This window comes from Dendropsophus ebraccatus, chromosome 12 (assembly GCF_027789765.1).
Source record: "Dendropsophus ebraccatus isolate aDenEbr1 chromosome 12, aDenEbr1.pat, whole genome shotgun sequence".
NCBI lineage: Eukaryota > Metazoa > Chordata > Amphibia > Anura > Hylidae > Dendropsophus > Dendropsophus ebraccatus.
Genome location: NC_091465.1, coordinates 76,613,956 through 76,686,044, shown reverse-complemented (window position 1 = coordinate 76,686,044; position 72,089 = coordinate 76,613,956). Strand labels below are relative to the sequence as shown.

At 46.5% G+C, this 72,089-nt stretch overlaps 1 protein-coding gene across 1 annotated transcript; it reads right to left on the bottom strand.

Annotated features, from left to right (window-relative positions):
* Positions 1–40,968: 40,968 nt before the first annotated feature.
* Positions 40,969–71,641, bottom strand: LOC138769657 (uncharacterized). Its single transcript, XM_069948268.1, has 9 exons — positions 71,609–71,641; positions 70,864–70,989; positions 52,004–52,168; positions 51,207–51,338; positions 50,971–51,111; positions 45,140–45,256; positions 44,756–44,902; positions 43,317–43,460; positions 40,969–41,283 (listed from the first exon to the last, which is right to left on the bottom strand). Exons 2-9 carry the CDS (start codon positions 70,937–70,939, stop codon positions 41,087–41,089), a joined length of 1,119 nt encoding a protein of 372 aa, XP_069804369.1. The 5' UTR covers positions 70,940–70,989; positions 71,609–71,641; the 3' UTR covers positions 40,969–41,086.
* Positions 71,642–72,089: the final 448 nt, after the last annotated feature.

The window sequence follows — 72,089 nt, the reverse complement described above, 5'->3', positions numbered from 1 at the left end:
AAGGTCAGATAGAGATAATGGTGTAGTACTCACTTTAAATAGTCAATCAAATTTGTCAACTAGATCATTATTGACCGGTGGAGATACTCGTTTCTTACAGACACTTTTTTGTGTCTAATTTGTTGGTATTGGAGAATTTGAGAAGAGGAAAAAGTAAATTACATTTGAATCTCCTTCCATCCCAAATAGATACTTTCCGTTTTGGTGGAGATATCTCCTAAAACACATCCCTTTCTTTGTACAAAGAGTAAATCTTTTGTTAGTATAGCCCATCTTGATAGAGGGAAATATTTTGAAAGAAAGTAAGGTAATTTATGCAGCTTATAAAATAAGATAATCCTTTAATAGTCCCACCATGGGGAAATTCAGTGTTACAGCAGCATAGGTATTACACATACTAAAAGGTGAAGTAAAGGCATTACGATTAAGGTAGACAAAGAGAAGAAAAGGTAAAAAAGATACAATAAAAAACAGACTATTTTAGTTCTTTTTGTGGACCCTCTGCAAGGGTCGGTGTTGGTTGTACAGCCTAACTGCTGCAGGAAGGAAGGACTTCCGATATCGCTCCTTCTCGCACTTTGGGTGAATTAATCGGTCACTGATAGTACTGCCCAGTGCTATCACGGTCTTGTGCATAGGATGGGAGTCATTCTCCAGTATGGAGCTGACCACTGACAAAATCCTTCGCTCCCCACCACCTGCACTGGTTCCAGGGGGCTTCCACGGACAGAGCTGGCCCTACTGATCAGCTTGTCCAGTTTGTTCCTATCGCTGGTTGATATGCCGCTCCCCCAGCAGGCCACTATGAAGAAGATGGCTGATGCCACTACAGAGATAAAAAAGGCCCTCAGCCTCCTGAGCAAGTATGAATGTATTTCTGTGTGGCTATAGTGTCTCTCAATAGGTAGCTACTTTGTCCGCCATCATTTAAGGTGGTCTTGAGGCAAGTATGCAGGGACAGTGGAAGTGGGATAGTGTCAGGGCTCCACTTGTCTGTGTGTTACCTTTGTGTACCCTGACCTTTCCTGACAACCAGGTTAAAAGCAAAATAGTCAATTAAAGACCACCCATGTGTTTTGGTAGGCATAGTTTGTCAATTGATATTTGTGCCCTTTTGCTCTTCTGAAGGAAACCTGAATATGCTTTTTGAATTTTCGTAATATCTACATGTTGTAAAAGTAAGGGGATAGTTTGTTAGGGATATAGTAATTTGGGGATATTGACCATTTTAATGAGATGGGCTCTTCCTATGATGGATAACGGAAGTTCACTCCACCTCACTTACAGTTCTTTAATAATCTTCAAGAAAAGGGGTTAATAATTGAGAAAGTATAAGGAAGTTGGTGTTGACCCAAAGTTTGCCCAAATAAGTCATAAATTCATTGGCTACCATCACTTTCCAATCCTTTTTATGTTTGTGTCGAGTTCGGATGAGAAATAATTATTGGCTCTTATCCACATTTATTCTATAACCCGAGAATTTTCCAAACAGAGTAAGAGGGTATCCAAGATACTGTCAAACTGGTCTTCGGGGGAATTCAGGAAAAGTAACATATCATCAGCTAAACTAATTTGATTTCTATGAAAAGTTTTTCAAAAAATAGTCAGCTCACTATGTGAATATGTCCCACTGTGATGCGGTAACCCCCTGTAGTGGAGCAGGTGAAAAGAGCAGGGGCCGTTCACCTGGATGAGAAGTTCAAAAGGGAATCACAGCACCAACGAGTGAATAATTAAAAAATATCAAAAAGCATATTAAAAATCAGAAAGGTTAAAAACAACACGCCGCCACATTTCAGGGTCAAGTCCCATATTTCTGTTCGCCCTTTCAGAATACCATTATATATATTAGATGTCAGTAAGTGTGGCGCAAGAAGTTCTAGGGCAAGTTTCGCTATTGAGGTTTTTATTAAATTCCCCGGCATGACTGTGACATCATGGCGGGTCCTGTAAGCACAGGGCTCATACAGTATAGGATAGTTTGCTGATATCGTCTATGTACAGGAATTTCTTGGTTGTTCGGTTAAGGATGGAGAAGGGCAGAGACAAGATGGCTGAGAGGATAACCACCCTCATCCTAGAGATACTCTTCCTGTTTACTGGAGAGGATTACACAGTAGTGAAGAAGTCCTCTTGTGGGCGCTGTGGGGCCCCTGTGTGTGAAGGATGGGGAAGACTCCTGGACCCAAACCGGGGGGCTCTGATACATGAGGAAATGGATGAAGAGAAGATACTAGACATTGCCACAAGATGGTGAAGGTGCTGACTGAATAGGTGAGACTTGGGCTGCTGGGACATTATACAGTGGGGGTGGGGGTATTACTGTGTAATTATTGTGTGTGTTAGATTCCTATAAGGTGTCAGGACGTGGCGGTTTATTTCTCCGTAGAGGAGTGGGAGTATGTAGAAGGACACAAGGATCAGTACAAGGATGTGATGATGGAGGATCAGCAGCCCCTCCCATCAGCAGTCAGATTCAGTAAAAGAACAGCACCAGAGAGAAAGCCCCATCCTCTTCTTCCACAGGATCAGCATTAGCTTATAAATCAGGATGATGGGAACAGTATTAATGCTAGAAATGTAGTAGTGAAGGAAGAGACAGATGTGAGCAGTGATGAACAGTATAATAAGGACATGACTACAGGCCAGATGACTGTACCCGAAGCTCATGGGAATATCTGACTTTTTTTTTTAAGACTTAACGTAGACCTAATCAGTGGTGACATCTAACATAGGCCAGTGGATCCAAACTTATTTGAATGTTTGCAGGCATTTGCGACTATCATAAAGAATTTGGTACAGAGGACCATACTTGTTAACCAATTGTATTTTATGCAGGTACATTGTTGCTTTTCCACTCCATTGCTACCACTTTCTTGGTACAAAATAATAGAAATCTAATACACTGTCGGTAATAATACCTACCAGTCACACTGAGAGAATACATATAAACAGGAAGTCAAAGTGATCCGTCAAGAACTGTATAACAGATCGCCAAAAGGGCTGTATTCATTGGGAAGTCCCACACAGTATGCAGGAACGTCCCAATAGCTCAGAGGGAACCAATTCTCTAAACCAATTCTGGACAAATTGACTCCCCTCACCTCCCTCCACCCCCTCCGACAGACCCACAATTCTAATATTGCATCTACGTGACCTATCCTCTAAGTCATCAATCTTCTTTTTCATCCAAATAATATCCTTCTCATTTTCCAGAGCTAATCTCTGAGTCTCATGATTACAAGATTCCATCATGGGGAGAGCAACCTCTGTAGATCTAATCCTATCTCGCATTTTGTTCATATCATCTCGCAAGAGCATAATATCAGATCTAATAGAGTCCACAGTCCCGTTAGCCTTGTTAGAATTCTGTACTTCCCCAAGGATAATATCCACTACTCAGAGTATTAGTTCTCATGGAGTTAACAAATTTTACATTGGTGGTATTGACTTGTGACACAAGCCAGTGGGCACCACTATGATGAATCTGTATAATATTGTCATTCTTTGGCACTTTATTACTGCAAAATTTACAGTAGACAAAGTGTCAACAAGACCTGCTACATGAGGAAATGTTTGTGAAATGAGGTGCTGAGAAATATTTATGACACTATTATCTAACCATTCGTTCGTTTCTAAATCATGTTTGTCTTTAAAAGTAAGCCTTTGGCCATGAAGCTTCACCCAGGTGTAATCCGCCACTTTTGTATTTCTCGTCAACATTGGGCTGGATTTCTCCACCAGACATCCTTCGTCATCTGTCTCCCACACGTCTTCTCTAAGACTATCTGCCTTTGTTCCGACCCTTTGCGAAGCTGCATGTTTGGGTCTTCCATACATTCTTTTTGGTAGTGGCTAAAATGAACGACTTTCATGTGTTATCTTTTTTGGCGAGCTAAGAGGTAAGGCCTCTTCTTTGGGTACAAGAGTAACTACTTCAGAAACTAATTTCTCCAGGCTACTCTTGACTGTTAGTTAGTTGTTAGTTTCATCCACAATTAAGTAACATGCATCAACTATTTTTTTTACAAGTTGGTTACAATTTGTTATAATTTTTGTTCTTAATCTTCGCCTTCGAGGTGGAAGGTCCTGAAGGTCATCGGCTTTGTTGGGTATCAGTTGGTATGGCACATTTATTTGTCCTTGATTTTTTTCTTCTTAAGTCTATCCCAACCCCACCCATCAATGTAACGGAATATGCTGCACATGTACAGGATGGATTTTTTCCTACTAAATTCACAATGTACTTTTTGCCTCTCTTTGTTTCACTATCCACGGAAAAATTTCCATTTTTAATGTTGACACACTCAATGTTGGTTGCATTCAGTGTTGTATTCATCCTGTTCACTATGTGAACTATTATTTCCCTTGGACGATTTTTTAAAAAAACCTCGGAATGTCTTCCTTATATCTCTTCTATTATTCAGAGTTCCGAACATTTAGCTCCACATACCTATAAACAAAAAAGGGATACCAACATAAGACTTCACATATTTATTAAAAGAATCAAATTCCATCCAAACCGAGCCTTATCAGAATTACATAAAATTATCAATTTTATAACTTCAACCGCATTGATTAAAAGTTAAATCTTCATATTTTTCATCAGAGCTGACACACTTAGCCATTTTTGCTGACACATAGTGCCCCCGTTAGCACTAATTATGGACATTCCTTACATCCATTCCTTTCATCCTGCATACACTGTAAGGCTATGTTCACACTGCGTATGAGTCCGGCCGCATTTCGTACGCTGCCGTACATGTGCGGCTGAAACTACGGGCGTGGGAAAAATCGACATGCGGATTGCGAACATACGGGCGAACCGCGAACATACGCCCGTAGTAGAGTTATGCTTCCCTAGCTTGTTTCGAAGCGATCTGAAACAGGTCATTTACTTGGAAATCTTCGCCCAGCCCAATAAACCTCACAGAACCTTTTGGATCGAAAAATCAAGTTCAATTTGGCTGAAATAAGTACTTCGTACGGGACCGCATGGAAATCCACAGCCGTGAGTTGGAACATTTCCGTCCTCAAACAATGGTCTTTTTTCACGGCGCCGCATACGATCCGGCCGTAAGCTCATACGTAGTGTGCACTGTGCGGGCGTATATCGTATACTTTCAAGCGAACGCATCAACCTCAAAACTACATGCGTATATTCGCGGTTCGCACTGCGGCCGTAAAGATACGTAGTGTGAACATAGCCTTATGGTGCGTTTGCACAGGCAGATTTATCTGACCAATTTTGGAAGCCAAAGTCAGGAATGGACTTAAAAAGACAGGGAATCTTAGCCTTTCCTTTATGACCTGCACCCTGTTTATAGTCTATAGTTTATAGTGCTCCAGGCAAAAGATGCCAATCACACACAGGATTCCAGCAGGGCCACTGCAGACATCACAGCAACGCCCTGCACCCTGTACAGTGCACACAGGGGGAAAGGAACGACATTCAGCTTTCTGTTATTGTTAGTTAACAACACCTTATTGTTATGCAGTTTAGGAGGGAGGAAGGAAGGTAGTAGACTGAAAATCTTCATACTTTAACTGGAAATTTCTTTATTATTATACTTCTGCTAAACAACAGCAACTCGTAACACCCGTAACAATAAAGATACAAAAGTTTATGTTGTTGCAGCATGTCGGGGTGTGAAGGAGAGTGAGAGGGTGGTGGTTGTAGGTGGCTATGCCTCCTGTATGTAGCGCTGAGCTCCTGAGTGAAGGAATACACTGAGGGCTGCAGAGTGAGAGTGTGCTGTATTTGCAGGATGGCTGGGTCTTGTGGTGCAACGCAGCCTTAAGGCCCTATTCCACGGAACTTTTTCGAACGATTATCGTTCATAAAATCATTCAAACGACCGCTCGTTAACTATATTCGTTCTGTGGAATAGCTGTAAACAAGCAAACGACAACAGCGAAATTGTCGTTGAGTCGTTTACTATTTTTTTTCACCATGTCGAAAAAAACCAACAACGTTGGTCTTTCAACAATAATTTACTAATCTTTTCGTTGAATAAAAAATCTTTCTGTCCTTAAAATGTCTACCTACATTTCCCCACGTTTTAAACGACTGTAACGATGTAACGACCGCAAAAAAATCGTTACACTACAGATATCGTTCACGTTCCCACACGTATTATGTGTTATCGTTCGCTTAAAAATACCATTAAGTGCTCGTTAACGAGCAGTCGTTGGAGCGAGTCTATGAACGATAATCGTTCCGTGAAATAGGGCTATTAGTCTCTGACTTGTCACGGTTTGCGGTGGGCACAAGGGCTTCCACATGACTGCGTATTATTGAGTCCTTATAATATACCAACCCCCTACAAATAAAGATGACACCACGTGGATTTAATCGGCCACAGCAGCCGAATCTTTATTACAAACAAGACATCAAAGAATGCATAACCATAAATAACTGTATAACATTCACAATAATATTCTACGGCGGGGTGGTCCTCGAAGCCCCAAAAATTGTCATTGGCGGTCACCTCCAAATACACCCACCCACAGGTTGGACCTCCAGCCGGTAAACACCTTCTCGGAGGCATAACATTAACACCTGCTGGCCCCAAAATCCATTTTTACCCCATCCGGGGTTACGTTCCACAAGCCACCAGAGATTCCCTGTGACCGCCAACCCGCACTCTAAGTGCTTAACTAGGGAACCCACCGTTGGTTCCATTCCAGAACTCCCTCCACTCTGAATTATCTCCAACCGACTCCGAGGACCCCCCTACGCCCCAGCTGCTGCGACAAGACTCCCCCCCGCTGCCCTGATCAAAAACCACAGGCCAAAACCCCTTCCACCCCATGCACTACACCTGACAACCGGGCGGGTGGGTGGGGGTTGTCAGCTCTTCTGGTTACTGACTAAAAGTGAGTAATCACACCCCCTTCTATCTACTTTTATATATCAATCCTCCCCCCTTATCAAACCCCCCCCCCCCTTTTTTCCTCTCCCCACCTTTACTTGACCAATGCCTGGGGTTTACCCCCTCTAACCCCCCACCCCCTGATCCCTTGTTGCCATCACGACCCACATACCCTACCACCCCCTCATAAGTCCTCCCCCCACCTCTTCCAGAACCTCTCACCACTGTCCCAATAAGCCACAGTCATGCTGGCCTCCCCTGAGCATTCTGCTTCTGTACGGCCATTACTTGACTGCGTATTATTGAGCCCTTATAATATACCAACCCACTACAAATAAAGATGACACCACATGGATTTAATCGGCCACAGCAGCCGAATCTTTATTACAAACAAGACATCAAAGAATGCATAACCATAAATAACTGTATAACATTCACAATAATATTCTACGGCGGGGTGGTCCTCGAAGCCCCAAAAATTGCCATTGGCGGTCACCTCCAAATACACCCACCCACAGGTTGGACCTCCAGCCGGTAAACACCTGCTTGGAGGCATAACATTAACACCTGCGGGCCCCAAAATCCATTTTTACCCCATCCGGGGTTACGTTCCACAAGCCACCAGAGATTCCCTGTGACCGCCAACCCGCACTCTAAGTGCTTAACTAGGGAACCCACCGTTGGTTCCATTCCAGAACTCCCTCCACTCTGAATTATCTCCAACCGACTCCGAGGACCCCCCTACGCCACAGAGCAAACGCGGAAAACCTACGCGTTTGCGTCCCCCCACACATTGACCGCCACCTCCAGGCCTTCCTGCAACGCTAGGCACCACATATCTATTCCCACTGCATTGAGATGTACTCCATCCTTGCGCCAGTATGCTCCCTGGCCTTTTTCCAAATCCACGTGCCGCACCGCAATCGCACCATTCCTCACCATAAACCGGGAGATCGCCCTGTTTACTTTAATGCGGGCCCTATTAATACGTGACACTGACCTGGCTCCATTCCATTTTTTTCTGGGAACTATGTCCGACCACACCGTCACCATCTTGGGAAATAGAGACCAGAGGCGTAGCAAGTCAAATTTTATATCTCTGATCAGCTCCCTAAAAGGCCTGGCACCCAAATCGTTACCCCCTAAATGCAGAAGTAACACCTCCGGGGGGCGATCATACCTCACAAACTTGTGTACCTCCGGCAGCAACTGATGCCAAACCATCCCCCCCTTTACGATCCACCGGACCAACGCCCGACGCCTGTCAAATCCAAGCTGACGACCATTCGGCCGCACATCGGCCCTCACCGCTCCCCAGGCTACGTAGGAGTGGCTGACAATCCACACCAAACAGGGCGAGCCATCTGAAAAACACAAGGAACAATAACAAACACCACGCCGATAAAGCAAAGCCCTACACCCTAGCACCATGCCCGTACAACACCCCGACCCCTAACCTTCTCCTGGGTTAACCATCCAATCGCACATAGGACCGGAAACGCCAGCGCCCAATTCTACGGATGACCTCCTCTCCCAGACCCAGACGCGCGGCTTCTGTGGCGGCCCCTATACGGAAGGAATCCCCCCCGAACACCCCCGGATCAAGGCCCAGGCCCAGTACACATTTCTTAAAGACAGCCACGAATTGATACCGGGACAAGAAAGACCCATCCCCATGCACCAACAACGGCCCTCCCAACGCTGCACCAGGCTGCCAGTACGCCCGGAGGCAAGAAACCGGACACATGACCACTCCCGGAACCTCAAACAAAACCACCATTCTCCCCTTTCCTTGCTGATCCGACTTGGACCTCCGCAGCCGAAACTCAACCCTGTCCTGATATAAACTCACGTCCTCGACCAACAATCCCCCCCCCCACACACCTGGAAGAAGCACACAACAGCTCACCCAGCCGCTTGGCACCAAAAAAGGCCAATGAAAAGGCCAGTTGAAACAAAACCACTTCAGTGAACGAGAAACAGACCAACCGCAACTGCTCCCCAAGCTGCTGCAACAAACCAAAGGACACGGGCCTCCTCTTATCGACCCCTTTCCCCCCCCTCCTATAGCCCTTCAGCGCCTGGCGCACTAGGAAGGTTTTCGTCACATCCAGCACCCCCCTGGCCTTGCAGCCAAACGACACACCAGCCACCAACTTGTTAATTCTCGCCACAGACCACCCTCGATCTGCACAGTGACGCAACAGCAATAAAAACAAAGACCCTCCATCCCCCACCTCCCCCACAGTGCGCTGCCAGCCAACCCATTCCTCCCAAGCCGCGCCATAAGCTACCCAGGTACCTTCCACCAGAGACCGCTGAACTAGGAGCTGCGCCGATTGAAGGGCAGATCCCACAACTCCGCCGGACAGTGCTCTCCCACCTCCTCGGCCGTTGGCGCCAGCTCCCGAAATAGCTGCCACTGCGAACGAGAAATGGCGTCAGCAATACAATTCTGCACCCCCGGAACATGCACCGCCACCACCCAGATGTTTGCAGACAGACACAGCAGCACCAAGTGCTGCAGCAGGCGCACTACAGGGGGGGACGAAGCTGACACCTGATTGATCGCCGACACCACCCCCAAATTGTCACAGTGAAACAGCAACTTCTTGTTCCTAAACCTTTCCCCCCACAATGCCAGCGCCACCACTATGGGGAACAACTCAATGCATACAAGGTTCCTAACTAACCCTGCCTCCTTCCAAGCCTCCGGCCACAACTCCCCACACCAACGCCCCTGACAATAGATGCCAAAACCCCCACTGCCCGCCGCGTCTGTAAACAATTCAAAATCTGCCACATCCCGCCCCGGCGCCACAAACAATGACCTGCCATTGTATCGGTCTAGGAACTCCTCCCACACAGCCATATCGTCTTTCAGATCCGCCGACAACCGGATAAAATGATGTTGCGCCCACACCCCAGCCGTCGCCATTGCCAACCTCCGACTGAACACCCTACCCATGGGCATAATACGGCAGGCGAAGTTGAGTTTCCCCAACAACGACTGCAGGTCACGTAAGGTGACCTTCCGAGACCGTCTAACCAACTTCACCGTCGCCCTCAGATCCTCTAGCTTGCCCACCGGCAACCGACATTCCATTCTAACCGTGTCCAGTACAATCCCCAAGAAACATAGTTCCGTACACGGCCCCTCAGTCTTTTCTTCAGCCAACGGTACCCCAAAACGCCCCATAACCTGGCGCACAGTGTGTAGCAAAACCGAACAGTCGTTCGAATCAGCGGGCCCGATTCAAAGAAAGTCATCCAAGTAATGAATGACTGCCCTTGACCCAGCCGTGTCCCTGATTACCCATTCCAGAAACGTGCTAAACGCCTCAAAGTATGAGCAAGACAGGGAACACCCCATTGGCAAGCATCTGTCAACGAAATAACCCCCTTCCCAAAAACAACCCAACAATGGCTGGCTATCCGGATGAACCGGCAGTAATCTAAACGCCGCCTCCACATCTGTCTTGGCCAAAAGAGCACCTGCCCCAAACCGTTGAACCCACTCAACCGCCGCATCAAACGATGTATACCTCACCGAGCAAAGCTCAGGGTCGATCCCATCGTTGACCGACGCCCCCTTTGGAAAAGACAAATGGTGGATGAGCCGGAATTTCTTAGGCTCTTTTTTTGGTACCACCCCTAGCGGGGATACCCGCAAATCCGGTACTGGCGGACTAAGGAACGGGCCCGCCATCCTGCCCAACAAAACCTCTTTGCTCAACTTTGCGGACACCACCGCCGCGTGTTCAACTGCCGACCGCAAGTTACGCCTAACACCCCCCGACACCCCTTTAACACCCGGAATACGGAACCCCTCCCAAAACCCCTTCTCCAACAATTCAGCTGCCGCCCTATCCGCATATCTTTTTAGAAAGGGGGCCATCTCTTCCACTCGAACCGGCGTCTCCCCCTTTTGAAACACTGTCACCGCCCCCCTCCCCCGTCCTGCCTTGAAACACCGGGAAGCCCCGTGGGACCCCCCACCACACACTGAGCATTCATGCTTAAATTTACATTTTGACCCATATTTACAGGACCCATCATTAAACATGAAGCACAGCCCCTTCTGCAGTGCCGCCGATTGCCCTGACTGTGAAGAGCCACCGGCGCTCCCTGGAAAGGACTGGTAACTCCCCCCAGGGCGCGTTGGCGCCGTGACCCTCAACCAAAGACTAATGTCTTTGTGGTCCCAGCGAATACTGGGCCGCAGCGCCTTCCGCTGACGAAATTGCTCGTCATAGCGGAGCCACCCTTTCCCCCCGTACACCCGATATGCCTCCCCTATTGCATCGAGGTAGCAGAACAGCCCCGAGCAATTCTCTGGGGCCTTTTCCCCAATCTCACTGGCTAATATAGCGAACGCCTGCAGCCAATTGGCAAACGTCCGCGGGATCAATTTATACCGCCGCCTCTCCTCCTTTTCAGTCTTCTCCTCCACCCTCTTCCCCCTATCCAGATTGAACTTCTCCAGCGTCAACAGGGAGAATATTTCTACATAGTCCCCCCGCCATATCTGCTCCCGAACCTCCTTCTTCAAGTGGGCCCCCAAGGGCCCCTCGAAGCACACATATACCTCTGACTTAGCCGCGTCGTCCAACCTGACTACCTCCCCCTCCCCCACCGGCGTAGCTACCCCTGACTCACTGGTACCAACAACCGCACCCCCACTTGCCACTGAGGTACCCCCAACCACCCCCCCCCCTGTGTGACAGACACTGCCGAAACGCCCCCCCCCCCCAGGGACCCAAGCAGCTGACGGAGTCCGCACCCCTAAGGAAGCTTCTAGCCCCTTTACCAAGCCCTGCAACCCCGCTAGCAATGCCCCCAGCGACCCCTGCTGATTCCCGGCTCCCCCCCCCTCCGGTGGCCCAAGCAGCCCCAACCCCCCGCTGGCCACCCCAGGGCATATCGTTGGCTCACCTGGCTGCCTGGGTGCTGTGTCCCCAGCAGCCGACGGTCCTGACTCGTGCCGGTCTTCTCCCGTCCCACGTCGGGCCTCCTCGACAGGCTGGGCCGGAAGTCCTCCCCTCTCTCGCTCACTTCCGAGATGAGCGGCGGACCCGCAAGTGACGCGGCCACCTGGAAAAACCGGGCCGAGGCCAAAGGAGGCGCCGCCATCTTGCCCGGTTCTCGCTGGCTCCAACGGTCGCTCCTGTGACCTCCGATCCCCCACCTCACGTTGCCGGGTCCGGCCACCGCGGCCCGCGACCGTTCCTGGTCCCGCCACCACCGCCGATCGTAGTGTCGCAGGGGAGGGAGACTCCTTCCCTGGGTGTAAGCCACGCCTGCCAACGGGATTCCTCCCGGGTCGCGACCGGCGCACGGAGGAAGTTCCGGCTGCGGCCGGGCCCAGAGGGTCCCTAGAGGGGCTCCCTATACGGCGCCTGGCTCTGGGGGTCTCTTCAGAACTTAGGCGCGCAGGAGGCCTGGTCCTCCTCGGCCGGCGACGGGATGAAGACGCCTCAGCAGCAGGCGACTCCGACCCCCCAAGCAGGCTTTGAAGCTGAGCCTGCAGCCACTCTGGATCTCTACCCTCAGCTGCCCTCTTGAGACGATCCCATAACTCCTCCACAGCCTCCATGATGCAGCAGCAAGCAACGGTTGTCAGCTCTTCTGGTTACTGACTAAAAGTGAGTAATCACACCCCCTTCTATCTACTTTTATATATCAATCCTCCCCCCTTATCAACCCCCCCCCCCCTTTTTTTCCTCTCCCCACCTTTACTTGACCAATGCCTGGGGTTTACCCCCTGATCCTTTGTTGCCATCACGACCCACATACCCTACCACCCCCTCATAAGTCCTCCCCCCACCTCTTCCAGAACCTCTCACCACTGTCCCAATAAGCCACAGTCATGCTGGCCTCCCCTGAGCATTCTGCTTCTGTACGGCCATTACTGGAACAGGTCAGTCTCTGCCGCTTCCCTGTGTTCTCCCTCTCTTCTGTGGGCTGCTGTAGAGGTTTTGAGGGGGCTGCACCTGTGTGTAAGGTGGTCAGTGATGTGGACCTGTAGTTTCCCTGGGACCAAACCCAAATAATGCTGTCTGGTAGTATGGCCCTTGGTGATGGTGTGGTGCAGGTGGACCAGACAACAGGGAGACAAGGAGGGAGGCAGTGTAACAATAACTCCTTTGCTGATAAACTTGCAGGCTCTGTACAGACCAGTTACATACAGTTGTTAATACTGACGGCCTTGGATGGGTTACTGTGGTGTGTGGAGAGATGGTCTGCCTCAGACCTCTGTCTGTCACTATGTGTGGGATGCTGGTGGGCACTGTGATCTTGTGGACCTCTTCCCCAATGGTGCTTGAGTCTCTCCCTCCCTGTCAGCTTTCTGACTTCAGTATCTAGGCTGGGCCGTAGGCCACAACTTTCGGGTCCTAGAAGTATCCAGGCGGTATAGAGGCCTATGTTAACTCTGCTACCCCAAACACTCAAGTCCATCCACTCGGGTTCCTGATCTGAGGATTCCCACTGACTGTAGAAGTGCAGGCCCTTCCCAGACTATGGAAGGTGCACATGACAAACTTTCTCTCAAGTTTCTCTATAAGTCTCACCTCCAGCTGTTCTTTTGCGGCTAAGCTTAAAATCTCACTTCCTCCTTGTTCCCCTCTTTCAGCAGCTTTCCTCTTAACTTGCTCTGTGTGATCTTGTCTCCTTCACAGCTACTCAACTTGTCTCAGGTATACATTGCATCTGCAAACCTTTCATAGGGAGCATATTAGTATACTCCTCCCACTTTCTAGTAAGTTCTAGGGGCTTTCCTACACTACCTAAACAGTTCACACTAAGGACAGTAGGTGTCACTGTTGCCTAACAGTTTGTGTAGTGTGTGCTTTGTAAGGCATCTAACCACAGTGCCTGCCAGTTACACTGGTACAGAGAAATACATAAAACAGTTTACATAAGAACATGCTACCTTATAGAACATACAAAATAGAACATCCTAAACCCAGCCGCAGGAATTGCGCTCAGGTATACTACATATTTCCCCTTTTTTTAAAATAAGCCGTCCTCGGCGACAGGCTGGGGTGAGGATGGAAGCTGGAAACAAAACACTTCTAAAAGGCACCATACCTGTATAAAATAAGTGTGATAGGTTGTTTAGGGACATAGGCAAATAAAGTGCAAGTATATATAAATAACTCTTGGTTAACATAGTGGGCTCCTGCCCAAAGGAAAACACTTGAAGGTCTCCCAATTGGCACTTAGCACAGCATGCATATTAGAGTGCTTTTGTAAACAAGTAAACATGGCCTCAATAACAGTGTAAGGCTATGTTCACACTTAGATGGCAACAACGGTTGTACTTTATGCAATGTGGAACATTGCCTACATTTCTATGGGATCCCGGCCGGAGTGTATACACATCGTATGGGATCCCGTGTGGCGCCGCAAATAACTGACATGTCAGTTTTCTGCGGCCGCAATTCAATGAATTGCGGCCGTAGGAAACCCTATAAGTTCACACAATAAAGCAAGCGGCTCTGGCCGCTCGCTCCATTGTGTGCTGTGGGAGGTTCTGATGCGGGCGCGGGCTGATGCGCCCGCATCAGAACACTGCGGTCGGAAAGATCACCCGGCTGGTACTTAAGTACAGGCCTGGAGGATCGGGCAGAGACCGGCCGTTCCGTGACCCGGCCGGGGTCACGGAATGGCCGGTCTCTTACCCCGTGTGAACATAGCCTAAAGTAGTATGGGGCTTCTTACACAGCCCAATACACAAAGAGTCTCATTAAAGAGTCTCAAAACACAGGACTAGCCAGATATCCCTCCGGGAAGGACCTAGCCAAGTGGCAGCTCCTGTTAGGAAACCACCAAATCCACCATATTAAGTGGCCCTATAAGTCAGTGTAATGACAAGGGATAAACCAAGGCTAGGTAACCATTCACAGACAGCTGTTTCCGGGTGTTGCCCCTCATCAGTGTGGAGCAGGATTCTGGCTAGGTGGGAGCAATGCTAGTAGAGCCATAAGAGAAACAGATTGCTGAACTCAGGGAGAACAGCCAAATGACAACACTGCCGGCTGCTAATGAAAGCGCTCAATGCAGTGAAGTCCTAGGTGCATTGCCCCCTGGGAAACATGAGTATGCAAAAGAGGAGTCCGTGGAGCCTCATTGAAGAGTCTCAAAACACAGGACTAGCCAGATATCCCTCCGGGAAGGACCTAGCCAAGTGGCAGCTCCTGTTAGGAAACCACCAAATCCACCATATTAAGTGGCCCTATAAGTCAGTGTAATGACAAGGGATAAACCAAGGCTAGGTAACCATCCACAGACAGCTGTTTGAGGGTGTTGCCCCTCATCAGTGTGGAGCAGGATTCTGGCTAGGTGGGAGCAATGCCTAGTAGAGCCATAAGAGAAACAGATTGATGAACTCAGGGAGAACAGCAATGTTTCTCTTATGGCTCTACTAGGCATTGCTCCCACCTAGCCAGAATCCTGCTCCACACTGATGAGGGGCAACACCCTCAAACAGCTGTCTGTGGATGGTTACCTAGCCTTGGTTTATCCCTTGTCATTACACTGACTTATAGGGCCACTTAATATGGTGGATTTGGTGGTTTCCTAACAGGAGCTGCCACTTGGCTAGGTCCTTCCCGGAGGGATATCTGGCTAGTCCTGTGTTTTGAGACTCTTCAATGAGGCTCCACGGACTCCTCTTTTGCATACTCATGTTTCCCAGGGGGCAATGCACCTAGGACTTCACTGCATTGAGCGCTTTCATTAGCAGCCGGCAGTGTTGTCATTTGGCTGTTCTCCCTGAGTTCAGCAATCTGTTTCTCAATACACAAAGAGTCCTTGTAGTGTCCATAAACATAAAGACCTTTTGTAGTAGAACAAAGTTCATGACCTAGGTAGTGTCCATTAGAGTCTCTGGGGTAAAGTAGAACACTGAAATGGGCAGTTCATGCCATATGTGTCTCTTTTAACACACTAAACCCCAACAAAACATACCCCCCCCCCCAAACAATAGCAAGTTATTGCTGTACTTTCATGGTCTACAGAGCAGACACTGGTATGCTTAGGTAATAAGTTGAAGCAAAAACATTACATGATTTAGGAAACAGGTACTTTACTTAAATAAAATGTTATAGCAACTTTATGAAAGCAAGCTTAAAATCATGGCAAATGCCAGGCACATATTAGATAAACGTATTGCAGTAAACATTTTAACTGGTGGGAGCCCTTTGAGCAACACAAAACTTGGGCATTCCCGCCAACACTGGGTTAAACTAGCACAGTACCTTCAGCAAACTCAGCGCTGCTGCATCTTGTAGAGCACCATGATGGCGTCTCTGCCCTTGGCGCTGGACAAGGGTGAACGCTCTTCTCCTGGTCATAGTGCTGAAAAAACTGGAAGCTGTGCCGCTGCTGCTGCTACTCCTGATGGTGCTGGGGTGCAGGACTCAGCTTTCTCTACTCTGGTGGCCGATCCGGAACCGTTGAGCACCTTCACTCCCGGTGTATGGTGCAGGTGCCAGGTAGCGTTCGCCTCCACAATAGTATAAGTGGCGACATCCCGGACTCCCAGAGGGTTGGTGGACCAGGATACTGAGGACACTCGTCTTTCTACCCACAAACCGGCCTCTGCTGCTGTGGTCCGCATCTTGGTGGACATCGGCATCGCTTCTGGAATGGCTGCTGGAACCAGGACTGGTGGAGCCGCTTCTGCAGCTGCTGCTGTCGCTGTTCCTGGAGCCGAAGGGGAGAGAGGCACTTGTTCAGCCTTGTTGGACTTGGAGGCTTCACTGGGAGCTTTCCTGCCAGAGTGTGAGGGTGGCAGCGGTAGCAGACGTAGGACTTCTGGGGTGTTGCGGAGGGCCTATGTGGGTCTTTACCCCAGTCCTAATCCAGACTGTAAGGTGGGGGTGGTACTCTGTAGACACCTGCTGGCCACCAGCCTCAGGGCCCCAGCATGGGGGTGAACTCAACCTGCTCTCCCGGGCACAGGGAATACAGAGGCTCTGGCAGGTCTGGCTTCTTCACAGAGGCCCTGTTGACGAAATACCACTTTGGACCGTTGTTATCTTCTATGAAGCCGTATCCTCTGTCATGGCTGAACTCCCGTACAGTGCCCTGCAGCCGCAAGGAACGGGCATCCTCATTAGGCTCCCTTAGGCGCTGGCAGATCTCCCGCTCATGGTCTACTCTTTCCTTGTAGAACTGCTTGTACTTCTGGTCAGCTGCGGTGCGGGCTGTCTGCCGTATAGGACGGGTCTCTACCTTACAGGCCTCTTCTCTCTCCCTGAAGACCTGCTGCACGCAGTCTTCATCCCTGAGTAGTCATTGGGGGATCACAGGCTCCTGTGGGCCTGGCGGTCTGCCTTCCTTCAGCCTTGGCTGGATCACAACCCCTTTCTCCCATGGGATGACAGGGACTTGGCTAGGTGAAGACTCTGGTGTCCCTGCCATCTCTGGATTGGGTCACGAGTGCCTCGTCTTCCGAAGGCATGCGGATGCAGTCCTGCTCAGTTAAGGTGGAAACAGGCTGCGGCTCAGGCATGTCTTCGGGCTTGTCTGTCATGGCGGCTGTGGGAGCTCTGGTCTACGTGTGGGACACTGGTGGGCACAGTGCTCCTGTGGACCTCTTCCCCAATGGTGCTTGAATCTTTCCTTCCCTGTCAGCTAGGGAGCTTTCTGCTTTAAAGGGGTTCTGCCACCAGAAGTTTATAATGTATACTCCATTAAAATGTTGTCGTTTTATTGCAGGAATTACGCGTTTCAAGGCACAGCCTCTTCATCAGATTCGCATGGTAAAAGGGATTTACACTCTGGACATTTATGCAGTAAAAAAAGGGGAAAACACTGTTTGAATTGCTCGGGAATCACTCTCAGGTCATTTGCATAAACACTTAAAACATGAATTCCAATGTAAGAAATAATAAAATTATTAGATTACAACATCATTGAGTCTGTGTCATGATTAAAAAGTAATAAATAGTAATTCTAATGTGAGTTGTTAAAAAGAACAACAGTGTCGGCATAGACTGAGATAGGGACTTCATGTAGTAGTAGTAATGGTATCGTACCAGCCTGCCGGACACAGGGTCCTGAGTTCAATTACACTGAGTTGATATGTTTACAATTCAATGAAAAAGCATAAAGGAGTTTCCTAAAATGTGCGATACAATTAATTAGGTAATGTATTTACAGGAAATTACAAGGATTGGAAGGTTTCAGTCCATGACTTTTCGATGTATTTGAATATAGTAATGGTTTTTCAGATGATAATCTCAGTTGCTTCATTCAGGCCATTGGGTTGTAGGGTATCTAAACAGTAGATCCAGAACATTGCCAAATCGGTTCACTGTATTCTCCGGGACATGATCAATAGGGTAAATCTGGAGCACTGTATTCTCCGGGACATGATCAATAGGGTAAATCTGGAGCACTGTATTCTCCGGGACATGATCAATAGGGTAAATCTGGAGCACTTTTGGATCGCAATCATGTTTTTCCAGGAAGTGCTTTGATAGGCTATTCTTCAAGAATCCTCTTCTGATGTTCGTGCGATGATTATTTAACCTTAGGTGGAGTGCTTGTGTTGTTCTCCCCACCTATTTAAGCTTACAGGGGCATTCTATGACGTATATTACGTATTTGGATGCACATGTCGGCCCTGTCGTCATGAATAAGCTTGTGCAATGGAATCTGCAGCAATTTTTGTTTCTCTTAAAGCGCTTTTGTCATTTTATTAGATCTACAAAATGCAGATATGGTCTTCCCCAGCTGGGAGAGACAAGATGAAACTCTTTCAAGAGCCAAGGCTTTGTGTACTGCCAAAGGCAAGTCGTGCCCACAGCATGGAACCCAATTGAATTCCTTAAATGCCACAATATTATTTGATGCTTTATCTGTAGAGATGTCTGACATTTATGCCACATCCAAATGCCAAGTATCAGTAAAGCCTTTCAACGAGTGCTTCGTGTATGCTCTCCTCAGTGTGCATAGCTGTACAACCCAAACACCAAGACTGAAGTTGCCATTCGGGATTTATAAACTGAACAGTAACGGCCATATATGAGTCAGTAACTCGGCTTGTCCAGGGGTCAGTGGTACACCCAAAGTATGGAGCAGGTGTCACTTGTGCCTCAACAACTCTTCTAACCTCACCATGCAGTTGGGGTATTTCAGTATTCATTTCGTATCGTTTATCCAATTGTTTTACTAAATTTCTAAACCCACTTCTCTCTACTGTGAAGACAGGTACTTGGTCCATGCAAATATACTCTGCATCAGCTCTGTTGAGTCTTTTGATGTCTTTTGAGCCATGGCCATATTTTCTGGTTTTATCCAAAACAGACTCTATGGTACACTGACTAGATGATGAACTTTAACTGTCCTTCCTCTGTGTAAGGAAGAAAAAAAAACTGAGAAGAACATCCTCAATCTGAGGTTAAGCTGCTGCACACACATTCCACTAAACAAAGCATAAACTTTGCTAACCGGACAACTTTTTAGCCCTGCGTAGAGGTTGTGGTGTTTGTCAGCCAAATGCTTTGCCAAGTTGCTGGTGTTGCTTGCTTTATACTGGAGGGATTTATAACATCTTTTGCATACTGGTCTTTCCACCTGTGTTGGCTAGCAAACTTCATTAGCGATGTATGCAAAATATGCCCAAACCTCAATACGCAAGCCCTTCTTGTCTACAAGCTGTGGTCTTGGACATGAGGGTGCAGGGACAGAATCATCATTCCTTTTTGCAAAAGCATTATTTTCTTCTCACATTGTTGAAATGGGCTGAGGGCGTACTATCACTTGTAGAAAGACCAAAACCAGGGGCATAACTACCACTATAGCAGCCATAGCGGCTGCCATGGGGCCCGCCGCATCAGGGGGCCCCATGGCCTGCTCCTGCAATACACTGGGCCCCCTGAGCCGTCATCATTTGCAGCACCGGGCGGCCCTGCTGGTCTCCTGGGTTTTGCAAATGTCCCTTTAACTGCAAGCACTCCTGACCAGAGCTAGCAGTTATGTAGTTATGACTTCACTTGACCGTTTAGTGGTCAGTCGGGGGGGGGGGGGGGGGGGAAGTGTCTATGATGGCCCAAATTTATCAAGCTGTCTGAGACAAAGATAAGATACATTTTTAGTCAGACATTCAATGAGAACCCATAAAGTTTAAAAAAAAAAATTTAGGGAATTTTTGTCTCAGCCCAATTGATAAATCTTTGGAGGCCTATATGTATAAATGATTCTGCTCAAAGCTTGAAAGATAATTGTGCACAGAGCTGGAAGAGAGTCTCTAGTTTTCCTGTTCATATAATATGCGTAGATTGAGCATATTATACAGTATATACACTGGGTGAGACAATTGGGAATTGTTATATCTAACTTGTGCTGTGACAAAGATGGTGTTGTATTAAAAAATGAATGGTGTATATGGCCACAGAGAGATGGGTCTGCTCACCATTCAGTCGCGTCATCATTGATGATCTCGACGTGGTTATCGTTATCTTCAATTTTTGAGCTTTCATCCAGCTGTGAAGCTCTTGCATGCACTGCAAAACTGAACATGGCGTTTCCTTGTAGCTTTTTGATGTTTTATGGTCCTCCTGTCCTCTGGAGACTTCTGCGTACTGGAAAGGAGGAATGTACATTAATGACGCCTTTAACACTATTGCTTACATGGTAGTGGAACATATATGCTGCTCAGCCTGAGGCTTAATATACTCACAACACACTGACCCACTTCAAGGAATCACACTGATCCTGGTTTCCTTCCTTGTGGTGTTTTCACATTTCCAAGCACACTTGAGAGACTGCTTATGAACAGACTGATGCTGCAACAGAAGGAATAGTGGACTTTAAAGGACAACTCCGGCGGTACGGGAAAAAAAAACCCCACACACAGATCATACTTACCATCCCTCCAGTGACGATCGGCACTTGAATCCCCCGCCGCCCGCGACTCCGTCACCTCCGGCCCCGATCTTCAGAACTCCCTCACTTTTCTCTCCCATTCACTTCAGCAGAAGACGCCGAAGAGGATGAAGACCTGGCCCGCCCCCTGCTGTGACATCATTGTCACAAAATGGCGCCCGGGAGAAGTATAATTTTATTTTTTTTTTTGGGGGGGGGGGCATTATTTACCGTGCAAGATCCATTATGGGCAAATCTATTAATTTCTAATTGTGACTGCCAAAAAAGAAATACTAAATCTAGCCCATGTGGGCTGATGGATTTATTCATGGGCACAGGAACTGGGGGCAGCAGTCAGGTTTTGGCAGGACTTACATCATGTGGGATTGGAGCAAGGCGGAGCTGAGCCTGCATGAGGATCACAACTTTCTGTTGTTCTGTCGGCTCCATTCAGTCTCTATGCATGCTCCAACTGTGAAAGGAGGTGGGGCGGGGAAAGGCGGAGCTTGTAGCGGGTCTAAATTAGGAGGAAAAATTGGGGCGTTTAGTAGGAAAGGGAACACATGGCATGTCAGGCACATGGTTGCATGTTTTCCAGAATACTCTGTAATATGTATGTGGCTCCGTTCAGTCTCTATGCGGCCGGGTGGGGGCTTATGTGTGTGGTTGGAGGAGCGTGCAATGGGTTAATTTATGCTGCTGATATGCTGTATTCTCCTCACTGTGACTGCTGCGGTGGCTCCGTTCATCCTCTATGCACGCGACCGGGTGCGGGCTTATGTGTGGAGTTGATCGGAGGAGCGGAGCGTGCAGCGGGTTAAGTTGTGCTGCTGATATGATGTATTCTCCTCACTGTGGCTGCTGGTGCGGCTCCGTTCATCCTCTGTAGACGCTCAGACCCGCGACCGGGTGGTTGGCTTATGTGTGGGGTTGGAGGAGGAGAGCGTGCATAGTTGATTAACGGAGCTGCAGCAGCAGTCGCATCGGCAGCACATCTTAACCCATTGCACGCTCCGCTCCTCTGACCAACCCCACACAAAAGCCCCCACCCAGTCGTGGGTCTGAGCGTGCATAGAGAGGATGGAGCCGCCACAGTGAGCAGTCAGTGACCTCCTTTATGTACGCTCCGACACTGGCTAAGAGGTAAGTAGACAACACCATTGCGAGAGTCCGATCACTACCCTCTGATCCTAACCACCCCCCTCTTTCTCTCCGGTGAATGGACGAAATGAACATGCAGGGACAGCTGAGGAGTGGACCACTAAGTCTACTACAGCTACTCTAATAATCTTCCTAGTCGATGACTCGAGTCGGCAGTGTGGTAATTGACCTACCACGGACATTATAACTAGGATAAGGCGGGAGAAACGTCCAATGGACTACGGGAGGACGGCGAAAGAAGGGCAAGTTGACAAATCAGGTGAATTTTAGCAGCTGGGGGCGGCGCATAACAGCATATCACAGCAGGGGGGGAGGGCAAGGGCTCCTCATCTTGCCACGGGCCATGTTTTCCAGAATATTGCGCAGTTTAACATACAGTATCGATTACCAGGGAATCCTGGTATCGAACCGTTTTTTGGCCTGAAATATTGATAGTAGAATCAACATTTCGGTGCATTGTGCATCCCTTGGTAGGGGGAGAGACTTTATCATGCAGGTGGGTTAATGTATGATACAATTCTTTCCATATGCCAAACAGGGCCTGGTACCTATACAGAACTCCTTCCCATCCCCCATATGGGCACTAATACTGCTCAGTATAATGGTGGTTCCCCAGCTGTCCCTCATCTTATACCATTATAATGGAGGTCACCAAGCTTTTCCAGCATCTTATACCAGTATAATGGAGGTCACCCAGCTTTCCCAGCATCTTATACCAGTATAAGAGGTCACCCAGCTTTCCTAGCATCTTGTAGTCAGTATGATGAGGCCACCCAGCTTTCCTAGCATCTTATACTCATACTCAGTATGATAAGGTCACCCAGCTTTCCTAGCATCTTATACTCAGTATGATGGAGGTCACCCAGCTTTCTTAGCATCTTATACTCAGTATAATGAAGGTCACCCAGCTTTCCCAGCATCTTGTAGTCAGTATGATGTGGTCATCCAGCTTTCCTAACATCTTATACTCAGTATGATGGAGGTCACCCAGCTTTCTTAGCATCTTATACTCAGTATAATGAAGGTCACCCAGCTTTCCTAGCATCTTGTAGTCAGTATGATTAGGTCACCCACAGTGTTGGACTGGGGTATCTGGGTCCCACCAGAGGAAGGGGGGCCCACTAATGAAGAGCGCGCGCAATACAGCTGTGACTGCAATCAGAGGGGCCCTCCAGGCTCAGATTCTAAAGTGTCGGCTCAGCATGGCACATGACTGTAGTGGGCCCCCCAGGCGGCATCAGAACCCGGAAAGTGCTGGCTCCATGCTCCGGCGGGGCTCACTGCTGTGCCCAGTCGGTGCTGGTTCTCCTCTCTCCTCCTGCACGCTGCTGCTCCTGACACCCCCTCCTGAACTCCTCTGCCCAGCATACTTTGTGTAAGTAGGAGAGAGAGAGCATGTGATGACAGCCCCCCCCCTCTCTGATGCTGTTAGTTTTATTGAAGTTTAATTCATAACAAAGTAAGCACTTAGGAACTAAAACATAACTTTTAATCAAGACAAGAATAAAAAAGAAAGGTATATATAGCTCAAATAAATAGAATCACCAATCTGAATCAAAATCACCGCACTTAGGAAAATAACAGTGTAAATGTAGAAACAACGGAACTTATTAGAAGGGAAACACACGAGAGGACAAGGTGCACTCTGTCCACTCCTAGATTGTGATACTTTCCCTACCTTTTGGGGTGACCCACCTCCTTAAAAGGGTGGCCCCAACCACGATGACGTTCCCTTCCCTCCTCTAAGTGCAGGACAAGACACAAACAAACACAAAATGTGAATCACACAAAATGGGGTACCACACCAAACCAATATACAAAAAAAAGGGAATCCAACGCGTTTCACCTGTACAAATAATAACAGGATCATCAGGGATATAGTGGTGTACAACAAACAATAACAACAAAAGAAAATGTAGTGCAATAGATGTACAGCGCAAAACCACCTGCACCACCTCCGGTGGATTGCTGGATAATGCTGAGGAGTAACTCAGTGACACATGTGTGTCTCAGAATGCACATGGGATGATGCCAGTACTAGTAATCAGGACAATAGAAATCCTATGTATTACAGCAAGTGAATACCACCAATAGGACTCTTGGGAGTCAGTACCCAAATGCCCTAGGGGCATTACATCCTGGCACCTACCACCTTAGGAGTGCACTGAACATCTGCAACAGGATGCCTGTTCCACCATCGGGACGCTATTGATAAGTATTGCTGGTTTTCAGACACATGTATACTTTGTGCTTTTGTGCTATTGAGCATTTAATAATCCAGTGATAGTAGGATGCAGCCATCAGCTGCTTGACTGGGCTAATTGCAAACAATATATTGTATCTTAGCATGCCTGTCACATTCATGTAAATGACTATTTTCTGCTATATCCTGGCATTTGGGTACTGACTCCCAAGAGTCCTATTGGTGGTATTCACTTGCTGTAATACATAGGATTTCTATTGTCCTGATTACTAGTACTGGCATCATCCCATGTGCATTCTGAGACACACATGTGTCACTGAGTTACTCCTCAGCATTATCCAGCAATCCACCGGAGGTGGTGCAGGTGGTTTTGCGCTGTACATCTATTGCACTACATTTTCTTTTGTTGTTATTGTTTGTTGTACACCACTATATCCCTGATGATCCTGTTATTATTTGTACAGGTGAAACGCGTTGGATTCCCTTTTTTTTGAATATTGGTTTGGTGTGGTACCCCATTTTGTGTGATTCACATTTTGTGTTTGTTTGTGTCTTGTCCTGCACTTAGAGGAGGGAAGGGAACGTCATCGTGGTTGGGGCCACCCTTTTAAGGAGGTGGGTCACCCCAAAAGGTAGGGAAAGTATCACAATCTAGGAGTGGACAGAGTGCACCTTGTCCTCTCGTGTGTTTCCCTTCTAATAAGTTCCGTTGTTTCTACATTTACACTGTTATTTTCCTAAGTGCGGTGATTTTGATTCAGATTGGTGATTCTATTTATTTGAGCTATATATACCTTTCTTTTTTATTCTTGTCTTGATTAAAAGTTATGTTTTAGTTCCTAAGTGCTTACTTTGTTATGAATTAAATTTGTTGCTTTATAGTAGCACAGGAGTGTGTATATCGGCGTGGAGGACGTTACCCCCTCGTATATCTAATTGGGTTTTCTGTGGAATTCTAGTTTTATTGAAGGCTATAAACCCACACACCGTATACGCAGCAAATACACAGCAGATGTAATGGTGAAGATTTAATGCTTTGTTCAGCTATTTAGATCTAATCTGCTGCGTATTTGCTCCGTATTTGCTGCGTATCGCAGTAGTAAATACGCTGCATATACGGTGTGTGGGTTTATACCCGCAAGTTTATGCCTTTTTAGCCAATATCTGTGCCCCCCTCCCCCCTGCAGCATGGTACATGTATCCCACCTGTGCAGCCACATTCAGTATATGTATCCCACCTGTGCCCCAACAGTGATTAAGGGCACATGTGTTCTATCCCCTATTAGTGCTGCCCTGGGGTCACACTCTGACCTATATATTCTAATGTCCCACAAAGCATCCAGTGTATAATGTACCCAGGACCCTCCAAGTACAACAGCTGCAAACACTACAACTCCCAGCATTTACTGCAGTCTGCAGCCCTCAGGATGTGCTGGGATTTGAAGTACAAATGAGCAGACAACTCAAGAGGTTGAAACTACAACTCCCAGCATTCTCTGAGAGCCTCATAAGTGTAAGGCATTCTGAGAGTTGTAGTTATTGTTATTCCGGGAGTTGTGGTCACAGATACATCAGTACATGATGGGACCAGATCTGCATGTCGCTTCTGACAGGTTCTTTATTTGGGTGCCCCTTATGATCAGTTCTATTGGTGGGCCACAGGTACCCCAGTCCCACACTGGGGCCCGCACAGACTGCAGTACAGTCCATTAGTGGGCCCCGGCATCTGTGCTGTACTGTAGGGCCCTGGCGAGAAACCAGGACACAAGTACCGGATACCCGGGCGTACATATGTGTGCACCTTCAAGGCAGAAAGGTGGAGAAACTAATGGGTTATGGGGCCCAAACACATTTGTTGCACAGGGGCCCTCTGCAGTCTGTTTCCACCCCTGGATAGATAGATAATATTTATCTTTCTAGCTGATAGGTAGCCAATAGTACGCAATAGTAGTAAGATCATTGCAGCTGTGTGTAAGGGACTATTTTTTATGCACGTTAGGTCAGTGGAAGAAAACTGAATAACTGATATCTGCTATCTATGGTAACAAGGGCCAGACTGTAATGCACTACTGGGAAATACAGAAGCCTGCTGGTCACATGGTTTACACTGGGCTCCGCCCACATACAGTGAGGTGATCAGAGCAGCAGAGACTAAGAAATATCCTAAAAAAGGTAAAAATAACACTAGGGAGCAGCTGTTTTCACATGGGTAGTGTTAAAAGTGTGTTAGGTATTACTCCAAGCATTTTTTTTTTTACCATTTTGTGGCATAACCCCTTTAGCAATCTAGGCCAGGCCGTAGGCCAGAACTTTCGGGTCCTAGAAGTAAACTCCATCCACTGGGGTTCCTGATCTGAGGATTACCACTGACTGTAGAAGTGCAGGCCCTTCCCTGTCTACGGAAAGGTGCACCTGACAAACTTTCTCTCGTCTCTTTTAGTCTCACCTCCAGCTGTTCTGCTTAAAATCTCACTTCCTTCTTGTTCCCCTCTTTCACCTTTCCTCTCTTTAACTTTCTCTGTGTGATCTTGTCTCCTAGTCAGCTACTCGTCTCAGCTCATTTTTTTCTCTACCATACTTGTTTAGATGTGACACCTAACTCACGTTTTTATACATTTTTTGTGATTTATTATTTGATCAAAAATCAGTAATTATGATGGTTTTTATTTTTTCTCATTTACACCATTCATTGTATGGGATTATTATAAGTATATTTTTATTTTTCCGGTGATTATACACACATTGATACCTAATATGTTAATACTTTTTTAAAATTATAATTAGGTGAGTATTTATGTTTTAAAAAACTTTTAACAATTTTTTTTTTTTTTTAGAAAAAAACCTTATAATAATTAGCCCTGCATTAATCTGTGAGATCAGCGCTCTGCAGATAGAGTCTGCTGGGGCCTGGGTTCACACTATGTATATTTCAGGCAGTATTTGGTCCTCATGTCAGGTCCTCATAGCAACCAAAACCAGGAGTGGATTGAAAACACAGAAAGGATCTGTTCACACAATGTTGAAATTGAGTGGATGGTCGCCATATAACAGTAAATAACGGCCATTATTTCAATACCACAGCCGTTGTTTTAAAATAACAGCAAATATTTGCCATTAAATGACGGCCATCCACTCAATTACAACATTATGTGAACAGAGCCTTTCTGTGTTTTCAATCCACTCCTTGTTTTGGTTGCTATACAGCCTCACAAATACAGCCTCAAATATACATAGTGTGAACCCAGCCTTAGTAAGGGTACAAACACACACACCGTGTACGCAGCTTATTTACTGCTGCGATACGCAGCAGATACGCAGCAGATTAGATCTAAATAAATGAACACAGCATCAAATCTGCTGCAGATCTGCTGCATATACGGTGTGTGTGTTTGTACCCTCAGGGTCCATTTACACAGAAAGATTATCTGACAGATTATCTGCCAAAGATTTGAAGCCAAAGCCAGGAACAGACTATAAACAGAGATTGGGTCATAAAGGAAAGCCTGAGAATTCTCTTCTTTTCAAATCCATTCCTGGCTTTGGCTTCAAATTAGCTTTCTGTGTAAATGGACCCTAAAGGTGCGTTTACACGGAACGATAATTGGCCCGATCGTACGATTAACGATGTTGGAGTAACGTTTTTTTGTTTTTTTTTTCATAACGATCAGCGTTTCGACGGTACGATATATCGTACGGAAAATTCGTTTTGCGATCGCTTAAGCCTGTCTCACACATTGGTGAAATCGGCGAACGACTGTTTACACGGAACGATCTGCAAATTTTTTGTGAACGACGATTTGAGAACCTGTTGAAAGATCAAAATGAACGATTTCTTATTCGTCGTTTTATCGTTCGCTGCATTTACACGTACTATTATAGTTCGAATTAGAACGTTATAACGCAGATTCGCACGATAATCGTTACGTGTAAACGCACCTTAAGGCTCATATGTAAATGAGGGCATAGTGCCCACAGGATTTTTTCACCTGTCTCCATAGCATGGCCTTTCAGTCATTTCCATATGCATGTCTACTCCTGCTCATACAAACTGCTGCAACAGAATTAATCTGCTGTGAAAACAGGTGGGTGTGTACTCGAGCGCTGTGTGTGAACTAGCTGCGTACTAAGGACAGATGGGATCACCTGAATATATCCCAATAGTAGTACAAACAAAAAACAAAGTAATTGTACCTGTTCCGCGCATATAATATATAGAATGTGCAATAGACTGTTGAAAAAGCCCTACACTATGGCCGTATAACCAGTACTAACCTCCAGATACACGTTCTATCCAGGTTGAGGTTTGTCAGGTAATCCAAAAAAGCTAGCAATCCTCACTCCAGGTGGTGGTGTAGTGATTGTTGAAGAGAGTTGCAGTCTGTTTGCTTATTGGAATATCCTCTTCACAAGGGACGCGCTCCGGACGGTAACAACACTTGCAATGTAAAAGTCTTTTGCTGGGTGGTGTGACGTCACAAACTACTGAAGCTGATGGGAGACAAAACACCTCGACATGTTTCGGAGGATCCGCCCTCCTTTCTCACGAGTATCTGCCTCCTGGTATGTTCGAAATCCCCGACTCCCCTCTTCAGTGCATTGCTTGGCACTTGAAGAGGGGAGCCGGGAATTTCAAACGGCTCCTCTAAAGCCAATCAGTGCTCCTCTTCAGCACCGATTGGCTGAAGAGGAGCCATTTGAAATTCCCGGGCGAGGGAAATTCTGCGGGCGCGCAATCACAAAATGATTTTTCCGTACGATATATCGTACCGTCTAAACGCTGATCGTTATGAAAAAAAATTGTTACTCCAACATCGTTAATCGTACGATTGGGCCAATTATCGTTTCGTGTAAACGCACCATAACCTCTTTCAATGTTGTATATGTTCATTTAATCTCGTTTTTAAGGATCTTTTTGTACGACCTATGTAAAGTTTATTACATGGACATTTGATGAAGTAAATAACCCCTTTTGTGTGGCAAGTTATATGTCCTCTTATTTTTTGGGTCTTTATATACAATTATTGAACATTAGAAAGGAATAGATGCGGTCAAATATTTTTTAAACAAAAGAGGCTCACACCCTGCGGAACAAATAGATTTTATTGGAGAATGCATTAATTTTGGAGGATGACGGGCACGGGGATGATGGGACGGGGATGGAGGATGCCGGGGATGGGGATGCGGGTGGTGGGGCTGCGGGCACCAGGAAGTTAAAGCACATACTCACAGCGGGATGTCAATCCCGCTGCGAGTATGTGCTATCATAGGGGTAAATGATACTGGATCCGCAGCTGATCTCGCTGCAAATCTGCAGAAGTGAGATCCGCTGCGGATCTGGTAGGTGTGAAGGCACCCTAATTCTGTATGGAGGCCTTTTGGCTCTAACTTTGATTAGAGGACGGTTTGCCTAGAAATGGCCCATTCCCTTAAGGAAAGGAAAGCATTATATGTGCCTATCACGTTAGGTGATATACTTTACTATAGCTGGCCATTCTGTCTCTTGTCCTGTTTTCTGTGTGTTGATGAAGATGATAGTTACACTCTTAAGTAGTTTAAGAAATGTATGCAGCACAGCAAAAGCCAAATGGAGACAGTACTCTTTAGTCTCTGTAGTCCTGAAGGATATCTATTATCACATACATATTCCAACAAGTATCTGATCTGTATTGGGGGTGAAGGGAAATCTGTTCCTTTCAGTTCAGTGCATACTATTCAGAATATCCCCAGCTCTGAAGATAGTCATACGGTTAGCGGGAGAGATGCTGATCTCGCACTGTTTTCAGACTTTCTTAGGGCCCTATTCCAGAGTAACGATAATCGGCTGGATCGGCCCCATTTGGTCCGATTCAGCTGATTATCTCTCGGTGGAATAGAGAGAACGATCAGCCGATGATCGTTTCATCGGCTGATCGTTCATTTAGGGCCAGACCTAAAATCATCGTTCCCCCACCGTGCATCGCTACGGTGCACGGCTGGCGACCGACAATTTGAGAAGCAGCAGCATACATTACATGCAGGGCTTCTCCTCCGCTCCGTCTTCCTTTCCGGGTCCCGCACACTCTAGCTTCAGAATGGCCTGTCAGCTGATGGAGCGCTCAGCCAATCACAGGCCGGGACCGCCGCGGCCTGTGATTGGCTGAGTGACCTGTCAGCTGACAGGCCATTCTGAAGCTAGAGCGTGCGGGACCCGGAGAGGAAGACGGAGCGGAGGAGAAGACCAGACAGGGAATGTACTGTATGCTGCAAGGACATTGGTAACGATGTCCCTGCAGCCCTCGCTCAACGATCATCGGGCCGTGGAATAGGCCCAGTAAACGAGCGGCGATCTAGCAGATTGGAGCTCGTTTACATCGTTGATCGGGCCCGTGAAATAGGACCCTTAGTCTCAGTCTTCCCTGCTTTTTCTCCCCTTAATGACACAGGTGAAGAGGGAAGTTAGCAGGTTTTCAGCCACGGGGATTCTCATAGCTCTGTTCTCCAGTGTTGGAACATTAAGCCTTAGACAGTCTTGTTTTTCTCCTCTCAGTAAGAAGATATCTTCTAAGCCGGGGCTAAGTTCTCTATCCAGAGGTTCTATAACAGCAGCCTGGTTAATGAAAAGGGGAGGCGATGCTAAATAGAAGTCTGTCATTGATCGTTGATTTAGATCTGAACCTAAAATTATCGCTAATCGTTCACTGTAATTCCACATTCGCTCAAGTTCCGCGTTTGTTCACTAATTGTTCAGTGTAATTGTTCATTGTAACATTGAAATAAACGATCCTAGTAACGATCGCAATAACAATTGTAGTAAAGATCATAATGCTACATTTACACGGAACGATTATTGGGCGAATTTTCGCGATAACGATCGCATTGAGCGATAATTGTCCCGTGTAAACGCAGCGAACGATCAAGCCATTAGCTAAAAATCGTTCATTTTGATCTTTGAACATGTTAATAAATCGTCTCTGATCGTTCGCAAAAAATTCGCAGATCGTTCCGTGTAAACAGTCGTTCACTGATTTTTCCTATGTGCGAGATGTGCGAGGCTTAAACGATTGCAAAACAAATTTTCTGTACGATATATCGTTCCATCTAAACGCTGATCGTTATAAAAAAAAAACGTTACTTCGAAATCGTACGATCGGGCGAATTATGGCTTCGTGTAAACGTAGCATAACTGACAACTATCGTTCTGTGTAATATGATGAACGACTTCAGGTGAACGATAAACAATCTCGTTTGCGATTGTTTATCGTTAGCCGTTAATCGTTAAAAATCACTTAATCAGTGTTTAAAGTTTGGCAAACACTTTAAAGTGACACTGTCCCCCCCTTTGTGCATTCTGGCATCTCTACACAGGTGTAAAGGGTAAATTTAGCGTTTTTCATACCTTATTTCATATCATACGTCATGGTGCTTGTTCAAGTAAAAAGTGTCCTTTTATCAACTGCAGATTGTATTAAGTGGGCGTGGCCTCGCGGCATTAGCACCACTTAGCCCTGCCCACAACGGCACCGTCAGCCCCGCACCCCTTGACACCCATTTTTTGGCCGACGTAAAGGGGGTGGGGTCTAGACCTTTCGGCCAGCCTGTTCCAATGGCCGGCGAGGGGGTGGGGCCAATTGTGGCGTTGTAGGCGGGGCTAAGTGGCGCTAATGCCGCGCCAATGCCGCCCACTTAACACAATCTGCAGTTGATAAAGGATGACTTTTTAGTTGAACAAGCACCATGACGTATGATATAAAATGAGGTATAAAAACTGCTATATTTACCCTTTACACCCGTGTAGAGATGTCAGAATGCAAAAAGGAGGTGACAGTGTCATTTTAAGTATAAACTGTACGAGGACTGTAATCCAGTATTTGGTTGGAGTATGTGGTTTATTATATATAATGTAATTACATTATAAAAGGGGTTGGTGAGGGGGCGTGGCCTGGACATGGCGGAGTGAGCAGCACAGAGCTTGAGCTCCGGTCCCTCTCCACTAAAACATCTGCTCTCAGCAACACTTATCTCCCACAGCAACACCCGAATGCATCGGAGGAGACGTAGGAACACCCGCGGCCTCAATCCAGCTGACAGCTTGGGCTCTATGGAGCGTTATCTCCGCAGCACCCGCACGAACCCTGAGCCGGACGAGATGGCGGGCTCGCAGGCCGGGAGGGCGCCATCTTCTCCTTCCTGCTCGGCATCGTCCCCGGCGGGGACAGATGCATCCAGCCTGGCAGATGATTATCCTGGGAGAGCAGAGAGGACCCGCTCCCCTCCAGCGGCTGGACCCTCAGGCACGGTCGTCTCGCCACGCGGCCCGTCATATTCAGCTGCGCCACGGGCGCCATCTTGGGCACATGTTGCGGCCTCACAGGAGACTATACCAGCACAGGTCAGTCCGGGGAGGCAGAGGGGAGATACAGAGGACGATGCTTGGGACTGGAAGGCACATCTTAAGGCTATGCCCACCAGATCTGAGATGAACTCTCTTTTTGCCAATTTGGAAGCGTCCCATAAACAGGACTTGGCCGCCATTCATAAAGATTTACATTCACTGGGCCACAGGCTTGTGGAGGCCGAAGAGGCCCAGGAACGGACATATACTGTTCTTGATCAGCACAGGCAAGCGATTCTCCATAATGCCACTCAGATTGCGGAGATGCAGCTCCATCTTGACGATTTGGAGAATCGCCACCGTCGCAACAATTTGCGTATAAGAGGCCTGACTGAGGAGATAGGCCCAGCGCTACTAGAGGAATGGGCTATGGAGTTCTTTTCTGATCTGCTGCAGAGTCCCCCAGAACACAAGATAGAGATTGATCGCATACATCGCACCCTGGGCCCTAAACCCACAGATCCACAGCGCCCACGTGACATAATCTGCAGGATCCATTTCTATAAAGAAAAGGAAGCTATCCTTCACAGGGCGCGAGAGATCAAGGAACTGACTTTTAAGGGTTGCTCGGTGATTCTGCTACCGGACCTGGCGAGACGTACTTTGCTATTGCGCAAAGCGGTGCGTCCCATCCTGACAGCCCTCCGCGAGAAAGATATCTCCTATAGATGGGGTTACCCATTCCAATTGCATGCCAGGAAGGATGGGAAATCGGCTGTGTTTCGGTCCTTGGGGGACCTTCCTCAATTTCTAGGAACGTTTGAAATCCCTATGCTGTCACTCCCTGATTGGCCATCGGTCTGCAGTTTGCCCATTCCACCACCAGGAGAAAGTTGGCAGCGGGTGGAACCTAGATCCCAGCGGAAGGCGCGCCGTCAAAGGGAGAAGACACCATGAACACTTTCTGCTGCATATTTGTTTGCATTTCTTTTCATGTGTTGCAGGGTGTTGCTGAATTAGCTTTGAGTACATAGTTTGCTGAATTTATGGTTTATATAAGGTTATTTTATTATGGTGGAGGGGGATACGTTGCTTCCCGCCTGACCTTCCTCTTCCCCACATAGGGTAGACAGCAAAGGCTGTCAGAGACATTAGTCTATTAGGGTGCCTTAGAGACGTCTCTGTCTCAATTTTGTTTGTTAGTTCCTTCGTATTAGGCGTATTGTGATGTTTCTGTGTTTGTTATGCCTGTCTTGTGTTGGTCTGTCCGTGTCTGGTTCGTCTTCTCCCCCCCCCCTTCCCTTTCCTCCCCCCCCCTCTCCCTTTCCTCCCCCCCCTCTTTTTCCCTCCATTCCTTTTACTTCCTTTTTTCCTTCTCCCCTATTGCCGGCCAGAAAAGAGGTCTTATGCTATGCCGCTCCTTAGTCCATCCTTATGGCTAGTGTAACAATCTGTACATATAATGTCAGGGGCCTCAATAATCCCTCAAAACGGGGACAAATCTTGTACCGCATGCACAAGAAAAGAGTAATGGTGGCCATGTTTCAGGAGACGCATTTTGCAGCCCAAAATACTCCGAAATGCTCCTCCAAATACTACACCACTTGGCTTCATGGGACCCACCCCGATAGGAAGGTTTGTGGTGTCTCTATCGCATTGCATAAGGCGCTACAGCACGAGATCATAGATACGAAACGGGATACTGAGGGCAGATTTTTATTTGTAAAAATTAAGTTATCTTCTACCGTGTTAACGCTTGCCAATGTTTACTTCCCAAACCAGGGACAAGTGGCCTTTGGCCTCAAAGTGCTGCAGGAGCTAGCGAACTTTGCAGATGGTTCCAATATTGCCTTGGGTGGGGACTTCAACCTATGTTTCGACCCAGTCCTGGATTCCTCGACAGGTAGGTCCTCTGTCCCTAAGAATGCCATCCGTAGACTTAAAAAGGAGCTGTCCCGACTGCACCTGGTCGACCTTTGGAGGTTGTTGCACCCGGGAGTCAAGGATTATAGTCATCACTCCCAGGCCCATAACAGCTACTGTAGGCTAGATCACCTTTTTATCTCCCATGCCCTTCTGGACTGTGGTCCTAGAGCCTCCATTGACGTCTTTCTGTGGTCTGATCACGCCCCAGTTTTGGGATCTTTTGGACAGGCGTTCCCCCGCTCGGGAGGTTATAATTGGCGCCTGAATGATAATCTCCTAAATGACATTCCTTGCCTCTCTGACATCAAAAAGGCCATAGCCGAATTTGAGAGAGTCCATGCAGAGGATCCCACAAGTCCACCAATTAAGTGGGAAGCGCTTAAATGTGTTCTCAGGGGCATTTTTGTCTCCCATGGCGCACGTCTCAAGAGGGAGAACGCTGCCAGGTTAAAGAAGCTGCTGGCGGATCTTGACCACAGAGAGACGTCAAACAAGTCCACACCTACACCTGCCCTAACTGCTGAGATCCTTTCTCTTAGACAAGCCATCTTATCCATTTTAGATAAAAGATCCCTGTGCTTTCGTGATAAAATGAGATGCAATTATTTCGAATATGGGGATAAGAGTGGCAGGCTTTTAGCAAGAACATTACATCCTAGAGCTTCCCAGTCATACCTGTTCTCTATTCACTCCCCCTCTAAGGGTGTAGTGCACTCCACCTCTGAGATCCTGGAGGAGTTCCGGAGGTATTATTCTTCCCTATATAACCTGCAGACGGGGAGTGGCGAGTCTCCAGATATGATAGCAGACAGAGATGCTTACTTGGCGGAACATGCGCCGGCACAGATTGCCGCACCTGAGGCCGCTGCCATGGAGGGGGACTTCACGTCGGAGGAGATGGCAGTTGTTTTGAAGGCGTTGAAGGCAGGCAAAAGCCCGGGCCCTGACTGGCTTACTCCTAGATTTTATAAAGTTCTTGGGGAGTCCTTGGCTCCTTTAATGTTGTCTGCCTTCAACGCTATTTCGGGGGACTGTCCCTTCCCTACGCAGGCCCTTAGGGCGCACATAACGGTGTTGCCAAAATCTGGCAAAGATCTCACGCTATGCGGGAACTTCCGGCCCATATCCTTGATCAATATTGATTTGAAGATTTACTCTAAAATGCTGGCTCTACGCTTACAACCACATATACCAGGCATGATTCATTTGGAACAAGTGGGATTTGTTCCGTGCCGGGAGGCACGAGATAATACTATCAAAACAATCTCCCTGATCTCCAGAGCCCGCCTCTCGGGGAGCCCCCTGTGCCTCTTATCCATTGACGCCGAGAAGGCATTTGACAGAGTCCATTGGGGCTTCCTGGAGGCGACGCTGCGAGCTATTGGGTTGGGCCCTAAATTTATAGATCGTATCATGGCCTTATACAAGGGGCCCTCTGCTCAGGTCAGAGTTAACGGCTCCCTGTCTGGTCCATTTGGGGTTTCGAATGGCACCAGACAGGGATGTCCTTTATCCCCCTCCCTGTACATACTGGTAATGGAATCATTGGCCAATGCTCTTAGGGGGAGTGGCTCGGTGCGTGGGGTGCAGGTGGGGCGGCGAGAACATAAGCTCTCCCTGTTCGCTGATGACTTACTGCTCTACCTGTCCTCTCCGCGACTCAGTCTCCCTAGTGTATTAAAAGAGTTTGAGACTTTCGGGGTGCTAAGTAATTTTAGAGTGAATCTTCAAAAGTCAGATATCCTGAACATCACAGTTCCAGCCGGGGAGGTTGAGGCTCTGCGGGATAGCTTCCCATTCAGGTGGAGGTCTGATCACATTAAATACTTGGGGGTGACGATACCGGCCGATCCAACCCTTCTCTTTGAGCTAAATTACAAACCTATATTGGCCCAAATGGAGAAGGATCTTCAACACTGGAGCTCCCTACCATTATCGTGGTTTGGTAAAATGAGCGCATTGAAAATGGACTCCCTACCCAAGTTTTTATATGTCTTTCAGACGGTTCCTCTGAGTGTTCCAGGCTCTTTCCTGAGGAAGCTCCGACGACTCGCTTCTAAATTTATGTGGGGGAACTCCAGGGCTAGACTTGGACATGCCTTACTGGTCAGGGCAAAACATAGGGGTGGAGCTGCCATACCGGATTTCACTCTCTATCATAGAGCGGCTATAGCCACTTGTGTGTTGGATCTCCACCATCATGGTCGTTCTAAACTATGGGTGGAGATTGAACACTCGATTAATGCGCATAAGGCTAGGGGAGTCTTTTGGGTTCCTGGTGCAGTGGCGGTGGGGGATCTGGGGCTATCGCCTATGCTGTCCACCCTTTTCAGGGCCTGGAGACGCTTCGCAGTTAAAAATGGCTTTGCCACTATCCCTGGCCCGCTCACCCCACTGTTAGGGAACCCGCACTTCCCTCAGTTTTTATATGGCTCTCCTCTATTTCCTGGAGGGGACTCTATCACGCCGAGGGTGCGAGATGTGTTATGCCCGACAGGGGTCCGATCCCTGAATGACATCAGGGGCGAGGGACCCATGCGGGGGGGCGTGTGGCTTCATTACCTGCAATTGAAAGGGAAAATTAGGTCCTTGGCTCCCTTGGCGGTGTTGACAGCCTCCTTGACATCATTTGAACACCTCTGTGTGGCCACTGAGGCCCCTACACACACCATCTCACTGATATATGGCATTCTTATTTCTGAAGGGACAGGGGACCTGCCCTTGGGGTTCCAGGCCGCCTGGCATGGAGAACTGGGTAGAGAGCTTACCGATGAAGAGTGGTCTAAGTCTTTTATTCTGACACATAAATTATCAGTGTCCAGTAGACTTCAGGAACTCAACTACAAAATTCTAACCCAATGGTATAGGACACCAGAAAAGTTACATAAAATGTATCCCTCAGTGTCCAACCAATGTTGGAGATGTTCCTCGGCGGTGGGTTCCATGACGCATATATGGTGGTCCTGCGCACCGGTGGCCTTGTTGTGGAGAGGGGTTCAGGACCTATACAACAAGGTTACAGGGTCATCCATAACCTTTACTCCAGAAATGGCTCTTCTCTCTGTGTTGCCTGGCCCTCTTTCCAAAATCAAGAAGGATCTCCTGGGGTATTTCCTGGTGGCAACCCGGCAGATTATACCGAGATTGTGGAAGTCACAGGCTCCCCCCTCCCGAAGCAACTGGGTAGAGGCCTTTAACCTAATCATGCGTATGGAGGAGTTGAGGTCTGAGGAACATAATATAGGGTCCAAATTTAATCGTAGATGGAGATCATGGATTCTCTTTAAAGAGTCTCCGGAGCTTGCCACATGGTTGGCGGGGCCTACGCTTTAAGGGGGTAGGCTGTGACTTCTTAAGGATATCGGAGACCTGATGGATTTGGCGCGGTGGATTCTTTCCCTTACCCCTCCTTTCCTTCCCCCCTGTTTGTCCCCTATGTGTCTTCCTTTCCCCCCTTCCCTTTCGTATATATGTTTGTCTTGTTATCCGTGGTGGATGGGGGGTTCCCCCCCCCATGCCCCCCCTTTTTTTTTGTTGTTGATGGAGTTCTTGGTTTTTTCTTTCCATTTCTCTTGCCCTTAGGTTAGGGTAAAGGAACGGTATTCATAACATTTAGGTATAACGATGTAGGTATAAGAATGTAAGCATGGCCTCCCGTTTTCTGTTCTTTCTTCTTTTAATCCCTCCTTTTCAGCTCTACTCTTCACACATAGTGAACTCCTTAAGTTGGGGGAATGCATTGGGTATGGCATGCACTAGAGTGTGCTGCGTTCCGTTCTCATCGTGTTTTCATTGTTAACACTGTTAATACTATGGATCGCGTTCTTCTTGCATTTGTTGGTGTGCACGCATCGCTGTTTGGCTTCATACCTTGTTCATTGCCAATATGACTGTATGTTTCTTGTATGAAAATTCATGAAAATAAAAATATTTTGAACCATAAAAGGGGTTGGTCACTTTATTAAAATATTTCCTAAATGTTCTAAAAGACCCTAAACTGTTTGTTGTGATCTGTAAAGCTGCTCAGTAGAAGGACTTGGTGGCCACAGAGAGGATATGTTGCAGAGCCACATTTTCCATGTTCATAGGATGCAAGATGGCAGCAGTCACATGGTTTACCCACCTGTTAAAGGGCAACTTTACAAGATTTGTAATCTGTAATTTCAAGCCTTTCAGTACTTATCAGCTGCTGTATGTGCTAGATCTATATCTATGTCTATGACATACAGCAGCTGATAAGTATGGGAAGTAAATTAAAAATCTCTTTCTGACACCAGTTGATGTGGAGTAAAAATTTTTCGCAGGAGTTGCCCTTTAACTTTCTTAGTTGTCCCGGTCTGAATTTTCGTGTGTGCAGAGAAATTGGTCAGATGAAAGCTCTGAAATTGAATGCTATTAGATACACTCCCCCTGTTGCATTATGGGAAGAACATTTGAAATGAGAAGAATATTTAGCAAATTTAGCAAGACAATCATTTCTGTAACACCGCTTGCGAGCGTGTTCATTCTTTGGACGGACAACGGAATCCGCCCGTGCAGAGAATGGAGTCTATGACACGGGCGGAGACACACGCACCTATCACAGTCCACGAGCAGGCGCGAGCGGTGGATTCCGCGACAGATTTTGTGTTGCATTTCCGTAGTGTGCACCTACCCATACAGTGGAACCTCAGGAGATGGAGCATCCTGCTCTGTCTACATAGCTCCCATCTCTCGCTTATTCAGTGTATCAGGCTGTGTAATATGGCCCTAATGATTTTTATAATAATAATGCTTTTATCTCTATAGTGCCAACTGATCCTGCAGCACTTTGTCAATTTTGGTCCCTGTCCCCATTAGGACTTACAATGTAAACTTGCCTATCTGTATGTTTTGGGTGTGGGAGGAAACCGGAGTAACTGGAGGAAACCCACCCAAACACGGAGAGAACATATAAACTCTTTGCAGATGTTGCCCTTGCTGAGATTTGGCCTTAAAGGGGTTATCCAGCGCTACAAAAACATGGCCACTTTCTTCCAGAAACAGACCCATTCTTGTCTCCAGCTTGGGCGGGGTTTTGCTGCTCAGTTCCATCAAAGTGAATGGAGCCTAATTGCAAACCGCACCTGAACTGGAGACAAGGGTCGTGTTGTCTCTGAAAGAAAGTGGCCATGTTTCTGTAGCACTGGATAACCCCTTTAAGTCTATGGTGTTGGCAGGGCCGATTCTAGCTTTTCTGCTGCCTGAGGCGAAAATTAAAATGGCGCCCCCCCCCCCCCCCCATGCTAGAATCAATTGTGTAGCAACTATTCACACGTCGATACCTCAGCTATAAGTAAACATATTTTCTCATTGTGTATTATGATGTTCTGCAGAACCTCATAATACACCTCAGCTGCTGCAGAACCTCATAATACACCTCAGCTGCTGCAGAACCTCATAATACACCTCAGCTGCTGCAGAACCTCATCATACACCTCAGCTGCTGCAGAACCTCATTATACACCTCAGCTGCTGCAGAACCTCATCATACACCTCAGCTGCTGCAGAACCTCATCATACACCTCAGCTGCTGCAGAACCTCATCATACACCTCAGCTGCTGCAGAACCACATAAGCCTCCTACTTTATAAAGAACCAGTGTATGAACCTCTTATGTACTGCAGGGTGTAAGTGACAAAAACTTCACTTACAGGCTGCAGCACAAATATAATTAAAGGGCATAAGAGAAGGAGAGGTCTTCTTCACTGCGCTGCACTGGTGACCCCTGACCTCTGCACGGAGCCCGCACATTTCTCTACCTACTGGCAGCTGGAGATCGGAGGTCAGGGGTTATCACTGTACAAGAAGTGAAGAAGCAGACCTCTAATTCTCTGAAGCTCTTTAACCCTTTGTGCTGCAGCCTGTAAGTGAAGTCTGTGTGACTTACACACTGCAGTACATGAAGGGGTTAAGTACTCTGACAGGCTCTGGCATGGTCGCTCCAGCACAGGGTCCAGGAAACGCTGCAGCCGTACTGAGACCCTGTCTGTGAGGTAAGGCAGAGAGGCAGGGGGTGAAGGAGGGGTACGGATCGTGCCACAGTGAGACACTGTCTCTGTGGGGCAGGAGGGGTGAGCGGAGCTAGGCCATGCTGTGCTTGGGTGGGGGGGGGGGGGGGGGGGGCGCCATTGCCACTCACTCTGCAGCATCCCCCCTGCCCACCCGCTCACTGTGCAGCCTCCAAGTGGACACAATAATAAATTAAAGAACACTTACTCTTCTCCTCAGCTGTGTCTTCCTTCTTCTGGGGCCTGGCTTCCCTCATCTCCTTCTCCTTCCCCTTCCGGCTCCTCTGAGGTGCGTCGGAAAAGTGACGTCAGCCATCAGAAGTGTGCTGTAACAGACGTGCCTGCGCATGGCACGTCTGCTAAATGGATGTGATTGTAAAGGGGCTGAGCTGGGGGGAGCTGGACCCAGCCCCGGAGTGCAAATGCCAGACGCAGACGCCACTGGTGTCAGGGAAGGTTCTGCCACCCCCTGCAGGACCCCAAGAGCTGCCGCCTGAGGCGGAAGCCTCAGCCTGCCTCATGGCAGAAGCGGGCCTGGGTGTTGGATAGATGGACGCTATAGAGACACAGCTCAGAACTTTATTCCATTGCCAAATTCAGAATAGATGTGCATTACGCAAATGACTATCATACACAGAGCTGCACCATAGTCATTAGTGATGAAAGCGCCGTAGGTACTGTACACTTCAAACTACATTTACTACATTGAGTTGGACCAGATCATTAACATGATAGAAGCACATAGGATGTTCGGAGGATGTATGTTGCTTTTTGCACAATTTCTACATATTTTTGTTTCCTGTAAGATTTTACGGTCATAAGTCACATTTATATTTCCACTGTCGCATATACTGGGATGGGCGCAACCATGAAGGATTTCGCTGCTTGTAAAGGACCCTATGGAAAAAGATAAAATATGTCTTGTTATACTTGCAGTAGTAAGTGACAGGTGACAGGTTTATGTTTATTCATAATCAATTCATAATCAAACACCTGAAAGTTGGACAGGCGCACCTGAATAAACCTAAAGTATATATGAGTGCAGGCTTGTCTCAGAAAACCAAAAAGAAAATACTGGGACAAAATATTCAAAAATAAACAATAAAAATATTCAAAAATAAACAATATAATAATAAAAAAACAATCAGACAATGTATAACACCTTCGAAAGATGGTGTTATTCTGCTGCCTGAAGGGCGGCGTACGGCATGTTTCTGCAGCCGATACTACTGTATTAGCTGCAGGAACATTATTTTTTAACAATTGAATTGTGGGCACCAGTGGGTGTGTCTGCAAATCAATTAACCAACTACAATGTAAAGTAAATATATACTGTATTGCCTCACACTGCTAAAGATGCATACACTGAGGTATAACCTTGTGCAATAGTTCATCTTCTCTGTGCTGTGCTACTCTGTAAGGCTATGTTCACACTACGTATATTTCCACTCGTAGTGCGAACCGCGAATATACTCACATAGTTTTGAGGTTGATGCGTTCGCTTGAAAGTATACGATATACGGGCGCACAGTTCACACTACGTATGAATTTACGATCGGATTGTATACACCGCCGGGAAAAATGAACAAGACCATTGTTTGAGGACGGAAATGTTCAAACTCACGGCCATGGATCTCTATGCGGTCCCGTACGGAGTACTTATTTCAGTCAAATTGAACTTGATTTTTCGTACCAAAAGGTTCTGTGAGTTTTATTGGGCTGAAGATTTACAAGTAAATGACCTGCTTCAGATCGCTTCGAAACAAGCTAGGGAAGCATAACTGTACTATGGGCGTATGTTCGCAGTGCGGTTTCAGCCGCACATGTACAGCGGCGTAAGAACTGCGTACGGATTGGTACGCAGTGTGAACATAGCCTTACAGTGTGTGAGAAGTAGATCCCATGACCTTCCCTCAGACAGCTTTCTGCCTAGAAGCATCTACAAAGTTTTGTGGAAGGAATTCCCAAGCCCAACCTTCCTCTATAGAAATATGAAACAAGCTAGTCATCCCTTGCTAGACAAGGGAAGAAGGAGGTCTAGTCTAGTCCTGGCCCTAGTCAGAGAAGGAGATGATGCAAGCTCCTCCCTGCCAGTAAAGCTACTGAGCAGAAAGCTAGTTAACTATTGCCCTGCCGTTGAATGCTGTTCCTGTTGTGTCCCATCTCAAGTTATCTCTGAGTCATTCGCTGTGAACTATGGCATCATGTGTACTTCATATAAACCTAAGAACTGTCTTCAGTCTATGGTTAAGGGCAGATTCCGCAAGGCGGCCTTCACTTGAATTTCCACCCCTTCCATAGACTCAATGATATTTGCCGGTGGATTCCCCTGTCTTCCCAAATATCATTGCTGGATGACTTGACCTTTAGTATATTGTTACAGTTTTAGGCTATGTTCACACTACGTATATGTCCGGCCGCATATTTTTCGCGGCCGGACATATACGTGTAAAACTCCGGCCGGGATTTACACAAGTTGCGGTGGGCTACGTACGGTCCGCGAACTTACGCCCGTAAGCTATGTACGCTTCCCGAGCGGCGTACGTAGTGATCTGACAGCGATCTTTTACTTGGATATCTTCGGCTAGCCCCGGACACCCCACAGAACCTTTTGGGTCGGCAAATCAAAGTGTAAAAATGAAGATATCACCACTACGTACGGGACCGCATGTTACGCTACGGGCGTAAGTTACAGCATTTCCATCCCGAAACAATGGTCTGGTTCATTTTTTACGGCGCCGCATACGATTTGGGCGTAAGTTCGTACGTAGTGTGAACTGTGCAGTCGTAGATCGTATACTTTCCATTGTACGCAAACTACGTAAATCTCCGGCCACTTATTTACGGAGCGCGCTACGGCCGGAAACTTATGTAGTGTGAACATAGCCTTAAAGAGAAATAGAAAGAAATACAAGTCACTGGTCTATTACCTTCTATCACTTTTTCTGTGTAAGAAATACACTGCGTTGCGTTCCCGGTACAATTAATGTGATCTTTACCAGTGCAGATAGCGTTGTCTTTCACATAACAGGAGTCACAAATGAGTCCATTGGTTTCATTGTTTTCTGAGGGCACTAGAAAAAAATACAAAATGCCATTGAAGAGGTCACTCTATCTGGGCAAACCCTTTCCATATACCTTATTAAGCAGTTATCTAGACATAATAGAAACTTTTCCCTTCTTAGACCCCCAGACCGCCTTCATACTCCAGTCAGCAGTGAAATACTTTTATTCTTTGATTACCCATTTATTTGCATCAATCAGGATAGCACAAAGTATACACAAGGACCTCTACATTCTTCTTCTCTAATGTTGATCTCTATGCTGTGTCATAAAAAAAAATAATATATATATATATATATATATATATATATATATATATATACACACACACACACAACATATTTTCCGGCGTATAAGACGACCCCTGACTTTTTTTATTTATATTTAACATTTTTATTGAGAAATTTTAGAATACAAAATCAGAGGAAGAGATATAAACATATCCATTATAGATACATACAAAGGTTAAAGCCTGGACCGTTCTGAAGACACACAGGGAACCATATATAACAAGGAGGACCAATGTCAAAAAGCATGATACAGTGATGGGCTCCGAAAAGCCATTAACAATAACAGGTCCAACCCCTGCCTGACCGCAGCACTGCAGCTAAACAAAAAACAGTTAACTCACCTGGGGCCTGTTCCCGGCGTCCCCGCGTCTCCTGGCCCGTTCACAGGGGATCCCCCGAAGCTCTCCCGAGCAGCCAAGCGTCTCATCGGACACGCTCAGAGACCCTTGGCTGCCAGGAGAATGACAGTGGCTTTGGGTAGTTCCGAAACCTCCATCATTCTCCCAAAGCTCTCCCGGCAGCTGAGCGTCTCCGATGAGATGTTTGGCTGTTCGGCAGAACTTCAGGGGTTTTCGGGCACAGGTAGTGTAAGTAACACTGCCTGCCCTGGTAACGGGCCATGAGAAGTGCAGACGCCAGGAACGGGCCCCAGGTGAGTTAACTGTTTTTTTTTTTTATAATGATAATGGTCGCCCCATTTGGTGGGGATGGGCCCATTTTTGATCCCCCACCACCACCGTATGGGGCGACCATACCCAGCGTACAAGACGACCCCCGAAGATTTTCCGGCGTCTTATACGCCGGAAAATATGGTATATTGCTTCTTTGAATGTCAAAATTCTGTCTTATGCAGACACCACTAGGGGGAGCTTAGAAGCTTACTGCCTACATTTCATCCCCTGAACTTGATAATACAACTGTATGATCTGAAACTTTGTATTTGCATTCAGAGAAATGAGAAAAAAGGTTTCTATAAGTGAAAAAGTAAAAGTGCTTTTAGACATGTAGATACTTACAGGTTGGTGTTGGAGAGATACAGTTATCAGAATAGCAGCAGGTGGTGTTCCTGGATATGCTGCCCTGAGTAGTGGTGATGATCCCGGCGCGGTTACACTCCAATGAGAAGCCACATCTTTTCATCAGCTGTGTCGTTGTCTTTCCTCCTTATAACCAGCGGAAACTCATATTATAGCTATTACAAGTATTAAAATTTGGTTTACACACTAAATATTTTCTTTGATTGGCAAACTTTTCTTGCAAAACAGAACAAGCTGGACATGTGTATGGAAACTTCTTGCCTCCAACAATGAGTCGGTCATTTACCGTATGGAAATTGGATTTTAGCTTGTTCTATTATGAACTTGTGGAGACCAATGCAGGGACACAAATAATATACATACCGTATGAGGTCTTTGATATTACGGTCACACACGCATCATTTTCTGCTGAACATACCGCATACTGTTCACATTTGATGTCGACAGATCCTTGACATTGCCAGCATAACAACGAGTTGACTGTATTGAAACGAAGGAATGTATATGTTACTATTTGAATACAGACAGTATATACAGATGTATACACATAAACCCTAGTAGTAGTCTTATAGGGATTAAAGAGGTTATCCAGTACTACAAAAACATGGCCACTTTCTTCCTGAGACAGCACCACTCTTGTCTGCAGCTTAGGTGCAGGTTTTGTAACTCAGTTCTATTGAAGTGAATGGAATTTAGTCGCAAACCACATCTGACCTGGCGATAAGAGCAGTGCTGTCTCTAGAAGAAAGTGACCATGTTTTTGAAGCGCTGGATAACCCCTTTAAAGTTAAAGGGTTTATTAGCCGAAAAATGCATTTTTATCATGAAAAAGCAGATTGAATCTCTCCCCCCTGTCTTCATGATTTTCTATGGAGAGGGGAGGGGTGGAGGGAGATGAGGCACCACAACAGGACAACAAAGAGTTAATTTACAGCTACATCACTGGGCTATCTCCATTGAAGTCAGCACTGACTTCTCTGACCTCTGAATAGCGGCTTTCACACAGGTCCCGCTGTGTAATACTTTGTTCTCTGTTCTCTGCTGGCGACTAATCTCCCTCCTCCCCTCTCCATAGAACAGACAGGGCCCGACTGATGTAAAAGAGTTGAGATTTCCCGATAATGAGCAGTGAATTAGAGAGAGAGGAGGGAGGGGGGGACCTGGGGAAAGTCTTTTCGAATGCAGATAATGGCATATTTGCCTAGTAAACCCAATGACAAAGTTTTTTTTAAATCGCCTGTACTATTGATTTCTGCAAAAAAAAAAAAAAAAAAACAGACAGTGACTCTTTAAGTAATTGGTCACTAACCATAAGAGCAACGGCCCTTGTATAGACATGTGAGATCAGACTAAGGGCCCTATTATGGCGCGTTTATACATAGACATTTATCTGACATCTTTGAAGCCAAAGCCAGGAACAGACTATAAACAGAGAACAGATTATAAGGGTGCCTTCACACCTACCGGATCCGCAGCGGATTTTCATGCTGCGAGTTTCCAGCGAAATCAGCTGCGGATCCTGTACTGTGAAGCTCAATGGGTCCCATATAGGCATGGTCCGAACCTGCCAAGGTTCGGGTTCGTACGAACCCGGACTCTCGGCATCAGATTCTCACTGTCTTAAACCTCCGTGCAGAGGGTGGATACAGCGGGAGGACCGCCTGGAAAACTGGGATACAGCCTGTGGCTGTGGCTGTATCCCGGTTTTCCAGGCGGTCCTCCCGCTGTATCCACCCTCTGCTCGGAGGTTTAAGACAGCGGGAATCATCTCCGAGAGTCCGGGTTCGTACAAACCCGAACCTCGGCAGGTTCAGACCATCCCTAGTCCCATGCACGCAGCAGATCCGCTGCCTGCATGGGACCCGGCCCCTTTAACCCCTGCGCCCCTGCCGGCCGCCCGCAGCTTACAGCCCCGGCCTCCTTAAAGCCCCACACCGCTCGCACACCCGATCGCAGCACCTGCTCGGCCCGTGGCTGTGTGATGCTCCCGGCTCCCCTCGCTGCCCATCAGCATCATCGCTGCCATGCAGGGGAGCCTCACACGGCCCGAGCAGGTGATGTATGCTCGGGGCCGGGGCTGCGATCGAGGGGGCTGGGGCGGCGAATGGCGTGTAGGGGTTTAAGGGGGCTGGGGCTGTAAGCTGCAGGCAGCCGGCGGCGGCGCAGGGGTTAAAGGGGTCGGGTCCCATGCAGGCAGCGGATCCGCTGTGTGTATGTGACCCATTGAGCTTCACAGTTTAGGATCCGCTGATTTCGCTGCAATCTCGCAGCATGAAAATCCGCTGCGGATCCAGTAGGTGTGAAGGCACCCTAAAGGAAAGACTGAGATATCTCCTTTTCAAATCCATTCCTGGCTTTGGGTTCCAAAATCTGATAGATAATCTGTCTGTGTAAATCACCATTACACAGATCAATTACCTGCCGATTCAGGTGGCTATCGTTCTGTGTAATAAAGACAACGATCAGCTAAGGAAAACATTTTTAAATATCAGTCGCCAATTGCGCATTACTCTGTGTAATAGGTGATGAACAGCTGATGGCTGATTTAAGGGGTAGAGAAAATAAAATAATGATGTAGTTATGCTTAACTCTCCACGTTTCCCCCAGTGTCCTCCAGCCCGTGCCGTTCACAGCCATTGGCGACACTTTTGAACCAGTCCCTGTAGTGACAGTCCGCTGAGCCAATCACTGGCCATGGCATCGTCCTGTCTCGGTCACTGATTGGCTGAGCAGGCTGTCCATGCGAGTAGGGTTCAGCAGCGGCTGCAGTCGACAAGGAATGCTGAGACACAGCAGGACGACACCGGGGGAGCGTGGAGAGCTAAGCATCATCTTTATTATTTTACCCCCACCCCACCCATGCGATTATTGAGCTGTCTAATAGACTTGGAAATCGAGTGCCAACCGTATTTTCCGGCATATAAGGCGAATGGGCTTATAAGACGACCCCTGACTTTTAAAGAGATTGTCAGGGGTTCGCCTTATACGCTGGAAAATGTTAACCCCTGCGGTCATTGAGGGGTTAACTGCAGCTAAATTAATAAAACAACAAACAGTTAACTCACCGGGGCCCTTTCCCTGCTTCTGCGCGTCTTCTTCTCCGCTCCCTTTCCCGGCGCAGCCAGTGTGACGTTCACTGACTGCGTCGGGGATGCCCGAAGCTCTCCCGAGCAGCCGAGCGTCTAATCTGAGACGCTCGGCTGCTCGGGAGAGTTTAGGAAGAATGATAGAGGCTTCGGGAGGCTCCGGAAATACGCGAAGCCTCTGTCATTCTTCCGAAGCTCTCCCGAGCAGCTGAGCGTCCTAGACACTCGGCTGCTCGGGAGAGCTTCGGGCATCCCCGGCACAGTCAGTGAACGTCACACTAACTGCGCCGGGAAAGGGAGCGGAGAAAAAGACGCGCAGAAGCCAGGAACGGGCCAGAGTTAACTGTTTTTTTTTTTTTAAATGGTCGCCCCATACGATGGGGATGCGGGGCATTTTTGAGCCCCCTCACCGTATGAGGCGACCATACCCAGCGTATAAGACGACCCCCGACTTCTGACAAGATTTTTTAGGGTTAAAAAGTCGTCTTATATGCCGGAAAATACGGTATATCACCATTCACTTACATCGAGAGTCAGGTTTAATTCCACTTCTTTTGGGTAAAGGGGGTGGGACTGGAGACCCATGTGGCATGTCATGTGATCATCACTCATGTCATGTTTTCTTACAGATTATGCAAACATTAACCATGTGGTGTACAGTGGGGAAGGGCAGGGAGTACAGCTGCACTGCATGCAAAATCCCTAGGGCCGCAAACATCTGATGAATGTAAAGAGAATAGGGAAGCGCACATGTACTCACCACCATTCAGTGGTGTACAGGAGTCCAGGGGTCCCTGCTTCTTTACATACTTTTTGTAACACGCTACAACGGCTTATAGAATGTACATACAGGAGCAGGGACTGTCCAGAGTCCTTGGTGCAATACTGTACAGCATCCCAGGGCTTCTGGAGCAGGTTGCACACAATAATGTAAATGTCACTGCAGGTAGCAAGGCAAGGAGAAGACCAGGAAGGGGACTGGCCTCTATGCAGGAGTGGAGGGAAGGTGAGCGGGATGTTAACTAATGTACCTATTTACTTAGGCTGGGTTTACATATATAAGTTGGCATCAGTTGCGTTTTTTGCCTAAAAACTGACCACAACTGATGTCACAACTGATGCCTAAAATGCATCAGTTGTCATCAGTTTTTCTATCCTTCTTTTCATTAAAAACCATCAGTTTCCATCAGTTGTCATCAGTTTCCATCAGTTGTCATCAGTTGTCACAAGTTGCGCTCATCAGTTGAAATTTTTTTCCCCAGTATGTTTTCCTGTCATTTTCAATGGGATTTGCGGGGGAGCGCACGGGGGCTATATACTAAATTGGGGGAGCTCACAGGGGGGCTATATACTACAAGGGGAGAGCGCACAGGGGGGCTATATGGGAGGGGGAGAGCACATAGGGGGGCTAATTGGGAGGGGGAGAGCGCACAGGGGGGCTATATACTATTGGGGGAGAGCGCACAGCAATGCTGTATACTAATTGGGGGAGAGCACACAGGGAAGCTAAATATTACTAGGGGGGCAACAGGGGGGCTATATACTACTGGAGGAGAAACAGGGGGGGTGATATACTACTGGGGGACCAAGGGGGGACTATAGGGGAGGGGGAGAGCACACAGGGGGAGATATATGTTTATTTTGTGTACTATTTGACTGAACGCCGGATGCCAGAGCCGAACGACATGCGTCCTGCCCAGCGAGGCATCCGGCGCTCTATTCCATTGTATTGGTGCGGCGCCGCATCACCGGAGCGGCGGTCCGCCAGGACGCTGCAAGATGCGTCCTAACGCACCGACGGTCCGGTGATGCGGCGGCCACTATTTCCCGCCGCACATTTTGAACGATCCCATTGAAAACAATGGGATCAGTTCAAAGATGCGTTTCCCTCCGGCGCTTTTCTCCTGCGCCGGAGGGAAACGCCGCCGCACCGCCGGACATATGTAAACCCGGCCTTACTAACTATGGGAATAATGGGAGGCAAATTACCTACCTACTGGGGGAATCCTTGGGATTACCTACGTACTGGGGGTATCCTTGGGGGATTACCTACCTACTAGGGGAATCCTTGGGATTACCTACCTACTTATGGGGGCATTTTGGGGGCAGGATTATTTACACACTGGGGAGGATTGTCTAACTACTGGGGGTATCTATCTAATGGAGGGGGCGTATTTATTTATTGGAAGTATTTGGTATCTAATGGGTGCATCTATCTATTGGTGGGAGGAATTCCCTACTTACTGGGATATTCAAATGGGCGAATATCTACTTACTGGGGTCATCTAACCAATGGAGAAGAAATTACCTACTGATGGCATCTATCTACACAGATACTAGGACATCAAAGTCTCCCAGAATACTTGTATAAATGTGTCTATCTCTTTGCATGTGCCTACGCCTCTGTGAATCCATTTACCCCCCCCCCCCTCCCCCTTAAAGGAGAAGTCCGGAAAATTTTATTAAAGTATTGTGTTGCTCCTAAAAAGTTATACAAATCCCCAATATACACTTATTACGGGAAATGCTTATAAAGTGTTTTTCTCCCTGCAATTACTACTGCATCAAGGCTTCACTTCCTGGATAAAATGATGATGTTACGACCCGACTCCCAGAGCTGTGCGGCTGTGGCTGCTGGAGAGGATGATGGCAGGGGGATGCTCAGTGTCCCTCCAGTGCCCTGTGTCCCTCAGTGTCCCCCTGCCATCATCCTCTCCAGCAGCCACAGCCCGCACAGCTCTGAGAGTCGGGTCGTGACATCACCATTTTATCCAGGAAGTGACATCACCATGTTATCCAGGAAGTGACATCACCATTTTATCCAGGTAGTGACATCACCATGTTATCTAGGAAGTAACATCATCATGTTACCCAGGAAGTGACATTACCATGTTATCCAGGAAGAGAAGCCTTGATGCAGTAGTAAGTGCAGGAAAAAGCACTTTATAAGCATTTCCTGTAATAAGTGTATATTGGGGATTTGTATAACTTTTTGGGGGCGATACAATACTTTAATAAAAATTTTCACCGGACTTTCTTTAATATACAAATCCTCCATACAAGTGACAGTATGTAATAAAATTAAGATCTCTCTACAAATAAACTCACCCACTGGCAAATAACTTGTTCTGTTCGCCTTTGTGCAAGTCTGGACAGCAAATAAATTGAAATAAATATGATAAAATTCACCAATGAAAGGTATGAGATAACAATACCAATACGATGCACAGCCAGCCATGTACTCCTTGCCTGCATAATAAAAAAAGAGAGAACGGGACTCATCATAGGAGATGTAGTCATAGAGAAAAAGACTGTAAAATAGCAATATAGTGACTGTGGTTTACTGTTTGTTAACTCGAAACAATACTCCTCATCTCCGGTGCACTTCATGGCATAGGTCGCCTCAAATTTCGTATTCGAGAAGATAGAAGCGGCGGGGCAGACCAGCCCATTGTGTGTGTTATTTTCTGGTGGCACTAGGTAAAAAGGGATAAAAGAAGCTTAAAGTACAGCACTGATCTAGGAGTAGACATAAACGGGAGGATTACAGTCATCTAAGGGTCCGTTCACACTACGGAATAGTCATGTCAATTCTTTGAGCGGAGAGGTACGGAGAGTGGAGGCGCACAAGCCCTCCTATTCAAACAGATGGAAGCAGGAATCGGCGCCAAGTCCACGCCGGAGGGTTCCGCACGGAATCTCATCACTGATTCTGTAGTGTGAATGGACCCTTAGGGTATGTGCACACTACAGAACCCCAGAGGATCACCCGCTGTAGATTCCGCAGCTCGCACCCACTCGTGATCCGCCGGGATTCTGTAGTGTTCACGTACCCTTATACTATTCCTGGATAGATCCTATTTGCTTTAGCCTTTTATGGAAATACTACCTACTATGTAGCTCCACCCCTGCCGATCCTTCCTCCCTGTGTGTTGCCAGGCAGCTCCATAATATGGCATCCTATGGATGAGCATGTGACCATATGTTTATAAAAAGACACATTATGGACCAGGGAGCTGCTTGACCGAACACAGGGGCTGCAATAAAGCATTAGTATATAAGTAAGTATATAAGTAGCACACCTTCCCATAGAGTTATTAAAAGGTGGGCAGCCCCTTTAAGATCCACCCATAATACCTACATGTTGGAATTGGCGTCTTGCAGACATCTGAGGTGCAGCACTCTGTGCTGAATACCATTTTATGTGATGGGGATGATACTTTGCCGCTACGTTTACAAGTCAAGGCATCCCAGCATACTTTTTTCATTATATAATTATAAACACGACTGAGACGACTTTCCTGGACTGAGAGACAGGAAAAGAAAACTAGTTAATATCAGTTCCATTAGTTTCAGAGTCTATATATAATAATTTAGTGTTGCATGGTTCACACCAGTATAAAATGTATTTATTTTTTATTCTTAAATAAAGTTAAAAAAATTTATTTTCATTTTTGTTTTACTGTTTTTGTTGACTGGCAGCAGTATGAGTCGACACAGCCCTCTGCTGCCACTAGTGGCTGTGTCGGGAACTGCAGGGCTTCAGAAGCCCTGGTCCTGGCACAGTTAGGGACCTATTACACAGAGTGATAATTGGCCAAATCAGGCTGATTCGCCTGATTACTATACGATAAACAATGTCGGTGTAACGATTTTTTTCCATAACGATCAGCATTTAGACGGTACGATATATCGTACGGAAATTCGTTTTGCGATCGCTTAAGCCTATCTCACACATTTGTTAAATCAGCGAACGGCTGTTCACACGGAACGATCTGCGAATTTTTTGCGAACGATCAAAGACGATTTGAGAACATGTTGAAAGATCAAAATGAACAATTTCTCGCTCGTCGTTTGATTGTTCGCTGCGTTTACACGTACGATTATCGTTCAAATTTGATCGTTATTGTGCGAATTTGCACGATAATCGTCCCGTGTAAACGCAGCATAATAGACCCAGTAAACGAGCATCGATCTAGCAGATCGGCATTTGTTGACAGTATTGATCAGGCCGCTATCAGCCTGTGTAATAGGACCCTTAGAGCCCACTAACACTGTTGCATGCAGCGTTGGCAATACTGAGCCTCCCCTAATGTCTATCCTTATGCATATTAGCATTATAATAGACATTACAACTAGGGAAGCTGTCTGTGGGAAGAGCTCTGCAGCCACAATACAGTGAAGCAGTATAGTCAGGGATAGCTGTCAATCACAGCTCGCTCTGCTTCACTGTATTGTACTATATACCGCTGCAGCCCGGAAGTTTCCGACACAGACATCCGTGCAGCATAGGAACTGTGAAGTTATATTACAAACTTTATGAAAGAAATGTTAAAAAAAAAAAAATTTCTTCAGAATAACCCTTTAATTATATTAATATGCAAAGTGGACCAGGACCAGGCCAATTCTCATTTTTGCATTTTACTTTTTTCCTCCTCACCTTCATAGTACTTTTAATTTTCAATCTACAGGGTTATTTGGGGTTGTTATTTTTTGTGCCATGATTTCTAGTTTTCATTGGTGCCATATATGTGTAGATGGGACGTTTTGATCGTTCTTTTTTATTTATTTTTTTATAAATACTGTAACAAAAAATGGGCAATCACGGTGGTTTTGTGCTTTTTTCATTAACACCGTTCGACAATTAAGCAAGCTGGGATATATAGTATGTTTATTTAGTTATTTTAGTTTTTTTATATATAAATGGGAAAGGCGAGTAATTTAAAATTTTATTGGGGGAGGGGCTATGTCATATTTTTTAAAACCTTTTAAAACATTATTTTACACTTTTTAAGTCCCCCTAGGAGACTATTACATGCAATTATTAGATTGCATACACTAGTCAATGCTATGCCATAGCATAGCTGCCAGTGCTGGAAATACGGGCTGCAAATGCACGCACAACAAAGTCGGACGCTCACCCCGGAGTCCCAGGATGGCCGTGCAGCTGTTGGCGCATGCTGGAGGATCTTCTGATCCTCTGGTGGGCCAGTCTGACATTTTTAGCCACTTTTGATTAATGGGGTGAACCCTAAGGCCGGCCTTGCTTGCAGAAATCCCCTATTCTGAATGAAGGGCCCTTGCAAAGGACAGCTACAGATGCACATTTCCTGTGCTGCTCTTTACCTGGGCCAGTTTCACATAGAATTATGGTTTCAACATACAATGGTAATCCTGGAACCAATTAATATCGTGTTGAGGGATCACTGTATAATGAAAGTGTTAGGGGGGGCATGTATTATGTGGCATTAGGGTGTGTTCACACCTTCCGGATCCGCAGCAGAATCCAGTCCCATTCATTCCTATTGAGCACATACTCGCAGCGTGACCGACATCCCGCTGTCAGTATGTGCTTTAACCCCCCGTAGCCCACCGTCAAAAACATACATTACCTGCTCGGCAACGCAGCTGCATATGAGGCTCACGGCTCCGGTCCCGCTCAGCCAATCAGCCAGGACCAGAGCTGGGAGCCTGACATGCAGCCGCGTCGACGAGCAGGTAATGTATGCTCTCAGCGGCGGGCTGCAGGCGGTAGGGGGTTAAAGCACATAATCACAGTGGGATGTCAATCCCGCTGCGAGTATGTGCTCTATAGGAATGAATGGGACTGGATCTGCAGTGAATCTCGCTGCGGATCCTCAGCTTGAAATCCACTGCGGATCTGGTAGGTGTGAACGCACCCTAAAGGTGCCCGATGCGCATAAATTTTTGTGCAAACGTTTGTTTTGTGAATTTTTTATTTGCATAGTGCCTCTTCTGCAACACTTGCGCCAGAGGGGCAGGGAGGAACAGGGATGCAGCGGCACGCAGAAGAGGCTCATTTTTCCATTGGACAATAAAACCTAGGCCAGCTCTAAGCTGCTGTACTTTCCACTACATGGTGTGGATGGGATTTATTTAGTGGCATTGCGCCTCTACATGAATCCAGCAAATATCATCGCTGCAAGGACGTTTTTAAGCCCAGAGCTTAAAACGCTTGGTGTACCATGTGTCTACTTGAAATAATATCATCTAAATTTCCATCAGAATGATTTACAAAAGTGTTTTTTTTTATACTTGATGTTGATAACTGTCTTTAACACATCTTCATTTTGTTGCAGGTATTGTCGGCTTATTGCATACAGATCCTTCATAACGACCTACCATGGTTTTTTAGGAAAGGGAAATCGTACTCCTATTCCCTCCTGTGCCGTAACAAAAATCCGTGAATCATTTCCCGACCCTAATGGACTTTACACAGGATTTAAATTTTATAGTGGATCTGCCCCTACCAATATACAAAATGTCTTAAATGTTTAAATGTCTTATATCCTGTTTGTCATTTTAATACAGTGGTACCTTGGCTTAAGAGTAACTTGGTTTAAGAGCTCACAGTTTTTCAAAATTGTGACTTGGTTTAAGAGCATTGCTTTTGTTTAAGAGCTCTGTGTACTGGGTGGGAGGGGGAGTGGAGGAGGGGCATGGTCTGCATAGCGTGGTCTACAGCCCTGTACTCTGACCCAGGAAGTCTCCCTCACCTTCCAAATCATAGCAGATCCACTTCAGGCTGGGGCTTACATCAGGGGACTGGACTATGGAGGTAATCTATCCATAGCTGTAACCCCTCTCTCCCTGCAGTTTCTGTAAGTCCTGATTGGTCCATGCTGAAAACACACCCCTTTCTTATTGCTGTCATGTGACAACACAGACCTCTGACAGCAGCCCTCCTCTAGTCTAGCCTATTGTACTACGCTACTGCATTATGTGGATCTGCAGCTCCATCCTGTATCTACAAACTTCTGCTGTTATCAGGGTTATACAGTTACTATACATTATACACCACATGCTGCTATACTGTACAATAACTCATACAGTATATCACATATCCAGCTGCTGCTGTGTTATCAGGGTTATACAGTTACTATATATTATACTCCACATGCTGATTGCTATTCTGTACAGTAACGTATAATATCACAAATTCAGCTGTTTCTCATAGTTTGTTTCATCTGTTCTCCACGTTATTCAGAATGTATATCAGTGATTTCTTATTGGAAAATTTGCTTTGGTATAAGAGTGGATTTGGATTACAAACTCGGTTTCGGAACGAATTATGCTCATAATCCAAGGCACCACTGTATTTGTTATGTAAAAACAAAACACTGTTTTACTGTAGTTATACAGTTAGGGTGCCTTCACACCTACCGACTCGCAGCGTTAATAACGCTGCGAGTCGGCTAGGTCCTGGCAGATCACTGTCACTACATACACGCAGCGGTCTGAACGACCGCTGCGTGTATGTAAATCTGCCGGCCGCTTAACCCCTTCTGATGCCGGCCGGCCGCCTCCCGCTCCGCTCTGTATACATACCTCCTCGCTCCACGGGGTCCCGGCATCCTGCTCTCCCGCCCGGCCAATCAGTGTGTTACCCTGCCGCAGCCACTGATTGGCCGGGCGGGAGAGCAGGACGCCGGGACCCCGTGGAGTGAGGAGGTATGTATACAGAGCGTAGCGGGAGGCGGCCAGCCGGCATCAGAAGGGGTTAAGCGGCCGGCAGATTTACATACACGCAGCGGTCGTTCAGACCGCTGCGTGTATGTGGTGACAGTGATCTGCCAGGACCTAGCCGACTCGCAGCGTTATTAACGCTGCGAGTCGGTAGGTGTAAAGGCACCCTCATACTGTATTTTAATAAAATACATTGTTAAAGCAAAGAATGTGTTGTTTTTTAGTAAATTTTATACAACAAATGCAACATTATGTAACAATGAATTTTAGTTCACTAACATAACAAAGATTGACAAAGCTCTGCGGCGCAAAAACGTTTGTCTGCTGAGTCGCTCCAGCACCCCCACCATCCACCCCTCCCTGTGATGTCGAGCTAATAAAACTGCCTCTGAAGTCGCAACCAGTGAGTGCCTTGATCGCTTTCTTCTACGCTTTCTTCTACCATGCCTCAGGTCACGCCGTGCTACATGCCCGAGGAATTAGAAAATAAAAAACACCCACTCAGTATCTACACCACACAAGCTGATGCCTATGTGGTGCGCCCTGTGAGGGGAAGAGGCAGGCTGCCAGCGTGATAATGTCTATGTGCCAGTATGTTGAGAAGCCGGGCAGCATGCTGGAGATGCACAGCATGGGGGTGTCTGTAGCTATAGCCACCACGCTGTCTACACCTAGGGGTCTTGTAGTTGCAACTTTGTGCGACCACTGTGGTTTCACACTTGTCTCTGCACCACAATGCTGTTACTGGGACCCGGCAGAGGTCTATGGACCAAGTCCTGAGGGGTAGCGGACAGTGAAGGGTGGGTCAGGGCAGGGGGGGGGGGGGGGTGGAGTGTGAATTCTTCTTCATGGACAAATAAGACATTCCCTATTAGAACATAATGCATCTTTGAGAGCACTAAAAATTAATGTAAGATACTTTCTTATGTTTAGGAAAACGGTATTACACATAACACACATGCAGCATAGTAGCACATATTATTGATAACAAACAGCAACAGTTTAAAAATTACAAACTTATCTTTAGTTCTCCAACTTTTTTTCCTTTTTTCATATACTTTATGGAAGAAATTTTAACAAATAAATGTGACTGGTTATCATATAGTATTAATAGGTGATCAAGCTAGGGTGGTGGCTGGAAGCATTCAGGAACAGCAGGTTTTGAGCTTCCAATCCTTCGGTGATACATAACAATAACTAAGATAACTGAAATACAATATTGCTTGTAGCAGTCATGTTTTCAAACAAAAGTAAAAATTTAAAATCGAGACAGGTGCTTCGTAACCATTTCTTGTTTGTCCGGTCGTGGGATCGGGGCGATATTCTGTGGATATTCGTCTCGTTTAGAGCTCCAAAAGACAACTTTTCGTTCTGTAACAATAGCTACAACTTCCTTCATAATGTTAATGTCATGAATGCAACTTTGGCGCAGTCCTCGGTGCGTAAGGTACGACCGAGACTGCGCTTTTGGCCATAATCTTCTATTTATTCTGTGTTTTGTTTGCCTTTTGTTTTTGCCAGTCTGAACTGTGTCTTTTTCCTTCTGGTCTGCTAATTGTTTTCCCTGCCCCACCCATATCTGTTCTTCTAAGCTTCCCTGGTCATGTAACGGTTAACCTGCCTTTGCCTCAGTGATTGACAGCTGGTCCCTCCTATCATCTTCTGGACTTGGTTCCTGGTGTCCTATTTAAGAATTCTGTTTCTGCCTGGTCCTTGCCGGTTATTGACTTGTCTCTGCCTGCTTGTGGTTCTGTTTCTTTGCTTCTCCTGATTTCTGCCTTGTATCTTTCGACCTCGCTTGCTTGCTGCCTGCCCCCGACCATATTGCCTGTTATTTGACTATTCTTTTGAATCCTGATTTTGTACCTTTGCTGCCAGACTGTTGTGACCCGGATTCCTGACCATTCTTATTGTGTTTGTTCGTTTTGTCTTGTCTATTGTATCACGTATCCAGGCCAGGGATCGCCGCCAAGTTGTCCACTGCCATTTTAGGGCAGATTGCGGCAATTAGGTAGGGACAGTGGGCGGGGCTGAGCTCAGGGCTCACTGTCTCTGTGTGTTTGGTGTGACGGGTCCTGACAGTTGAACATGAAATCTTGGCTCTTTGACTCATATAAATTACAACCCACTGCTTACGTGCCTTGGTATACTCTAGTCTGTATTTCTCTGTACCTACTGGTTGTGAACTGTAGGAAGCATTTTTGACCACATCTTGAATACGGTGTACATTATAATTATGATCCAAGGCTGCAAGTTGTGTCCGAGCCACCACTGAATCGATATAAAAATGAAGTCTTTTTGGACGATATTTTAGGGAAATATTTTGATATACCTCTAATTCGCCGGTATGGCAAAAATAGGAAATTTGCCGGAGATACCTTAGCAGAGTTGGACATTCAACTATTTTGATTAGGCGTTCATGGGCTGCTGTATTTTTTTCCAGCCATTTTGTACTGGCCATTTTTTTCTCAGTGAGAGGTGGATGACAGCACCTTCTCTGTTCACCACTGATTTCCCATTCATGATTATTTGTAACATGATGTAACAGGGATGTCCATTTCTCTATGAGCAAATCTTCATTTTCCATGCATGATCTAGAACTATACCACACATGATTTTTTATTGATTGTACCCAATTAGACAGGACTTCGCAGTCTTTGTACTTTGAAGCAGAAAGTACCTTCTTGCCGATGGATTTGGCTAAGTGCCAGACATCATATTGATGTTTTACATGTGGATACCTGTCTCTCACAGATTTACGGACAGAAAGGTGGCGGTCCGTAACCAACATACCAATGTTCACATTTTTTCCAATTAGCTCATCCATAGCATTTTGGAAAGCAATTTTTTTCCAAAGAGACAGAATTTTGAAGTGGGGTAACCTGCTCCACAGAAAAAGAGCATATTTTTTTGGTGTGGACATCCATCAAGGTGTATACACAGAATTTTGCTGAATATCCTGGACTGTCCATCTGCCCGTCACCGCACAAGCAGATCGTTTTGCCGGCTAGATCTTCAATAATACTACTTTGCTGGTTTTCCCAGTGATGGTTTATAGCTGGATAAAGGTAAGCCCTTTGAATGTTGTAGAATGTAGTCTTTCCTATGGATTTCATTTCCATTAGTTTGAATAGTTGTTGAATTTGCAAAAAACTACAGCCGCTCAATAGGATTGAAGAGGCTATGATGACATTTCCAAGTGGCCTGAGACCATGACGTGGCTGGCTTTCCCATAGGGAGTTTTTGTGGCCCAGCTCGCAAATTACGTCAATAGATAGGTATGAGCCAATAGATTTCTTTTTTAATTTAACAAGAGGGGCGTAGCATTTGATTTTTGAGGGACAAGGAATTTTCTTAATTAGTTTACGCAGACAGGAATCAAATATTAAAAATTTTTCTTCATCAATGATGTCATTTGTGGAGGAATCTATATCTACAAAACCATCCTCCTCTATTTCCTCAATATCGGACTCAAGTAACGATGACTCATCCTCCATATCAGTAATGTCACTTATGTGGAATGAGGAGTCAGGATCGTGATAACTGTCAACATCTTGATGACTAGATACACTAGACTGTGTGAGAGGTGAGGGTAGTGCCAAAGGAGAATTCTCCAAATCCTGAGATGGTATAGCCAAGGTGTTGTTTTGCTGATGGTCCTGAGGGCTACATTCTCCTGATGGCACCGACTCCACAGTGTTGTAAGTGTGGTCTATTACAGGTAGTCCTGGTGCGGATGTGGTGACCTTTTTTTTCTTACGTAAAAAGCACTTTGTTTGTACCCTTATATGGCGTTTTCCAAACAAGGGACCTGTCCCCACACTTAGATTTCTTTTTTAAAAAGAAAAGTGTGTGTTGACACCAATATCCACTGTCTTCGTTTTTTTGAAGCAGAAGAGGGCTGGATTTTATTATTGGAGTAACTGCAGACATCCAATTCCTTTTTTTCAGAGCAGTATGAATGCTCTGATATTAAACCTATATCAACGGCTGGCTTATTTTGTATGGTTTCAGAATGAAAATGGTCTTGTTGCAACTTCTTCTTCCTGGTAACTTAGTTGACATGTTGTTGGTTCCAAATGGTGAAACTCCAAATTCTGATTTGTGCTGGTTGTTTCCAATGCTGCACTTGTAGAAGCTACAGTTGGGTCTGTAGACTGTGTGTCAGTCAGTGCCAAGTTTGTATTTTTGCCTTTAGTTTGGTTGGAATGGCGTCTGTGCACAATATACGCCGATAGCCATCATACTTTAACAATGACTTTCAAAATGTATGGAGCACATTCTGTAAGAGTCATTTTTTAGACCTGAAATGACTCTAGTAAACATTTTTTCTGGCTTGTCTCCCGAGAATCCACTACTTTGTAGCCATAGCCTTACTTTATCTGGATTCTTTGGAAAAACATGCAGAATTCTATCAGAATGCTTCTTTTTCAATGTGCAAGCCCATCCTGGCACTACACAGGACGGCATTCTCTCCAAGCTAAAGACAGATATAGATCATCAAAAAAATTGCCTTAGTAAACAATTTAAGTCTTCCAAAAACATATTACTCTATACAAGAACTGTAAAATAACTCTACATTATCAAATTAGGCCACTAATCACTGTGTAATAAACTGTCTGTAGAGCGGCTAGATTGACTATATATTCCATAAACTCTTGATGCTTTGAGGACAATGCAGATCATGCAGTGTTGCAGTTATTGCCCATTCATATTATTATGACCATGTTCAAAAAATAAAAATTGCCAGTGGATTACTCATGAAGGAAGTCATGGTTTGTGCACTGGCTTGCTGGGTATATGAGGTGCACATGTGTAAGGGCATATGCACACAGTTATTCTCACATTACACTATGGAATCCACTACCCGTCCCTGTACGCTCCCCCTTCCCTATCCGCCAACTCCATAGACTCCATTCTAAGGTCGGGCTGATTCCGCTGTTCGGCCAAAGAATTGACATGCCATTTCTTTGGCCGGGCAATGGCATACGCCTAAGCATATAATGGAGCCTATGTGACGGGCATAAATTCAAGTGGGAGCGTGGGTAAGGGAGTGGCAGATTTCACACAGAGTTTTCTGTGAGAATTATTCTGTTTGCATATACCCAAAATTTGACATTTATTTAGTTTTCTCACAAAACCATTTTCAAGCATGCTTCTCAGATGAATCTCAATTTTTGCTTCAATATAGATTGTTGAGTCTAGATGAATTCATGATGGAGAGAGAAAAAATAGGCAACCAATGTAAGGTTCCTTTTATGCTGCGTTTACACGGAACGATAATTCGTACGATTAACGATTTCGAAGTAACGTTTTTTTTTTATAACGATCAGCGTTTAGACAGAATGATATATCGTACGGAAAAATCGTTTTACGATCATTTTGCGATTGCTTAAGCCTATCTCGCACATAAGTAAAATCGGTGAACGACTGTTTACACGGAACGATCTGCAATTTTTTTTGCGAACGACGATTTAAGAACATATTCAAAGATCAAAATGAACGATTTCTCGCTCGTCGTTTGATCGTTCGCTGCGTGTACACGTACAATTATCATTCGAATTTGATTGTTATTGTGAAAATTCGCACAATAATCGTTTCGGGTAAACGCAGCATTACACGGACCAATATAAGGCTGTGCAAGGACTCAAACAAACGCTGATCAGTGACAATGATGCTTATTAGCGGTGCTTTTAAAAGGCATGAGTAATTGTACAGACGATCTTTGTATCGTTCATAGGCCCTATTATCATGCTATAAAAGCGTCTTTGCCTGACATTCATTCCATGTAAAAGTGTCAGCCATCAGCTGAAGAGCAGGAAAATGCCAGCGTAACAGCTGATTCTAATTTACAAGGACTTCTCCAAGATTTTTTTATGACTGGATCCAGCTTTTCCCGGCACCACCCGGCTGATGAGCGAATTTCAATGATAACAAAGTGATTCGCTTTGTTATTACTGTAAATCCGCTCATCTCTAATTGCAATACATTTAGATGGCAAAATGAACAATACAATGATTGTTCTTGTGGCCTGACCGCACGATTATTCATGGCTGCTGAAGCGACTGCAAGCATGCGATGATCGGCGCTTGCTTGCATCCTTGCCCTACCCCATACCAGGGCCTATGTTTACACAGGGAGATGTGTGCCAGATAGTTACAAATTTTGATGCCGCAGAAAGTATGCAATCAGCTGACAATTTTACATAAGCTGAATGAGCGCTTCCTTGCAAAAAAAGAAGAAAATCAACTGGTGACGTCTGTTCTATATATTCTGGTGCACTCATCTAAATAGAAGGCGCTCTCAGACAAATTAGGTATGAATCAATCCTGTTCAGGCCCCTTCTCCCCCTCCCCCACACAAACACACTCTGCCTGGCGCAGTTCTCACGCCGCATGAATCACTGTTCATGAGTGGCGAATGAATGCTGGGAGACTGTGCCAGGGCAGGTAAATATGAGTATGCAGGTCTGGGGTGTGTGGGGTGGAATTACCATGAAGACAGACCACGCTTTGCCGGGCCCTGTTGCTCGATCAGACGCCATGGTAATTACACCACTTCCTCATATATACCCCTCTAATATGTATATTAGGGATGGTCCGAACCGAGTTCGGTTGGGGTTCGTACAAACCCGAACTCTCGGGAATGATTCCCGCTTTCTGTCCGCTTTGTGGATAGGGTGGATACAGCAGGGGGACCGCCTGGAAAACTGGGATACAGCCATAGCCATAGACTGTATCCCAGTTTTCCAGGCGGTCCTCCCGCTGTATCCACCCGCTGCACGGAGCGGGCAGACAGCGTGAATCTGATGCCCGGACCATCCCTAATGTATATAATAACCACATATATATATCTTATATATGAGGCATATATAGCAGGCATGAGGGGTATAAGTATTATATAGAGGGGTATACATGAAAGTGATGTTACTGAGACAGAATGGGCCCTATTACACAGAACTATAATCAGCCAATTCTTCAAAGTATTGCTCAATCATCGGCTGATTTCTGACTAAAAATCATTGGGCGTCGGGCATGCATCAGTATGTGTAGTAGCGTTGCGAGGGCAACAGCAGATTAATGTAAAAAAATAAATACATCAACTCCATACCTCTCCACGCTCCCTGATGTCCTGCTAGCTTCAGCCTACTCCTGGCAATGTCTGGAATGACTGACCATTCAGCCCATCAGCAGGACAGTGCCATGTGGAGAGGGATGTTGGAGCTGCACGGACGATATCAGTGCAGCCCTTTCTGGCCGATTATCGGCCAGTTTATGAGATCAATAAGCGAGCGCCAATCTAGGAGATAGGCGCTCACTTACACAAAGCCATTGGACTGTGCAATAGTGCCCTCTCTCTTCTTCAGGTCAGGTTTGCTTACAACTGAAGGTGGTCCTCAGTTGTGTGCCTATGTCCTTGTATGAGGCCACACAGCTGACCTTGGGCAAAAACACAACATCAACAGGCCCGGGAGACGACATACTGCAAGATTTTTGAACCCCATACCTGGGGTGGGGTCTTCTATAACAGGGTTTCTCAACCTGCGGTACCCAGGTTGAGGGGGTACGCGGGAAAAGTGGGGGAAAAATAAACTTTGGGTTTTAGTGCCGGGACACTGCTATCACTTAGCAATGTCCCGGCACCTATTCCTCCCTCCAGCAGCAGCTCACCCTCGGTACCAGCATTCGTGGGGGTGATGCTGCTGGATGAGGGAGAGTCAGAGCCGTTCCTATCAGCCGGCGACCATGGAAAGGCACTGGCAGTGACATCCCCCGGACCCTACTCGGCTTTTGCGAGAGTACCCCCGACTCCCCTTCCCTCCCGGACCCCACTCTGAGGATAGCGGCAGCCCGCCCTCCGCCTGGCTCAGCATCGGGCGATGGGTCCCGGGAAGGAGACCATGGGTGCTGTGTGGCGATTGCGCAGCTGACACCTAGGGCGCATAGCACTCCATCCCGGGACCCATCGCCCAATGCTGGGCCAGGGGAGGGCGGGCTGCCGCTATCCTCAGAGTGGGGTCCGGGAGGGAAGGGAAGTTGCAGTAGTCTCAGAAAAGCCGAGTCGAGTCCGGGGGATGTCGTGGTTGCAGGCTGATAGGAACGGCCCTGACGTCTCTCCCTCCCACAGCAGTGTCACCCACCGGCGGGTGCTATGGGGTGCTTGCAGATTGTGCCTCCAACATCAAATTCAACCCCCTTCATCTCCTCTCAACCCCATCATCTCCTCTCTGCCTCCACTACCTCCTCTCACCCCCATCACCTCCTCTCACCCCCTTCATCTCCTCTCTTCCTCTCCCCCTTCACCTCCTCTCTTCCTCTCCCCCTTCACCTCCTCTCTCCTCCTCTCGTCCTTCATCTCCTCTCTCTGTTCCTCTCTCTCTTCACCTTCTCTCTCTTCTTCTCCCCCTTCACCTCCTCTATCCTCCTCTTTCCTTCTTTTCCCCCTCAGACCTTACTCTCCCCTTGATCTCCTCGTGGCTCTGAGACCAGAGAAGAGAGGAAGACCCACTCCATGCCTGGATTACGTGAGTATGATTATTTTTTTTTGTTTGTTGGGGCAGGAGGGGGAGGGAGTAGAACGGTGGGCATTACTATAGGGGCAGGGCAGGGGGCATTATTACTATATGGGGGGGTCATAGAAGGGGATATTATTTTTAAGTGATCCTAAATACGGGGACAACCCACACACCTACTCACTTTACAGCGCATGACACCAAAAAGTGGAATTATTACTTTGTGGGAGCCTATAGGTAGGAAAAAGGGAGGGAAGCTAGAGGAAAACTGGCATCTAAGATGTTTGGCAGGTTCTCTGGCAAGTGATGAATTGTAGCTGCAAGAAATCATCATGGTGGTCTGGACCAGATGGATAAGAAAAGGAAAAGTGATATCTGGCTATATGGGGAGGTATCTGGCTACATGGGGAGGTATCTGGCTACATGGGGGAGGTATCTGGCTACATGGGGGAGGTATCTGGCTACATGGGAGGGTATCTGGCTACATGGGGGAGATATCTGGCTACATGGGGGAGGTATCTGGCTACATGGGGGAGGTATCTGGCTACATGGGGGAGGTATCTGGCTACATGAGGAGGTATCTGGCTACACGGGGGAGGTATCTGGCTACGTGGGGGGAGGTATCTGACTACATGGGGGAGGTATCTGGCTACATGGGGGGAGGTATCTGACTACATGGGGGAGGTATCTGACTACATGGGGGAGGTATCTGACTACATGGGGGAGATATCTGGCTACATAGGGGAGATATCTGGCTACATAGGAGGCCTCTTGACTACATGGGGAGGAGGTATCTGGCTACATGGGGAGCAGGTATCTGGCTACATGGGGAGGAGGTATCTAGCTACATGGGGAGGTATCTAGCTACATGGGGAGGAGGTATCTGGCTACATGGGGAGGAGGTATCTGGCTACATGGGGGAGGTATCTGGCTACATAGGGGAGATATCTGGCTACAAAAGGGAGATATCTGGCTACATAGGGGAGATATCTGGCTACAAAAGGGAAACATCTGGCTACATAGGAGGCCTCTTGCCTACATGGAGGGAGGTATCTGGCTGCAGGGGGATATATCACACTTGCTTCTCTGGCACCCGGTTTACTGACGGCCTGCTCATTCAATCAGTGCACAGTCCCACCGTAACCACTGATTGGATGAGCAGACTGTCAGTGAACCGGGAGCCTGAAAATCCTCTGTGAGCATGCAGAGCCATAGGCCATAACAGTACGGAGTATCGAACTGGATTTTTGATGCAAATCGTATGCGTGAATCTACCCTAAGGCAATGTTATTAATGGATGGCATCCTTGGGTGTACTCGGCTGGAGCATCACGTCGCGTGGGGGTACTTGGCTTGAAAAGGTTGAGAAACACTGTTCTATAAGCAGCTCTTAGATGCAGTAGCTTGTACAATGGAAGCAGTCCATGCTTTGTAGAGACGGCCACAGCCCCCTGCAATATTGACCAACGTTCAGAAGGTAATACATCAGCCTGGGTCCAATTATTTTATGCTGCCAGTAGACTGCAATAATATATTTAGGCACATTTTGAATCTAAAACAATGATTACAGCCTCTTTATTTGGCGTTATAAGCGATGTTACATAATTATTAGGAAATTAACTGTTTATGTGGATATTTTCCATGTTGATTCTCACAATTATGTTTGTGAAATTGGTTGAGTTTAATAGTGTGTGAGGTGTGTTAGAGTGGTGAATATCATTGCCAGCATAGTGCTTCATAAAGTGGTTACTTAGTGGTCATAACAATGCAACACACATATATGGTAAATGATATAGTATATATCATACATAAGGTTACATAAGTCAATGGCCCCATTATAATGTTTGCAATTAACTGCAATCATAACATTTGAAATACTTATTTTGTATAAAAATGTAAAAAAAAAAATCTAAAGAAACAAAACAAAATTCAAAATGCACAGCTATTTGCTGGGTTGAATTTGTTGGCCAGATTCTGGACACAATTTTTAATCAGCCTAAAAGGAAGACAACATCACCCACTACTTGCATGGATATTATACTTGCATGTTATTTTCCCTTTTTATCAGACAAAATAAGAACATAAGTAAGGACAGAGAAGCACTCACAAACAAACCGGCAAAGATGACAGTAATCAGAAAGCATACATACACGTCCACACATGCAGGCTCACATAGGAAGGGACAGGGAAACAACATTAAGACTCACAACCAGGGAGATGAATAAGCATACGTACACGGCCACACATGCACGCTCACATAGGAAAGACCATGAAAGCAACAGGCACAATCAACACCAGACAGATAAGGAAGCCTACATACACGGCCACACATGCACGCTCACATCGGAAAGGACAAGGAAACAATATTCAGACTCACAAACAAACAGGTAAGTAACATACATACACGTCCACACATGCACGCTCACATAGGTAAGGACAGGGAATCAACATTTAGACTCACAACCAGGGAGATGAATAAGCATACATACACGGCCACACATGCACGCTCACATAGGAAAGGACAAGGAAACAATATTCAGACTCACAACCAAACCGGTAAGTAACACACATACACGTCCACACATGCACGCTCACACAGGTAAGGACAGGGGAAAAATATTACGACTCACAACCAGGGAGATGAATAAGCATACGTACACAGCCACACATGCACGCTCACATAGGAAAGACCATGAAAGCAACAGGCACAATCAACACCAGACAGATAAGGAAGCCTACATACATGGCCACACATGCACACTCACATAGGAAAGGACAAGGAAACAATATTCAGACTCACAACCAAACAGGTAAGTAACATACATACACGTCCACACATGCACGCTCACACAGGTAAGGACAGGGAAAAAATATTACGACTCACAACCAGGGAGATGAACAAACATTACACACACGTCCACTCATGCACGCTCACATAGGTAAGGACAGGGAAACAGGTAAGTAACATACATACACGTCCACACATGCACGCTCACATAGGTAAGGACAGGGAATCAACATTTAGACTCACAACCAGGGAGATGAATAAGCATACATACACGGCCACATATGCACTCTCACATAGGTAAGGACATGGAAACAACATTCAGACTCACAACCAAACAGGTAAGAATCATACACACACGTCCACTCATGCACGCTCACATAGGTAAGGACAGGTAAATAATATTCAGACTCACAACCAAATAAGTAAGTAACATACATACACGGCCACACATGCACGCGCATTAGGACAGGGAAACAGTATTCAGACTCACAACCAGGAAGATGAATAAGCATACGTACATGGCCACACATGCACGCTCACATAGGTAAGGTCAGGGAAACAATATTCAGACTCACTACCAAACAGGTAAGTAACATACACACACCGCCACACGTGCACACTCACATAGGAAAGGACAAGGAAACAATATTCAGACTCACAACCAGGGAAATGAACAAACATTACACACGTCCACTCATGCACGCTCACATGGGTAAGGACAGGGAAACAGGTAAGTAACATACATACACGGCCACTCATGCACGCTCACATAGGTAAGGACAGGGAAACAATATTCAGACTCACAACCAGGGAGATGAACAAACATTACACACACGTCCACTCATGCATGCTCACATAGGTAAGGACAGGGAAACAGGTAAGTATGATACATACACGGCCACACGTGCACGCTCACATAGGTAAGGACAGGGAAACAATATTCAGACTCTCAACCAGGGAGATGAATAAGCCTACATACACGGCCACACATGCACGCTCACATAGGAAAGGACTTGGAAGCAACAGGCACACTCACAATCTGTCATCATTTGCACCCGTCATTATCAGTGTAGGGCTGCCTAATCGTGATATAGTACGGGACATTCCTGAAGCGGAAACATAGCCTTAGTTTATAATTGCAGTAGTGTGAATCGCAATGTTAGGCTATGTTCACACAATATAAAAGAAGAGCAAATAATAGACGTCTTTTGATAATTCAGGACATAAATAACTATCATTATTTATGGCTGTCATTATCAAAGGACGGCTGTTATTTGCTCTTCTTTTTTTACCAAAACCAGAAATCACTGTGATTCCAATTCTGCTTTGTCCCATATTTTTTTTTTACAAATAGGCGTCTGTCTATTGGTAATGACAGGATCCGGATCATTATCATGGCAATTTCCAGTAGTGAGAACACAGCCTTAGGCTTATGCTCACACAGTGTGGAAATGACAGGTGTTTTTCTTGGTTTCCTGTCATGTAACAAGAAATAATGGCTGATATATGCTGTTACGTGATGACCAAGAAAATGCCTGTCATTTCCAGTGTGTGAGAAGGGCTGTACAGTGACCCACAGGTACCCATACTTATTCAACTGCAGAAAATCTATCACAGATTTCTTTTTCTGTCACGGTGGTCTGTGGATTACTGTGCAGCCCAGTGTATCACTGTAGTCACACATTCAGGATTTATATTATAACATCTACATTAGTAAGTCCCTTATCTCACCTAATAAATGTTTTTAAAAATAAAATCATCAAAATTGAGCAAAAGTTCAACTGTGTCAGTGAACTGTGGCACTATGAGGTAAGATGCCTCTCCTGAGGTAAAGCGTCGCCACAAGTGGCTGGGCATGCGCAGTAGAACAGGAGAGAGCTCTGTGCAATAGGCATTCGGCGCCTGCGCAGTGGTCTCCCGCCCCGCTGTGTTCAAGGATCCTGGCAAGTCTACTGCAGAGCACAGCAGAACGGGAGAGCTGGGCCCATAGTGCTCTCTACCCCTGCCTCTCACCCGTTCCGTTGCGCTCTTTAGTATATGTGCCATAATCCTTTTACACAGAGGGACGGGAGAGCACTGTGCAGGCCCCGAATGCCTATCGCAGTGCTCTCTGCTCCTGTTCTTCTCCCCTGCTCTCATCACTATCCTAATTGCCGTTCTACTGCTGTCACCCCCGGCCCCGAGCACCACCGCGTCCCAGGCAGCCCCTTTCCGTCCCTCTCATTCCAGGATCAGGGCGCCACGGCGCTCCAGTCCTGGCCTGAGCGGGACAGAAAGGGGCTACCTGGGACGCGGTGGTGCTCGGGGCCGGGGGTGACAGCAGTAGAACGGCAATTAGGATAGTGATGAGAGCAGGAGGAGAGGGCACTACGATCGGCATTTGTGGCCTGCACAGTGCTCTCCCGTTCCCGTGTCAAACGATTATGGCGCATATACTAAAGAGCACAAGGGTGAGAGGCAGGGGGAGAGAGCACTATGCTCTCAGCATCCAGCGCCTGCGCAGTGCTCTCCCGTTCTGTTGTGCTTTGTAATAGACCTGACAGGATACTTGAACACAGGGGGACGGGAGACCACTGCGCAGGAGCCAAATGCCGTGCGCGTAGTGGATGCTGGGAGGCAGTGGACGGACTGATGGATCACATGCCCCTCCATGAACTGACTTCTGGGGGACAGAGGCGGGGCAAAGCAGGGACGCCCACATTGTATTATAGGGCTGGAGCACCATGCCTGAAGGGGAAGATCTGAGGAATTTCTCAAGGCACCATAGGGCTAAGTATTAATCCCTTTTTGAATAACTGTGAATGGGTAATATGTTTAAAAAGTGGCCAACCCCTTTAAGAGGTTAAGGGAATAAAACTGTACTCTCTAGAAAGTTCTTTTTTTTTCTTTTAAATCAAATGTGGTGTCAGAAAGTCATACAGATTTGTAATTTACTTCTATTTAAAAATCTCAAGTCATCCAGCACTTATCAGCTGCTGTATGTCCTGCAGGAAGTGGGATATTCTTTCCAGTCTGACACAGTGCTCTCTGCTGCCACCTCTGTCCATGTCAGGAACTGTCCAGAGCAGGAGATGTTTTCTATGGGGATTTTCTGCTGCTCTGGACAGTTCCTGTGATGGACATAGGTGGCAGCAGAGAGCACTGTGTCAGACTGCAATGAATACACCATCTGTCTTCTCCTCATTAATCACCAATGGATATGATATAAAACTTACTATTGAATAGTCTCATAAGAATAGTGAAGCACGATTGGTTTGCAGGACATGGAGTTCCTACTCCTTGACAGCTCATTGCTCCTGTCGCATTATATGATTCACAGGCTTCACACTCAAGACAATTAGCTGGAAGGAAAAGTAGAATTTTAGTTATAGAATGCAGCAATATAACAGCATATAGATAACACCATCTGTAATGGGGCGGCATATACCATATACAACACATAGACTGTAACAGCACATACATAGATGTGGCAGACTGGATCCTGACAGCAGAATGTGCTGTGATGTCTATGTAAAGTTTGTAGCCCCCATTAGGTGTCACGTCTGCTACATATGTGCACTGAAACATAAAATATATGTAGTTAAATATACTATCTATGGCTGTGTAAGAGGACTGCTGTATAGGGAGTATGTTATGTCATATACATTGGGGGGAGGTTTATCAAACATGGTGTAAAGTAAAACTGGCTCAGTTGCCCCTAGCAACCAATCAGATTCCACCTCTCATTTTTCAAAGAGTCTGTGAGGTATGAAAGGCGGAATCTGATTGGTTGCTAGGGGCAACTGAGCCAGTTTTACTTTACACCATGTTTGATAAATCTCCCCCATTGTCTTTATATACCGTACATCCATAGCCTCTACTCACAGGTGTAACCTGAGGCTCTGGCACCGTCATACACAATTGCCAGGTGCCCTATAATACTGATGTGTTCTTATGTCTCCAGGGGGGTCTTTAAATCACCTTGGACACAAGGTTCATGTGCCCTCCCCTTAAAGGGGTTATCCAGCGCTACAAAAACATGGCCACTTTTCCCCCTACTGTTGTCTCCAGTTCAGGTGCGGTTTGCAATTAAGCTCCATTTACTTCAATGGAACTGAGTTTCAAAACCCCACCCAAACTGGAGACAACAGTAGGGGGAAAGTGGCCATGTTTTTGTTGCGCTGGATAACCCCTTTAACGTGCCCCTATTTGACAGCATGTCCTATAGCTATAATACAGTGACCCATCTATAAACATGTACTGCATTGGTCAAACAAGTACAGCTGAAACCATAAGTTTACATACACTATATTTAAAGACACGCATGCAATGCAAGTGTTTCTCACTATCTGACATTAAATCGGAATAAACCTTTAGATCTTGCGAAAGACAATTGTTAAGGTAACAGCTTGTTCAGACTTGTGTTACTTGGTGGCCGCTCTCTCTGCCGGCGGGGTTTGGG

Excerpts from the sequence above, each read along its gene's own strand:
- LOC138769657 (XM_069948268.1), bottom strand. The coding sequence starts at position 70,939 with ATGAGCTGTCAAGGAGTAGGAACTCCATGTCCTGCAAACCAATCGTGC. Across the intron at positions 45,257-50,970 it reads AACAAGTTATTTGCCAGTGG|TCAACTCGTTGTTATGCTGG; the intron begins GTGAGTTTATTT and ends GTTTCAATACAG. Across the intron at positions 43,461-44,755 it reads TATCTCTCCAACACCAACCT|TGCCCTCAGAAAACAATGAA; the intron begins GTAAGTATCTAC and ends ATTTTTTTCTAG.